Source organism: Mesoplodon bidens (genome assembly GCF_964165515.1).
Source record: "Mesoplodon bidens genome assembly, chromosome: 7".
In the NCBI taxonomy this organism is placed as follows: Eukaryota; Metazoa; Chordata; class Mammalia; order Artiodactyla; family Ziphiidae; genus Mesoplodon; species Mesoplodon bidens.
This window is the reverse complement of record NC_138164.1, coordinates 115,284,401-115,354,645: the sequence shown is the minus strand read 5'-3', so window position 1 is coordinate 115,354,645 and position 70,245 is coordinate 115,284,401. Positions and strand designations below refer to the sequence as shown.

At 54.0% G+C, this 70,245-nt stretch overlaps 2 protein-coding genes across 3 annotated transcripts; both read right to left on the bottom strand.

Moving 5' to 3' along the window:
* Positions 1-20,699: 20,699 nt before the first annotated feature.
* IFITM10 (interferon induced transmembrane protein 10) lies at positions 20,700-33,940 on the bottom strand. 2 transcript variants are annotated; one of them, XM_081238877.1, is made up of 2 exons: positions 33,574-33,940; positions 20,700-21,299 (listed from the first exon to the last, which is right to left on the bottom strand). In XM_081238877.1, the coding sequence occupies exons 1-2, from the start codon at positions 33,814-33,816 to the stop codon at positions 21,150-21,152; spliced, it is 393 nt and encodes a 130-aa protein (XP_081095003.1). In that variant the 5' UTR covers positions 33,817-33,940; the 3' UTR covers positions 20,700-21,149. The 2 variants fall into 2 exon arrangements, with proteins under 2 accessions (XP_081095003.1, XP_081095004.1); XM_081238878.1 differs by having other exon boundaries at positions 33,664-33,940.
* Positions 33,941-38,837: 4,897 nt separating this feature from the next.
* Positions 38,838-49,057, bottom strand: CTSD (cathepsin D). The gene is made up of 9 exons (XM_081241532.1): positions 48,891-49,057; positions 46,614-46,773; positions 44,506-44,629; positions 43,900-44,018; positions 42,277-42,503; positions 40,488-40,610; positions 39,995-40,139; positions 39,800-39,898; positions 38,838-39,719 (listed from the first exon to the last, which is right to left on the bottom strand). Exons 1-9 carry the CDS (start codon positions 48,962-48,964, stop codon positions 39,552-39,554), a joined length of 1,239 nt encoding a protein of 412 aa, XP_081097658.1. The 5' UTR covers positions 48,965-49,057; the 3' UTR covers positions 38,838-39,551.
* Between the last annotated feature and the right edge of the window lie 21,188 nt (positions 49,058-70,245).

Here is a 70,245-nt window from a genome sequence, read left to right as displayed (position 1 = left end):
ATGATAGGACATGGATGGAAACTAAGCAAGGATGTAGAAGACTTAGGGTCCAAGGGCACCCACAGCACCTCCACCCTTGACAGATACACATTCGTTTCAAGTACACGTGGACCGTTGACTAACCAAGACCACTTTCTGGGCCAGAACACAAGTCTCAACCAATTTTTAACGTTTCAAGTCATACAAAGTATGTTATCTGACCATATGGAATTAAATTAGATGTTAAGAGTAGAAAGAAATCTTTACGATACCCATGTATTTGGAAACAAAATACCAAACTGCTAAACAATCCACAGATCAAAAGGGAAGTTGGAAGGTAAATTAGAAATTATTTCCAAAGAAAGAAAGTGAAGCATGTCACTTTTTGAATTTGTGTGTTCACAATTTCGAACAGTAATGTCCATATTAGAAAAGAAGTTCTCAGTGAAGGACCTCAGTGTCCACCTTAAGTAATTAGAGAAAGAAGGAGTTAAAAACAGAAGAAAAATGTAAAAGAGCAGAGTGGAAATCAATGAAAGAGAAAATAGAAAAGCAATAGGGAAAATCAATGAAAACAAAAGATGGTTCTTTGAGAAGAAGAATAGAATTGACGAACACTTAGCCAGACTGACAAGAAAAAGAGAGAAGACAGAAATTACCAGGATCACACATGACAAAACCATAATCACTACATATTCCACAGATCTTATAAGAACTGGAAGGGAAAAATATGAACAGCTTTATGTCAATACATTTGATAATTTAGATTAAATGGACAAAATCTATGAAGTACACAACCTCCCACAGCTCATTCAAGAAGAAATAGAGAATTAAATAATTTTGTATTTATTAAAGAAGTTAAATTTTGGCTTAAAAACAAAACAAAACGCATCAAAACAAAAAACTTCCCACAAAGAAAACTCCAGGCCCAGATGGCTTCATGGGTGAATTCTACCAAACACACAAAAAATAAATAATACGAATTCTACACAAATACTTCCAGAAAATTGAAGAGGAAGGAAATACTAAAATAGACACAGAAATGAAAAAGGCCTGGATTAAACAAAATGACTTACGAAAAGAAGAGGACTTATACCACCTGACTTCAAGGCTTGTTATAAAGCTACAGAAATCACGGTAAACCTGTGGTTCTCTGCTGGGCATGATGTGTCCAGGAAGGACATTTGCATCTGGCTGAACTGTGTCCCAAATCCCTGCGTTAGAGTCCTGACCCCCAGCACCCCAGAATGTGGCTGCCTTTGGAGGTGGGGCCTTTAAAGAGGAGATGAAGGTAAAATGAGGCCACTAGGGTGGGTCCTAATCCCACAGGACTGGAGTCCTTGTAAGAAGAGGAGGTCAGGACACAGACACACACAGAGGGTTGGTCCACACGCCGAGGAGAGAGGCCTCAGGAGGGACCAGCCCTGCCCACACCTGGATCTTGGATTCCAGCCTCCAGGACTGGGGACAGTGATTGTCTGCTGTTTAAGCCCCCTGGTCTGTGGGCCTTTGTTATGCCGGCCCTAGAAAATGAAGACAGCAATATCTCAAGATGGTTTTGGTTGTCACACGGGGGTGTGGGTGGGGATGCGGGTCTCTGGCACCCAGTGGTCTGAAGCAGGGATGCTGCTAACACTTTACAGTGCACGGGGAGCCCCCATGACAAAGAATTGTCTGGCCCCAAATTATAATGGTGTCAAGGCTGAGAAACTGTGAGATTGATAAATAAATCAGGGAAACGAAGTAGAGAGTCTAGAAATAGACCCACATACAAGTGGACGACTAATCTTATCTTCTCAACAGATGGAACGACTGGATATCCTCACCGAAACAGGGGACTTGATTCATACTTCACACAGCAATTACTGTGATTCACCATACACAGCAATTACTTCCAAATGGATCTTAGATCTAAATGTAAGATATAAGCGAAAATCTTTGTGACTTTGGGTTGGGCAAAAATGTCTTAGATATGACATCAATAAAAGAAAAAAATTGATAAGTTGGATTTCCTCAAAATTAAGAGATTCTGTATTCAGAAAGTCATTGTTAAGAGAATAAATGAGAAGATAATCCAAGGATGGGAAGAAAATATTTGAACGCACATGTCTGATCAATGACTAGTATCCAGAATGTATCAAGAATTCTCAAAGCCGGGCTTCCCTGGTGGCACCGTGGTTGAGAGTCCGCCTGCCAATGCAGGGGACACGGGTTCGTGCCCCGGTCCGGGAGGATCCCACATGCCGCGGAGCGGCTGGGCCCATGAGCCATGGCCGCTGAGCCTGCGTGTCCGGAGCCTGTGCTCCGCAATGGGAGAGGCCACAACAGTGAGAGGCCCACGTACCGCAAAAAAAATAAAAATAAAAATAAAATAAAAAGAATTCTCAAAGCTAAGAAAAGAGCTAAATATCAAAAATGGACAAAAGATTGAAACAGACACTTCACCAAAGGATATATACAGACAGCAAGTAAGCACATGAAAAGATGCTCCACATCACACGTCATCAGGGAAATGCAAATTAAAACCTCAGTGAGATAACACTACATACTTTTCAGAGTGGCTAGAATAAAAAAAATAACGGGCCATCTCAGGTGCTGACAAAGATGGTAGCATCGGAAGCTTATACACTACTGGTTGCAATGTACAATGGGGCAGGCCCTTGGGGAGTGAGTTTGCTGATTTCTTTTTTTTTTAAATTTATTTAATTTATTTATTTTTGGCTGTGTTGGGTCTTTGTTGCTGCGCACAGGCTTTCTCTAGTTGCAGCAAGTGGGGGCTACTCTTCCTTGAGGTGCGCGGGCTTCTCATTGTGGTGTCTTCTCTTGTTGTGGAGCACGGGCTCTAGGTGTGCAGGCTTCAGTAGTTGTGGCACGTGGGCTCAGTAGTTGTGGCTTGCGGGCTCTAGAGCGCAGGCTCAGTAGTTGTGGCGCACGGGCTTAGTTGCTCCGCAGCATGTGGAATCTTCCTGGACCAGGGCTTGAACCCTTGTCCCTGCATTGGCAGGTGGATTCTTAACCACTGCGCCACCAGGGAAGTCCCTGGTGATTTCTTATAAATTAAGCATGAACTTACCATACAACTCAGCAATTCTACTCAAAGTCATCTACTCAAGTGAAATAAAAAATCTGTGTTCACACAGAAACCTGTAGGTAAATGTTTTTGTTTTTTGGTTTACCTGACCACGCGGCTTGTGGGATCTTAGTTCCACAACCAGGGACTGAACCTGGGCCCCAGCAATGAAAGTGCCGAGTGCTAACCACTGGACCGCCAGGGAATTCCCTAAATGATTTTTTGTAATCATGAAAAGCCAGAAACAGCCTAACCTGACCCTCATCTTGGGAATGGGCAAATGGGCATATCTACATATTGGAGCACTGCTTAACAATACAAAGAAGCAAACTCCCATACATGGAACAGTGTGAATGAATCTCAGACGCACCATTACCACCGAAAGAAGGCAGACTTGAAAGCATACATGTTATGCGATTCCATTTATGTGGCATTCTGGAGATAGCAATATCATGGGAACAGAAAAAAGATCAGTGGTTGCCAGGGCTCAGGGGGTGAAGAGAGAGTTTCATTGCAAAATCGCATGGGGGAATTTTATTGTGATGGTGGAACTGTTCTATATCTTGATCTTGGTGGAGGTTATATGACTGTACATTTGTCAAAATTCAAAAAACTGTGAATTCTACTGCATCTTACTTATACCTCAATTTTTTGTTAATGGGGAAAAAAAAGTCCAATCCCAAGGGCACTACCCTGGCTCCTGCCAGGACCTGCCAGCTGGTTCTTGCAGTTCTGTAGGTGTGCAGTGTCTTTCCTGCCTTGGGCCCCATGTGTCCCAATTGGATTAGATTGGGCAAGGCCTTGGGGGAACCCTTCTGCTGCCTTCTTCATGGGAGGAGGGCCAGGCCTCCCAGGACCTAGCCTGCCTGGGAATCCCAGTCATGGCTGAAGGCAGCCTGCAGCTTCAGGGCAAATGGGGTGTTGGATTTCAGAGCACAGCTGCTGGGGCCTTTGATCAATTACAGTCCCCCAAATGAAGCCAACAAGTACACACAAGATTTGACATCACAATGAAGAAATTTTACCTACAAGTCATATAAAGAGCCCGACACCAACACTGTAAAATAAATATTTTTTCAAGGACATATGATACATTAACAAAAGATTGACCATAAAGTAAGCATGTAAACACTTCCAAAGATTGAAGTCATATACAGAATATTCTCTGCCCACAGTTCAATTATGCTAGAACTCCATGAAAAAAATTTAATTAGAATATTCACTGATAGGATATTGAGAAACGTATTATAAATATACTATGGTGGATAAAAATACAATGTTATAGGGGAAGTATTTTTATCTGAAGCTAATAATGTTACTAACCCATTCGTAGGCTGAAAGTAGGAAATTACTAATATTTAGCTGTTTTTACCATGAAAGCAGCAATTTCAAATGGTTCAATGAAAACAAGACAAGGAGACTGATCAGTAAAGCACTGAAAGAAAAAAAAAGCATGATTTAAATGCAAGAGTACCTGACCCAAGGAATTTTTTCCTGAAAATTCTGCCACTTGTGAAAAATCAGTAGACAAGATATTTCCATTAACTTTAATGTGAAAAACTATGATGTGTTTGGGTGTGGTATCATCACCCAAGATACCAAAACTACTTTAGGAAACTTGGTTTAATTGAACAATGTAAACAATTGGAAATGAATTCAGTTTGTGCATGAAATGTGATGAAGGTTCATGTTTTCCTGTATTTTTTCTGCACCGTTTTCTTCAGCAATTTTTCAACCAATTTGTCACAGTTATCCTGCACTCAAACTGCTATTAAAAATAAAATGATAGCCCAGGAAGAGAGCTGAAGGGCAAAATAGGAGCTAAACATGAGAGCATCTTTGAACATGTATATAATAGATGCGAGAGGAATAGAGCCTGCACCCAACCCTGTGCCTCCCTCCTGCCTGGTGATCTGTGCACAAAACAAAACAAAACATCGTGGGTTCATCCAAATGTGGTACATACTTCAAATTGTATGGTGATATTGTCTGATTAACACTGTGTGTGAGAGTTTTAAAAAAGTGTCTTCATCTGAAACCATAATGACGAAATATCACTTCTTATATTTGTTTATTTAACATATTTGGGGAAGAAGAAGTCACTACACTGAATGAAAAGAAAAGGTTGTTCTAGAGGTCGTACAAACTCTCCATAGCCTTTATGGCAAAGCGTCACAAACTGAACAGTGGTTACATCTGTACTTGAAAACGAGAAAAGATAAAATAATAATAATAATAAAAAAAGAAAACGAGAAAAGATAAAAATTAACAAGTTAACACAGACACAGAAACAAACTTATGGTTACCAAAGGGGAAAGGGGGAGAGGGATTAATTAGGGGTTTGAGATGAACAGATACACATTACTGTATGTAAAATAGATAAAGAGGACCTACTGGGGCTTCCCTGGTGGCGCAGTGGTTGAGAGTCTGCCTGCTAATGCAGGGGGCACAGGTTCGAGCCCTGGTCTGGGAGGATCCCACATGGCGCGGAACAACTAGGCCCGTGTGCCACAACTACTGAGCCTGCGCGTCTGGAGCCTGTGCTCTGCAACAAGAGAGGCCACGATAGTGAGAGGCCGGCGCACCGCAATGAAGAGTGGCCCCCGCTTGCCACAACTAGAGAAAGCCCTCGCACAGAAACGAAGACCCAACACAGCAAAAATAAATAAATAAATAAATTCCTACCCCCAACATCTTCTTTAAAAAAAAAAAAAAAAAAAAAAAGAGGACCTACTGTACAGCACAGGGAACTATATTCCGTACTTATAATAGCCTATAATGGAAAAGAGTTTGAAAAAGAATATATGTACATATGTAACCGAATCACTTTGCTGTGCATCTGAAACTAGCACAACATTGCAAATCAACTATACTTCAATAAAAAAATTTTAAACTAAAATTAACAAGTTAAGCATTTAGTGTGAGATATTGGAGATAGGAACAAATAAATAAGACAACAAATAAAATAGTAACTATTAAAGGAATTGAAAGGAAGCCTTCCTACTTAAAAAACTCTAGGGCCACGTGGCTTCAACAGCTGCCGGGCCACAAAGACGACACAAATAAAAAAAAAAACCTTGAAATAATTCAAGACTAACAGAGCTTTGCCACCCAAACCTGACAAGGATGGTGTGAGAAGGAGAACTTGCAAGTCTGTCACCCTCCTGAACATAAAGGCAAAGAAAAAAATCACGACAAGCAAAGCAGCATTTTAAAGTAATAACACAGAATGGACATCTTAGATTTATTCCAGGCAGGCAAGGCTGCTTTGCTATTGGGGGGAACATCAAATAAAGTAATTTGCAACATTAAGGTATTAAAGGAGGAAAATCACATAATCAAATCAAAGGAGAGGGCTTCCCTGGTGACGCAGTGGTTAAGAATCCACCTGCCAATGCAGGGGACACGGGTTCAAGCCCTGGTCCGGGAAGATCCCACATGCCGCGGAGCAACTAAGCCCGTGTGCCACAACTACTGAGCCCACGTGCCGCAATTATTGAAGCCTGCACTCCTAGAGCCTGTGCTCCGCAACAAGAGAAGCCACCGCAATGAGAAACCCATGCACCGCAACAAAGAGTAGCCCCAGCTCGCCGCAACTAGAGAAAGCCTGCGCACAGCAACGAAAACCCAATGCAGCCAAAAAAAATCAAAGGAGAAACATTATTCAATAACATTCAATATCAATGTAATAAATTTGAGCCATTTCTGTTACAACGTGGGTTCATAAAATGCAAATTAGCTCAAAAGCAATTAGTAAATAAAGAAATGTCAGTGTGGCACAAGAATAATGCTTATTTAGACCCATTTTCCCCAGCATAGTAATGATTTTAAATGATTGAGGTGGGCATTTTTTGTTACTGACCAAGGTTCTTGGCCTCCTTAATCAACAGAAATTGATCAGAAGCCAGACAAGAAATTCAGGCAAGGATTTATTGGGGCCCCTGCTGCAGCAGTGGGAAGAGAAAACAAGTAACAGCTTCCCTTGCTGGCTCACTCCCCTAGGTGGGGCGAGCTGGCTCCTCATATGGGAGGCGGGTAGGGGTGTGTCCTGGGGTCGGGCTGGAGGGGTGACTTAGGGGGTTCGCCCAGCCTTTTGGTGGTGTTCTGTGCAGGGGGCATGCACAGTACCCTGCTTTTGTTCAGGGCTCTTCAGAAGTGGCAGTTGGGGCCTTTGGTCTTTTTGTATCTTGTTGTCCAGAATATGCCCCAGCTGTGCATGCACACAGTTATTTTTAGTCTCTTAGAGTTTCTTTGTATTTTGTTGCTCAAGGAGACATTTGTTCAGGTGCCAGCACTGCAGCAAATGGTCCCAGGTCCCAGCTCATCTCATTTTCACAATCATAGAGGAAGTCTTGGGAAATATGAAGGCCTGAAGGAAAAGCTGACAGCCCTGGAGGAGATTCTCCTAACACAGGAGCTGGCTGCCGAGAGCCAGTAAAGCGTCCACGGTGTTAAACTGTCCAGAGAAGCCAAAGCACAAATGAAAAATCTGGGAAGACGCTTTTCCCTGTGTTGAAAAAAGGCTGAAAATGTCTGTGCTTTGGGCCAGGTGTTAGAATTTGCTGGAGATCTGGAGTGAATGCCTTTAAGGACCCAGTTGTTGAACTAAGTATACTGGGCCAAAGCTGACGGCTTCCAGGGGATAAGCAGCTGAGGTGCTGGGTGACAATGACGGTGGGCACTGGGCTTCATGTTGTTCAGTCTTTGCTCGGGTCACAAGGCCCCACAGGTTTTGAGTTGTCTGCCCCCAGAATCCACTTTCCTGTTGGCTCAGTTATTCTAAAAAATATGCTTTTGCAGAGGGCAAAGTTGTTCATATTTATGGCATTATGGCAAAAATGTCAATATTAGCATATTTTGAATCACAGGGAAGTTCCTTCAACTAATAAAAGATTTCTACAAATACTGAGAGCAAATATCATCCAAAATTATACAGCCGGAAAGATTTATCTTTGAGATAAGGATTACAGAAGGAAATCCTGCCCTCAGAACCTCTATTTCACATTGTAATTGAAGTCCCAGAAAAATGTAGTAAGTCAATAAAAACAAATAAAATGTATGTGGATTAGAAAGGAAGAATTAAAACTGTAATTATTCAAATGATCACATGCTATGATTGTATATGTGGAAAACCCAGAACTTACAAAAATATCATGAAAATAAAAACACTTATGGTAAGGATGCCCATCAGTCTTTAAAAGTTAATTGCAAAAACAAAAACACAAAAACAAAAGTCAACTGCATTTCTTTACATCAGCAATAAACACTTAGAAAAGAAACTATTTCAAACTGTAACATATACAACAAAAATCAATTATCTGGAAATAAATCTAACAAATTCTGTGTAAGACCTCTACACAGAAAACTATGGAATTGGAGGCTTCCCTGGTAGCGCAGTGGTTAAGAGTCTGCCTGCCAATGCAGGGGACACAGGTTCGAGCCTTGGTCCGGGAAGATCCCACATGCCTCAAAGCAACTAAGCCCGTGTGCCACAGCTACTGAGCCTGTGCTCTAGAGCCCACAAGCCACAACTACTGAGTCCGCATGCCACAACTACTGAAGCTCGCGTGCCTAGAGCCTGTGCTCCACAGCAAGAGAAGCCACCGCAATGAGAAGCCCGCATACCACAACGAAGAATAGCCCCTGCTCGCTGCAACTGGAGAAAGAAAGCCCATGTGCAGCAACGAAGACCCAACGCAGCCAAATATAAATAAATAAATATATATTTTAAAAAAACCAACAAAGAGCAAATGTGCCCCAAAATCAAGCGATGACGGGCCAGGCACCGAAGCCAGGGCACTGGGAATGAACTAGGTGCGATCGCAGACACATGTTAAAACAACTGCTGTAAACACGTGAGAGAGAACAGAGGAGGAGATGACGAAATGGACGAGAAGACAAAGAATCTCCCCAGAAAACTGGAATCTACAAAAAATCCAATAAACCTTCTTGAACTGAAAATACTATAACTGAAACAGAAAAAATACATTATATGTGCTGAATCGCAGCCTGGACACAACAGAAGACAGAATTCGTGAATTCCAAAAAGGTGAATAGAATATAGAAAAACAAGGCACCGAGAGAAAAATGTAAAAGTCAGAAAAGGGCAGACTGTAGAATTGGGAAGAAATCCGATGTTTAACATGCACGAGATTGAAATCCCAGAACAGAGGGGAGTGAGATTGGGGCAGAGGCGAGATGGAGAGGAGGTGGTGGGTCTTTTCCAAAATGGATGAAAGACCTCAAACCACAGTGTCGAGACCCAAGAGGGAACCCGGCACCACGAATTTAAAGCCATAGCGGCAGCACCTCTGACAGCCAGAGCCTCAGGGTCAAACTGCTGAAAACTAGAATCTTAAATGTAGCCAGAAAAAAGGACATTCTTTCTGTATGGGAAGAAACGCTCCCTTTGCCCCCGATGCAAGGGGGTCAGGGGAGGACCTCCAGGGAGTCCCGTGACCCCAGCCTCACACTGTCCACAGAGCTTAATTCAAGATGGATCCTAGACCCACAAGCAAAAGAAGAACAAGAAGCTATTACAGCAAAACAAAGAGAACAACTTCAGGACTTTGGAGTGAAGAAAAAGTTAAAAATCAGCAGGACATTCATCACAGTAACAAAAACATTAATCCTACAAGAAAAAAGTTATAAATGGGACTTGAAAAATAATAACTTAGGTTTATCAGACATAAAGTTCAGAGGTTGACAAGGCAAGCTGCAAAGTGCGAATATTCATATCTGTTCCTTCCTTCTCCTGGCTCCTGAGTTTGGAACCGTTCCTCAGTCTTCTGTTACTCCCATGACCTTGATACTTCTGAAGGTCACAGGACAGCTACATTTTTAATGTCCCTCAATCTGGGTCTGCCTGGTGCTTGGTTATGTGTTTCTGGCGGTGTCTCAGTCAGCTCCGGCTGGCCCAGAGCTTCTGAAACCCTTGTGATTTCCTAAGAGATACAAGCCCAGGAGCTTCTTTTGTTCTAATATTTGTTTTTGACCCCATTACCAAGCTTCTAAATCCCTTGGGATTTCCTGGGGCGATAGGAGTGTCCTTTCTTGTAACAGGTGACTCTGGTGGGCTTCTGGGTGGCGCTGGTCACCAAAAGACTAAGCAGTGATTAGAAGCTTGGAGTTTGAAGAGGGGAGCAGTCTGGAGGCTGAGTTAATGATTGATCATGCCACATGGTGAAGCCTCCCTAAAATCCCAGAAGTATGAGGTTTGGAGAGCTGCTGGGTTGGTGAACAGGTGGAGGTGCTCATTGGGTGGTGCACGCATAGAGGGCATGGGGGCTCCACGACTCTTCCCCACAGCTTGCCTTGCGCAGCCCTCCATGAGGAGGTTTGCCTGTACCCTTTATCACACCCTTTCATAATAAACTGGTAAGCAGAAAACTGGTTTCTTGGGTTACGACGTGAGCCGCTCTAGCAAACTAACCGAACCCAAGGAGGGGGGTCATGGGAACCTCTGATTTGTAGCCAGTCGGTCAGAGGCAGAGACGACAACTGGAGTTTGCCATGGGTGTCTGAAGTGGGACAGTCTTGTGGGACTGAGCCCTTCATCCGTGGGATCGGTGCTGTTTCTGTGTAGACAGTGTCAGAAGTGAGCTAAAGTGTCGGACCCCCAGCCAGTGCCGCGCAATTGCTTCATGTGGCAAAAACGCCCACACGTCCCATGTCAGGAGTGTTGTGAGTGTGGGAATTGTATGAAAGCAAAGGGAACTCACAGGACCAGTGCAGGTTTTCTGTCCAGGCTGCAGTAGAAGAACACTGCAGACCGGGCAGCTTAAACAGCGGACAATTATTCTCACGGTTCTGGAGGCTGGTGGTCTGGGATCAAGGTGCCGCCAGTTTGGTTGCTGGTGAGACCCTGTCCCACTGTGTCCTCACATGGAGGAGAGGGGTCCCTGCTCTCTTCCTTTTCTCATAAGGGCACTAGTCCCCCACGGGGTCCCACCCTCGGGACCTCATCTGACTCTCATCACGTTGGGGCATTTGAATTTGGGAGGCACAGGCACAGACAGTCCACGGCAGGAGGGATACACACGAGTGAGGCTGAGTTAGGCTGTTCCCAGTGCATGTTCACCGGGTCATTAGATCGAGTAGGACCTAGAGAGTCCTCCACCCATGACATTACCCAGTCTTCCCTCTGTAATTAGAATTATTCTTCAGGATGGTTCTTTGAAACCAAAGATCCCAGTGTCCATTAAACCTCCAGCTGATTTATTTACTAATCTCAGTATGGACTCATGGTTTCCTATTTTATTCCAAGGATTATAATTGTTACTAATATTGTCTACTTTGATCCTCAAATTGTCCTGGATTTGGGAGGGGGTCCTGCACATTTTGGACACCCCCCCCCCCGATCCTTTAGCCCTTCTTGCTTCCTGGTGCAAGCTGGTCCAGGTCAGCCCTGAGCGTTCCCTGGAATCAGCCGTTTCCCAGGGAGCCCTGGGTCTTGTAGGTCAGCGGTCCCCAACCTTTCTGGCACCAGGGACTGGTTTCGTGGTAGACAATTTTTCCACAGACTGGGGGTGGAGGTGTTTTCGGGATGATTCAAGCACATTACATTTATTGTGCACTTTATTTCTATTATTGTTACATTGTAATATACAATGAAATGATACAACTCACCGTAATGCAGCATCAGTGGGAGCCCTGAGCTTGTGTTCGCTTGCCACTCACTGATAGGGTTTTTTTGTTTGTTTGTTTGTTTTGCGGTACGCGGACCTCTCACTGTTGTGGCCTCTCCCGTTGCGGAGCACAGGCTCCGGACGCGCAGGCTCAGCGGCCATGGCTCACGGGCCCAGATGCTCCGCGGCATGTGGGGTCTTCCTGGACCGGGGCACGAACCCGCGTCCCCTGCATCGGCAGGCGGACTCTCAACCACTGCGCGACCAGGGAAGCCCCACTGATAGGGTTTTGATATGAGTCTGCAAACAGTTGATTTATGATGGTCTCTGTGCAGTCAAACCTCTCTGCTAGTGATCATCTGTATTTGCAGCCGCTCCCCAGCGCCAGCATCATCACCTCAGCTCCACCTCAGATCATCAGGCGTTAGATCCTCACAAGGAACACGCAACCTAGATCCCTCGCATGCAGAGTTCACAGTAGGGTTTGCGCTCCTATGAGAATCTAATGCCACCGCTGACCTGACAGGCGGTAATGTGAGTGATGGGGAGCGGCTGTAAATACAGATGGAGCTTCGCTCACTCGCCTGCTGTGCGGCCTGGTTCCTAACAGGCCACGGACTTGTACTGGTCTGTGGCCTGGGGGTTGGGGACCCCTGTTGTAGGTGGTGAAGTGTCACTGGGCACTGGATGAGCTTTTGCTGTTGGGATGTTGCAGACCCTCTCAGCGGAGAGAGCCAGAGGACACACATCCTCCTCCAATGCCACCGAGCGCCTCGGGTGCACCCCCATTTTATCCCTTTCCACATCTCCCACCCTCCTCACCAACACCTGACTCTGGTCAGCTGTGATATATTTGCTAATTTGACCAGTTCCCTTGTCTGTCACCAACCTCCCGTCATCACTACTGTCCCTCTGCATGAAGATGCCCTTCTCAACCCCCAACGTGGTCCCTTCCTCACCCGCCTTGAAGCTGGGCCCCCTCCTCTCCAACACCCCACACCTGGGTGCCCCTCCTACTTCTCTCTCTGTGCTTTCATTCACAGTAAAAATGCACAATATCCTGCTCATGTGTTTCCCTTCCCACTATCATTTTCCTTCCAGAGACACTCTATTCTATGCATTGTGGTTATTTATGAATAAATACAAGGATAAACTCCCCAGGGGAATTACTTGAGTCCAAAGCTGTGCACATTTATCCTTTTTATTTTCATATGTATATGAAAGTATATGTTAATAGACATTAATTTCCCACTGATGACATTTATGAATAATACTGCTATAAATATACATTTCTATAAACACATATATACGTATAAATATTTATACAGAAAAAAATTTATGTATACTTATAAATAAATATATATATCATACAGAAGACTTCATAAGGCATAGTTGTACAATCTTTTATAAAGCATATACTTGTGTACCCACCACCAGCATCAAGAACTAGAACCTTAGGGGCTTCCCTGGTGGCGCAGTGGTTGAGAGTCCGCCTGCCAATACAGGGGACACGGGTTCCTGCCCCGGTCCGGGAAGATCCCACATGCCGCGGAGAGGCTAGGCCCGTGAACCATGGCCGCTGAGCCTGCGCGTCCGGAGCCTGTGCTCCGCAACGGGAGAGACCACAACAGTGAGAGGCCCGTGTACCGCAAAAAAAAAAAAGAAAAAAAAAGAAACAGAACCTTATCAGCACGCAGATGTCACCCATGGGTGCCTTGACTTGTCAAATGTATCAAAGTGGTTTTTTTTCCAGTTTTATTGACACATAATTGCATACAGCACTCTATAATTTTAAGATGGACACTGTAATGATTTGACTTACATACATCATGAAATGATGACACAAAAGTTTAGTCAACATCCATCATCTCATGTAGATACAGCATTAAAGAAATAGAAAAAGAAATTTTTCCTTGTGATGAGAACTCTTAGGATTTACTTCTTAACTTTTGTATATAAAGTACAGCAGTGTTCCTTATCTTTACATGTACATTACATCCCTAGGACTTATCTGTTTTATCACTGGAAGTTTGTACCTTTCGATTGCCAGCATCCAATTCCCCTCCCCCTCTCCCTGCCTCTGGTAGCCAATATCTGATCTCTTTTTCTATGAGTTTTTTTGTTTTTGAAGTATAATTGATTTACAACACTCTATTAGTTCTTTTTTTTTTTTTTACATCTTTATTGGAGTATAATTGCTTTACAATGGTGTGTTAGTTTCTGCTTTATAACAAAGTGAATCAGTTATACATATACATATGTCCCCATATCTCTTCCGTCTTGCATCTCCCTCCCTCCCACCCTCCCTATCCCACCCCTCTAGGTGGTCACAAAGCACCGAGCTGATCTCCCTGTGCTATGCAGCTGCTTCCCACTAGCTATCTATTTTATGTTTGGTAGTGTATATATGTCCATGCCACTCTCTCACTTTGTCCCAGCTTACCCTTCCCCCTCCCTGTATCCTCAAGTCCATTCTCTAGTAGGTCTGTGTCTTTATTCCTGTCTTGCCCCTAGGTTCTTCAGAACTTTTTTTTAACATTCCATATATGTGTGTTAGCATACGGTATTTGTTTTTCTCTTTCTGACTTACCTCACTCTGTATGACAGACTCTAGGTCCATCCACCTCACTACAAATAACTCAGTTTCATTTCTTTTTATGGCTGAGTAATATTCCATTGTATATATATGACACATCTTTATCCATTCATCTGTTGATGGACACTTAGGTTGCTTCCATGTCCTGGCTATTGTAAATAGAGCTGCAGTGAACATTTTGGTACATGACTCTTTTTGAATTATGGTTTTCTCTGGGTATATGCCCAGTAGTGGGATTGCTGGGTCATATGGTAGTTCTATTTTTAGTTTTTTAAGGAAATTCCATACTGTTCTCCATAGTGGCTGTATCAATTTACATTCTCACCAACAATACAAGAGGGTTCCCTTTTCTCCACTATATTAGTTCTTGATACACAACACAGTGATTTGATGTTACTGTACACTTCACAATGATCACATGATAAGATACAAAGATATTACATAATTATTGACTATATTCCCCACACTGTACTTTTCGTACCCATGACATTTATTTTGTAGCTAAAAGTTTGTACCTCTTAAGCTCCATCACCTATTTGTCTCCTCTCCCACCCCCTCCCCTCTGGCTACCACCTGTTCTCTGTATCTGACTCTGTTTCTGTTTTGTTATGCTTGTTCATTTTTTTTTTTTAGGTTCCACATGTAAGTGAAGTCATATGGTATTTGTCTTTCTCTGACTTATTACACTTAGCATAATGCCCTCTAGGTCCATCCATGCTGTCACAAATGGCAAGATTTCATTCTTTTTTATGGCTGAGTAAAATTCCATTATATATAACGCCATACAAAAGAGTGTTCTGCCTATGTTTTCTTCTAGGTGTTTTATGGTTTCTGGTCTTACATTTAGGTACTTAATCCATTTTGAATGTATTTTTGTATATGGTGTGAGAAAATGTTCTAATTTCATTCTTTTACATGAAGCTGTCCAGTTTTCCCAACACCACTTATTGAAGAGACTATCTTTTCTCCATTGTATATTCTTGCCTCCTTTGTCATAGATTAATTGACTATGCAAGTGTAGGTTTATTTTGGTGCTCTTTATTCTGTTCCATTGATTTTTGTGTCATTACCACATTGTTTTGATGACTATAGCTTTGTACTATAGTCTGAAGTCAGGGAGTGTGATTCCTCCAGCTCTGTTCTTTCTCAAGATTGTTTTGGCTATTCAGAGTCTTTTGTGTTTCCATACAAATTTTAAAATTATTTGTTCTAGTTCTGTGAAAAATGCCACTGTATTGAATCTGTAGATTGCCTTGGGTAGTATGGTCATTTTTTTTTTTTTTTTTTTTTTTTTTTGTGCTGTATGCGGGCCTCTCACTGCTGTGGCCTCTCCCGTTGCGGAGCACAGGCTCCGGACACACAGGCTCCGCGGCCATGGCTCGCGGGCCCAGCCACTCCGCGGCATGTGGGATCTTCCGGGATCGGGGCACAAACCCGTGTCCCCTGCATCGGCAGGCGGACTCTCAACCACTGCGCCACCAGGGAAGCCCTGGTCATTTTAACTGTATTAATTCTTACAATTTATGAGCATGGCATATCTTTCCATCTATTTGTGTAATATTCAATTTCTGCCTTCAGTGTCTTATAGTTTTCTGAGTACAGGTCTTTTACCTCCTTAGGTAGGTTTATTCCTAGGTATTTTATTCTTTTTGACGTGATGATAGTAAATTACAAGGCAGAACATTCTTTGACATAAATCATAGCAATATTTTTTTGGATCTATCTCCTCAGGCAAGGGAAACAAAAGCAAATTATTCCCTTAATTTCTCTTTCTGATCTTTCATTGTTAGTGTATAGAAATGCCACAGATTTCTGTATATTAATTTTGTACCTGCAACTTTACTGAATTCACTGATGAGCTCTAGCGGTTTTCTGGCAGCATCTTTAGGATTTTCTCTGTATAGCATCATGTCATCTGCAGACAATGACAGTTTTACTTCTTCCTTTCCAACTTGGACTCCTTTATTTTTCTTGTCTGATTGCTGTGTCTAAGTCTTCCAATACTATGTTGAATAAAAGTGGTGAGAGTGGGCATCTTTGTCTTGTTCCTGATCTTAGAGGGAAGGCTTTCAGCTTTTCACTATTGAATAAGATGTTAGCTATGGTCTTGTCATATATGACCTTTATCATGTTGAGGTATGGTCCCTCTATACCTACTCTGTGGAGAGTTTTTTTTTTTTTTTTTTTTTTTTTTTTTTTGCGGTATGCGGGCCTCTCACTGTTGTGGCCTCTCCCGCTGCGGAGCACAGGCTCCGGACGCGCAGGCCCAGCGGCCATGGCCCACGGGCCCAGCCGCTCCACGGCATATGGGATCCTCCCGGACCGGGGCACGAACCCGTATCCCCTGCATCGGCAGGCGGACTCTCAACCACTGCGCCACCAGGGAGGCCCTGTGGAGAGTTTTTATTATAAATGAATGTTGAATTTTGTCAAAAGCCTTTCCTGCATCTACTGAGGTGATCATGTGATTTTTATCCTTCACTCTGTTAATGTGGTGTATCACATTGATTGATTTGAGGATATTGAAAAATCCTTGCATCCGTGGGATAAATCCCACCTGATTATGGTGTATGATCCTTTTACTTATTGTTGAATTCAGTTTGCTAATATTTTGTTGAGGATTTTTTTGTATCTATGTTAATCAGTGATATTGGCCTGTAATTTTCTCTTTTTTTGTGTGATCTCTTTGTCTGGTTTTGGTATCAGGGTGATGGTTGCCTCATAGAATGAGTTTGGGAATGTTACTTCCTTTGCAATTTTTTTGGAGTAGTTTCAGAAGGATAGGTGTTAACTCTTCTCTAAATGTTTGATAGAATTTGCCTGTGAAGCTATCAGGTGCTAGACTTTTGTTTGTTGGGAGTTTTTAAATCACGGATTCCATTCAGTACTTGTGATTGGTCTGTTCATATTTTCTGTTTATTCCTGGTTCAGTCTTGGGAGATTGTACCTAAGAATTTGTCCATTTCTTTCAGGTTGTCCATTTTACTGGCATATAGTTCCTCTTAGCTGTCTCTTATGATGTTTTGTATTTCTGTGGTGTCGGTTATAACTTTTCCTTTTTCATGTCTTATTTTATTGATTTGCTACCCCTACTGTGATGTGTGGAGACTTGTCAGTATTTGGGCTTCAGTGGTCTTGAATTTGTGGCCTAATTGATTCCATCTTCTTTTCTCCACGCCCCTCTGGCAGCCCTCTCAGGAGCACGTCTTTCTGTCCTGGAAATCAGCCTTGAGACTCCCCTTAGGGGTCCCAGCCTCATCAGGTGGCATTAGGTGGCAGGGGGGGGAGGGGATGCTGTGCCTCTTCTGACTCAGAAAACCCCCCCATACCTGTCCCCGCTGTCCTCCCAACCACAGGTCATGTGCAGAGGACCAAGCCTCGTGGGCTTGGGGTTTGTGGCAGTCAGGGACTTGCTCCTCCCCTCGTGCTCCCATCGGAGCCGGTGGTCACTACTCTGTGGGAGGGGGAGCACTCGGGCGACACCCTGAGCTCTGCACCCCTGCGGGGGAGATGAGAGCCCACGATTGAGGAAGAATATTCTGTGGGTTTTTCCAAAGTCTGCAGAGTCAGGCTGGAGCAGCAGTGGCTTTGCAAGTGGATGGGCCCTGGGGAATTCTGGGCTGCTGTGGTCAAGGCAAGGGGCTGGGCTAGCTGCACAGCGGCACCCCACCCCAACACACACATGCCTGCAGGCAGAGGCACACTCACACATGCAAACGTGCCCACATGTGCACACTCGCACACACGGCCAGTCTCACCCTTTAGACCCGCTCCCCATTCAGCAACTTGGTCCCGATCCTTTTAGATTGGACTCTGGGCTGGGGGGTCACAAGGACAGTGGCCAGGCCAGCCAGGGCAGCACGAGGGAGAGGGGAGGGCAGGGAACGTCACCGGATGCCCCCAAAGATGCAGAAAACTAGGGGGCACGTCCAGGAGGGACGGGAAGAGAGTGAGAGAGGACGATTCATCCGTACGTATTTATTATTTACTGAAAACTGAAAACCAAATAAAAATGGGGAGGGGAGAGTGCAGGGGGCACAGGCCCGGAAGGAAGGTCAGGGAAGAGACCAGAGAGGCAAAGACACAGGCCTGGAAGCCAGAGACCAAGGCACAGCCCGTGCCGCCTGCTGCCTGTGAGGGCGAGGGGTCCACCTGACCCACCACGGTCGTGGTGCCGGGGATGCCCGCCCTTCTCCGGAGCCTGACGGTGCGAGGCCGGCACTTCTGGGGTGGCCGCGTGCTCCACGCTGCCCAGGACCGGATACGAGCAGCCGTGAGCCTTTGCTGGCTGCAGTGCGACTGTGCAGTTTCTCCAACAGGAGCCCGACGCCTCCGCTGCACGGGCACCGCCGGGGAGAAGCTGGCGGAGGCGGACTTAATGTGGATGCCCTTCCTCCTGGGACACGTCTCCGGCAGCCAGGCAGCCGCGGGCATCGAAGGTGGAAGGAGGATGAGCAAAGGAAACATTTCCCCTCCACTTTTAGCAACCCCGCCAGGCACCATAGAGCGCTAGGACGCCAGGGTGGCCCAGGGTGGCCCAGGCTGACCTCACGAACAGCGGTTCCCGTGTCCCGCAGGTGCCTGGGGAGCCCGTTGGGGGGCGGGGCAGGGACTCTCTCCCACGGCTGGCCGCAGCCCCTCCCATCACTCCTCGACCTATTGCCGGCTCCTTCAGGGACCCATGGGCTGTGGTGGGCGCCTACCTGGGCCTGACCGCGGAAGTGTTGAGAGCGCCCATGACTGAGATGCAGTGGTCTGTCATCGTGTCCGGTTGCTCAGCCCCACCGCCAACTGCCCTCCCGGCTCCAGCCCTCCATGGAGGCCACCTGGAAGGCTGGCTGCTCCCCTCCAAGGGGTGGCCGCAATTCAACTCCGTACGACCTTGCAGGGCCCCTGACTGCCCGTTCTACCCCCATCCACCACTGCCCAGGGCCAGGGGTCAGCAACACTGTGTCCCTGGCTTCTCCCCCCGTCCTGGGGCCCCAGCACTCCTGCCTCTCCTTTGCAGGTGTCGGCTGAGGCCTGAGCTGGAGTCCCGCTCACTCACCCCATCTCTGCCCCCATCCACCCAGGCTGCACCCGCTTTGCTTGAAGCTCCCAGACCCAGCTCGAGTCTCCACTCCGACCCCTGGGCCGTATCCACGGGGGTGCAGCCAACTCCCAGGTTCTTGACATTCTCACCTGGGAAATGCTTCTCCAGGCCCAGAGGTCGTAACACTCAGAACCGCTGCTCCTGTGCCCCGCCCTCCGCTTTGAGTCCCCATCCCTCCCGGCAGTGGACCCACCAGGATTCTAGTCCCTGAGCCCCTCAGCCTCCTCCTGTCCTCCCCAACAAAACACCAGCCTGTGTCCTGTTCCAACACCCACCTCCTGGGCACCCCTCACAGCCCCCTACATGGGGGCTCCCTCTCTCTAGTCTGTGCGGCTGGGCACTGCGTGAGAAGGCCACTGAGCCCACGACTTGTGCCATTAGATGGGCAGCCACTCAACCCAGCTGGCCCACACCTCTCCAGAGACCCACGGCCCATCCCGAAGATTTGCCTTCCCAAAGGACTCCACGGGGAGGGCCTCTCTCTCCCAGGAGGTCCGAGGGGAGCCCCCAACTCCTGACCCCACATCCATATGACCACAACCATTGCCCCAGCGATGGAAGAGGTCTGTCTGCACACAACCTCCTCTGCTTCCTAGACCAGCTGCATCCCTCACGGTGAGGCCTCGGCTGGCTCTGGGGTTCCTCCACCTGCGGCCCTCTCTGCAGCTCCTGGGCTGAATCGGGCCTCCTCCATCACGTCCCACGGGGCCTGCGCATCTCCTGTCCTAGGACTCTTCAGACTTGCTCTCAGAGGCTGACGTACCCTGCTGGGCTGTGAGCAGAGCCCACGTCTGTAGGAGCATCGCTGCCTTAGTTCCCGGCACATGCCGCCTGCACTGATCTAGATCCTGAAACAGCAACCTCCAGCTGATGCCTCATGTTCCCCTCTGGTGATCTTCATGGCACCCCTGAGAAATGGGAAAACCACATCCCCTACTTCGTGGATGAGGAAACGGAGGAAGCTGCCCAGGTCCCAGGTCCCCAAGATGGACTGGGATTGGCCAGGGCACTGCCATAGCTGCCTGGGGCTCCCTCCTGGTGCCCGCGCCCCTTCCCTCCTCTCCAAGGAGGCTGCCTGACCCTCGTGGGGACTCGTATTAGGAGCACACTCCACCAAAAGCCCCCTCAGTCCTGTATTGCACAGTGAACAGAAGACCACCTGGATTATGGAGCAAACTTCCCCTGGAAAAGTCAGCTGGATGCAGCACTCGGGGCCCAGGACCCCCAGGCAGTGACTGAATGGGGTTCCCAAAGCCTCCAAATCCTGCCCCCCGCACGCCCTCCACCCTGAGCCCTGCCCAAGCGGGGGACAGGAGGCTGTGCCAGAGCTGGGCAGGTATTTTATTGGAAGTTCACAGATACAAGATCTCTGAGCAGGGTCACAGCTTGGAGGAGGTGGCGTCAGGGAGGAGAGAGTCAGTCCCCAGATGCTGGCAGCCACCTGATCCTGGGAAGCTCCCACAAAAGCCCTTCTTGCTGGGTGTCAGGTCTGAGGGGTCCCAGGAGCCTGGGCGGGGGCACAGGCAGGTAGGGAGGGCAGCCACTGGAAGCCAAGGTGCAGCAGCACAGGAAGAAACCCACGGGCCCCCCAGAAACAGGCGGAGGGCCAGGAGGCAGAGAGGGTGGGCTGGCACGAAGCTCACTGTCCCCTTGCCTCACTGCCGGGTTCCCAGCTTCAGGGGGCCTCCAGCTCCGCCCCCACCGCAGGGCATCCAGCTTTCGTCAGCCACAAAAATGAACCCATCTCAGAGCTTCATCTCCAGGCTGGTGGTGCCTGTTGGGGCCTCAGTAGTCGGTGAGCGGGTACCGCAGGAAGATGAAGACGAGGATGATGCAGGAGGCCGCCAGGGCAGAGCTGGTGATGTTGAACAGCCGAGCGGTCTTGGCGTCCTCCACTGCTCCGTTCAGGTCGTTGAGAAGTTTCTTGTCCCGAACCTGAAGCCAGAAGGAGGAGGTGAGACCAGCAGCCGGCGCCGAGGGGTGGACACAGGCAGGGGCCAGGCGGGAGGGCATGAGGACAGAGGGCCCGTGATAGTGTAGCCCCAAGGCAGTGTCAGTTGCCAATTCCTGATTCCTAACAACCGTGTGGGGCTGCTGCACAACGATGTCCTTGCTGGGTGGAAACGTGCCCTGGATTATGGAGCATCCGGTCAGAAACTTACTTTCAAACAATTTACAAAATAAATATGTATTTATAGAGAGAAAGAAGAAAAGGTGAATATGGTAAACTGTTAACATTGGGATGTCTGGGTGAAGGGTATATAGAAATTCTTTGTAGCTCTTTTTTTTTTTGCAACTTTTCTATAAATCTAAAACTATATAAAATAAAATGGATTGTTAACACTGTACTATATACTTGAAAGTTGCTAAGAGTGGATCTTCAGTGTTCTTACCACCAAAAAAAAAAAAAAAGATAATTATGTAAGATGATAGTAACTAATCCCATTGTGGAAATCATTTCATGGTACACCTTAAGCATATACAATGTTGTAGGTTGATTATATCTCAATAAAGCTGGGAAAATAAATAAATAAAATAAAAGAGGAAGCCGGTCTCAGAGAGAGTTACGTGATTGGACGATGGGGCAATACATGTGTGTCCTAATCTGATTGGTCCCACCTCATTTAAAATTAACTGGGATTCCCTGAGAATACACACTATGCTTGGACAGGAGGCAGCCCTGGGGTCCCTGCAATGGGATATTAAAGTGAAGGGAGCGGTTGGAGCCCAGTAAGTCCTGGGGAGATGCTGGACAGTGGTGGACCAATTTCCAAGATCCTCTGGCTGTGAAGAGGTGTCCCTGGGGAGCATGTCCCCTCATCCAGGCTAGGTCTGAGGAGTCCTCTCTCCTCCGTCCCCTCTCCTTCCACAGAGTCCAGAGAAGTGCAGGTCTGAGCATGCTGCAAGCAGAAAGCAAAGCCTAGGAGGAGGAGGAGGAGGAGGAAGCGGAGAGATGAGAGAGGCAGGGAGAGAAAGTCTCTGCATCAGCAGATTGGTGGATAAATGCATGTATAGATGGATGATGTATGGACAAAAGGCAGGGGGCTGGGTTGGGCAGATAGAGAACACTGATGTCTGGCTGCCCTGAGGGTGGGTTACGCAGATGGACGGGAGAATAGATGGGTAGTTAACGCGGTGGGGACACAGATGCGGTGGGAGTGTGGCTGGGTGGATGGATGGAGGAGGCGAGTGGTGGAAGGAACAGAGGGAGAGGGGAGAAGAAAGAAGACAGAGGTGACTGTCTGGCAGTGGATGGAGGGGGTGAGGAAGGGAAGGAGGAGATGGAGTGGAGTGGAGCTGGGGGACAAGTTGGAGAGACTGGGGAAGGCGCGGAAGCTTGGGTGACTTAAGGCAGATTGTATAGAATGTAGACGTAGAGGGAGGAAAAGAAGCTGGCCTTGAGGAAGTAGGGAAGGGAAGGAGAAAAGAAGAAAGTCTATGCCCTCGTGGAACTTGTATTCTAGTGGTTTTGGAGACAGCCCACATCTTCACTGACTTTTATCTTCCACTGTGAGAACATGATGTATCACCCACTTATTTAGGTCTTATTTGGTGTCCTCATTAAAATAAAATTTTATAATTCTCTCCAGAAGAAAGAGCTATTATATCTTTTGTTAGACTTAGTCTGTTTATTTTGGTTGTCATTATATTGTAAGTGATGTCTAAGATTACACTGCTAACTGATTTTTGCTGGTGTATAAAAGTTCAACTTCTAGAGATTGATTTTGTATCCAGCTAAACTATCATATTAATTATGATAACAGGCCAAGTTTTCTATGTAATGAATCATATCTACTGTAAATAACAGTTCTATTTCTTCCTTCAAGTCTTCATTCTTAGACTCTGTAGCACAGTGGTTAAGAGTACAGATGCCTGGATTTGAATCCCAGTTTTGCCAATCACTGCATAATCTTAGCAAATATTCTCATCTGTAACAGGAAGATAACAATAGTACCCACAGCATAGGGTTGTTGAAAGGAATTAATGAGTTGGTGGACACAAAGTAGTAGCATAGTGTCTGGTCCAAAGCAAGCTCTTATATAATGGAAGCAAAGGCTTTAGAACGATGCTGACTAGCAATGATGTAACAGGCAGCCTACTCTCAGTCTTAATTGTAAAGCTCATGACTTAAGAATGATGTTCATTGTATTATTAGAGGTAGATTGCTGTATTTTTAAAAATCCCCATGAGATAAACATATTTTTTCTCTAATTCATTAACTAGTAAATTATATTCATTGAGCTTTTTCCCCTCATGTTGAAACAAGGCTGATTTATTTAAAAATAAAAATTGGTCATGACTTCCTTGTTGGATATTGGAATGAGGAAAGGAATGATAGAGATGGATGTTGAAAGTGGATGGCTGAGTAACCCATCCATTCATTTGTAAAGGAGATCAGGGAAGAGGAGAACTGGACAGGTGATTTGATGATGGGAAGGCAGGTGGATGATGAGGAGGGAGATATGAACATCCCATGCTGGATGCATGGGACACACAGAGAAACGGACATAGGAATGGATGCTGGATGTAAGGGATGGTTGGATGGATACACGGATGTTTGCCAGAAGCGAAGGACTGGTACACAGATGGATACATGAAACGTGCTCAACAGGTAGGACAGGCAAGTAGATCAATGTCTGAGAATGGGTGCTGAATGGATGGAACAGGCTAGATGGACACATAAAGCTATGCCAGGTGGGCAGGACAGGTAGACAGATGGATATACGAAATTACATTGCATGATGGGAACAGGTACCTAGGTGGTTATAGGAAGGTATACTGGATGGGCGGGACAGGCTGGTAGATGAATTTATGAATATACGCTGGATAATCTGGACAGGTGGATAGATGGATACATGAGTATATGTTGGACGGGTAGGACAGGCGGCTAGATGGGTTTAGAAATAAATGCTGAATTGTTGGGATAGGCAGATAAGATGGATGTGTGAATGTGCACTGAAGTGGTGGGAAAGGTGCATATAGGGATGTATAAAATTGTGTCAAATGGATGGAATGGAGGATAGATGGATATATGAATGTGTGTTGGGTGAATGGGATGGGTAGATAAATGGACAGGAGGGAGGGCTGTTGGGTAGATTATAGTATAGACCAATGCAGGGTAGGTGAATAAGTTCATTAACTCAATCAAGCAATATTCAGTGCCTGCTCTGTGTAGTTGCTCTTCTAGGTCCCAAGTGTATAGCAGGGAAAAAAACAAAGTCCCCTGTCCTCATGGAGCTTACATTTAAGGACACATTTAAGGGAGAGGACATGGAAAGTAAGCACAATAAATAAGTAAAATAAATAGTGTGTTAAATGTGCTAAAAAGAAAACTGAGGGGCTTCCCTGGTGGTGCAGTGATTGAGAGTCCACCTGCTGATGCAGGGGACGCGGGTTCGTGCCCTGGTCCGGGAGGATCCCACATGCCACGGGGCAGCTGGGCCCGTGAGCCATGGCCGCTGAGCCTGCGCGTCCAGAGCCTGTGCTCCGCAACGGGAGAGGCCACAACAGTGAGAGGCCCGTGTACCGAAAAAAAAAAAAAAAGAAAACTGAGGAGGCCAGGGAGCGGAGAGCATTGTGGGAGGTATGATTCTAGCTGGGTGCTCAGGAAGGAGCACATGGAGTATGGACATGTGAGTAAAGCCCGGAAGAGTGTGACAGACTCGGTCATATGTTTATCTGCAGGGAAAGCACGTCTCAGAGCACGAAGCTCTGAGGTGGGGATGAACCTGTGCTCTGAGGAATAACCAGAGGCCAGTGTGGGGAGAGCAGAACCCAGAGGGGAAGGGGAGTGAGACTTATGGTCAGAGAGGAAATTGTCAAGAAGCAGGTTGCGTGGGACTTTGTAGGTGCTTTTTAGCAGAAGAAACAACGGCAGGCTCTGGCGTGTTTTCACCTGGTAATTCTGGATGCTGTGTAGAGAACAGGTTGCAGGGGCAGAGGCTGGACAAAGCAGAGAAGAGGCTGACAGTCCAGGTGAGTGGTCAGGGTGGGTTGCGTCAGGGCAGTGGTTGTGAAGGTGGTAAGAACTGACCTTTTTCTGGATCTATTTTGAAGACACAGCTGACAGTATTTACTGGGATCGGATGTGGAGTGTGATAAAAAAAGAAAGGAATTTGAGATGATTTCCAGGCTCTTTGATTTGATCTACTGAAATAAGGGAGCTGTAGGCGACTCCAGGAGGAGTAAGTTTGTGCGTGGTTCAGTAGTTTGATTTCTGACATGTTTCGCTAGAAATGTCTTCTAAACATAGAGCTGGACATTTTGAGCAGGTAGGTTTTATATGAGTCTAGAGTTCATGGATGAGGTCTAGGGCAGAGACACAAATTGGAGGAGCATGAGCATAAAGATGCTCCTTAGAGCCATGAGGCTGGGTGAGAGCACCAAGGGCGAGAGTGTAGACAAGAGATGAAGAGGACCAGGGACTGAGCCCCAGAGCATCCCAACGTTAAAAGATCTGGGAAGCAAGAGCATCCAGGAAAGGAGGCCGAGAAGAGCAGTCTAAAAAGCAAAAGGAAGGCAAAGGGAAGGAAAGGATGGTGGGTGGGTGAAATGACGTGAAAGGAGGAGGAATAAACATGGAGGAATGGAATGGATAAAGGGATGCAGAGAAGGTGGGTGAAGAGGTGGATGGGTGATGTTGGGCGGAAAAAAAGGAAAAGGAGGAAGGCAGGTGAGTGAACAGACTGATGGTTGGATAGTTGGGTGAGTCAGTCAAAGAAAGGAAAGGAAGAAAAATGGGAGGATGTGCAGATGGATACATGGATGGACAGTTCTTTTATGAATGTGTATCTTCATGGGATGATAGATTGACAGCGTGTGAAGGAAAGGGAGGGAGGATGGTCGATGGGTGTATAGATGAATTGATACCAGCTCAGCACCTGATTACACGAATGGATATAATAAATAATTGGAAGAACGGGGTAGAGGAAAGAAAGGCAGGGATAATATATAAATGGATGAATGGACAACTTAATTTAGAGGTGAATGGAGGGGAAGCAGGAATAAATGAAAGGAAAAGATGGAGAGATGGAAATGTATTGATGGTTGACGGATGATTGGCTGGATGGTGGGTGGGTAGATACATGGTTGTGAGAAGGAGAAAGGAAAGAGAGAAGAAGGGCTGATGAATAGAAGTTTTAATGAATCATTGATTAACTATATCGATAGAAGGAGTTGGTAGATAGAAGAGTGGAGAATAGTACAAAGGAAGGCTGTATGGTTGGGTGGACGAATGAATAAACCAAGAGATGGATAGAAAGTGCAGGAAGATGGACAGAGAGAGGAAGAGATGAAAGGATGAATAGACAGAAGGGTGATGACTACAGGAAGAAGAGTGTAGTGATTCAAAAACGGTGTGAGAAAGGAACTTGATGGTGGCCTCAAGGCAGTTACTTTGTATCACTGTGCCTCCGTTTCCTCATCTGTAAAACAAGGATATTAATTGCACTTATTCATAGGGTTTTGTTATCATTAAATAAAATGCTACATCTAATTAAATAATTAGAAGTTCTTAGAAAGGTGCCTAGAATATACTCAATAATTAATTAATTAAGAGCTCAATAATTAATTGTTGTTGTTTTTTGGTTATTGTTATCTGCTGGCTTGTTGTTACTATCGCTATTACTATGAATGAGTAAGGGGGGGAAACAGATGAATCCAGGGAAGAAAAAGAGACTAGATGGAGGGCTGGGTGGATGGATAAATGAGCAGACTAATGGATGCGGTTGGTGGATAAACAGTGGAAGGAAAGGAAGAAAAAAAAGACAGATGATGAAACGAGTAGAAACATGAATTTAGTAAATAAGTGAAAGAGTGAATATAGGGATGGCTGACAGTATGGAAGTGAAATTCCGGAAGGAAAGAAGATGAACAGATGAATTTTTGGAGACAAAGTGGATGGGTAGGTAGCTGAAAGGGTGGAACCATGAGTGCATGCATTGGTGGGTGGACAAGGTGAGGGAGGGTCTTTTCCTCACAAACCCGCCCCTCCTACAGCCTCCTTCCTCATCTATAAATGGCACCTCCCTTCTTTCAACTGCTCAGATGAGTATCCTTGGAGTAATCTTTGGATCTTCTCTATTTTCCCTCACCTTATGTCCAATCCATCAGGATACTCTGTTGACTTTTCTTTCAAAATATAGGACCAGTTTTAATTCTCCACTCCCACCCTCTGAACCAAGACTTGACTCAGTGAACCGCTTTCAGTTTGGTCTCCCAGCTCCCCAACCCCTTGCATCTTTATAGTCTATTCTTCACTGGTAGCAAGAGCGATCTTTTAAAATGTAAGTCACATAGGGACTTCCCTGGAGGTCCAATGGTTAGGACTCCACGCTTCCACTGCAGGGGGCGTGTGTTCAACCCCTGGTTGGGGAACTAAGATCCCGCAGGCCGCATGGCATGGCCAAGAAAAAGAAGAAAAAAAGTAAGTCACATAATATTGACTCTTCATTTAACATTCATCAGAGATTTCACTTAAAGCAAAACAAAACTCTAACTGTGGCAGACAAGATGTACGTGATCTGGCCCCTCCACCACCTCTCTGGACCCATCTCCTATGCTCACCCCCATTCTAGCCACATTGGTTCCTCAACCTGACTTTGCCTCAGGGCTTTTGCAATATCTGATCCCTTTTCCTGGAATACGCTTTCTCAGAAAGATGCATTTATGGCTATTGCATGAATTAATTCAGCTTTACACTCAAATAGCATCTCAACAAAGAGGCCTTCCTTGCCTCTATATAAAAGAGCACCCCACATCTCCCTCACCATGCTTTATGTACTCTTCAGAGCTGACATCACCCTCTGACATGCATAAGTGTTACTTTTATGATTGTCTGACACCCCACCAAAATGTAAGCACCTCATGGGCAGGGGCCGTGTGTTGCTTGTCACTTACTAGGCATTAGACAATTATTTATTGCGTGTGAGACAAATGCGTGAAGAGTGGAAGGATGTTGGGAAGTTTGAATGAACTGAAGACTAGGTCACTGACTAGAGAGTTTAATGAGTAGATATGATGGTTATATACAAGGGAGGGATGGAGGGAGAGGAAGAGGCGACAGGCATGATAACCAAAGTGAGGGTAGACAATGAATATACAGATGGAGGGGAAACTGATGGATGGATGTGGGTGAGGAAAGACAGGAGGGAAGAAAAGAGGAGATTAAACAAATCCACAGGAGTGTGTGGGTAAACTAGATAGAAAGAGATGGATGGATGGATTCAGTGGATAGGTGTGTGGGAGGGGATAGCTGAAGGCACTGGGTTACAGAGTGTGGATAGAGGAATAGGACGCTAGAAGAATGTGTGGGGTGAGCAAATGGGTAGAAGAAAAGAAAAAAGGGAAAAGGAAAGGTGAGGATGTGTACGTATGGATGGATGGATGGATGCTTGGATGAACTAATTAGTAATGTACATTGACGGGTAAAAGTGATGGAAGGAGGAATAATGAGTGGATACAAGGAGGAAACAGGGTATATGGGGTACATGGAGTAGGAGTTAGACAGTGGGGTAAATGAGAAAAAGAATGAGAAAGTTGAGAAGAAGAGAGGGGAGATGAATTATTTTCATGAATCACTAGATTAATAAACTGATGGATGGGTAATTAAAGTGAGTAAGGGAAGAAAGAAGGAGGGAACGGGAAATAGAAGGTGGGAAGATGGTTAGAGAGATGTACAACGGGAAAAGGATGGATGTTTAAATAAAGTTGGTGGATATGTGTATTGATGGACAGATGACTGGGTAAAATCATACACAGGGCAGGGGAATGGGGAGAAGTAACGGGAGGTAAGAATGGACATGGAGGATGGATGTAGGAAAGAACCGTAAAAATAATAAAAGAAGGGACTATGGGTACGGCGCTATGCTAACGGCTTTACATGGCATTAACTCAGCTAATCCCCTCAACAACACTCTGAGGTAGTCACAACCCCATTTTTACGAGGAGGAAAATAAGGCACGGATAGATGTAATACCAACTTAAGGTCCCAGGACTCAAACCTATGCTGTAAACCAGAGCCACCATGAACACTGGGTGTATGGCTATGCGGTATACACAGAAGGTGGAAGAGGTGGGTAGGAGGGAGAGAAGATAGAAGAATGGATAAACAGAGTAGGTGGGTAGTTAGATGGATGAACCATTGGAGAGGAAATAATTGGAAGAAGAGGGGAGAAGGGAAGAAGGGAGGAAGAAGATATATATAAAAAGACCCGTGGGAGGGTGGAAAGACGAATGGGTAGGTGGATGTGTTGGGTATGGATGAATGACTTGGTGTATTGATGGACACTATTCTGGGATGAACTGAGAAAGTAAGGGGGATCAGGAGTGAGGGTGGGAGAAAAGTTAAGTGAATAAATGAATGGAAAATAGGTGAAAGTATGAATAGATTCATGGTGAGGAAATGGGTGTGTTAGCACGTAGGTGGATGGATGAATGAAATCAATGGATAGAGTGAGCACAGATGGATAGATGAAAGGATGGGTGGATCGATGGATGGATGTGAGGATGAGTGGATGGGTGGGTGGGTGGGTGGGTGGGTGGATGGATGGATGGATAGGAGGATGAGTGGATGAGTGGATGGGTGGGTGGGTGGGTGGATGGATGGATGGATAGGAGGATGAGTGGATGAGTGGATGGGTGGGTGGATGGATGGATGGATGGATGGATGGATGGGTGGGTGGGTGGGTGGATGGATGATGGATGTATGGATAGATGTAGGCACATATGTATGAATGGAGGGATGGATGATATTCAGAAAGGAGGGAGTGGGCAAGTATGCATATACAGAAGCAGACACTGCATCCTTCCCCCTCATCTATTCTTTCTGCCCCGTCACCGAGAAGTCTCACAGCCTGTGTCCTCACTGCAATCTGCTGCTCCTCTCTGCCACCATCCCTGCCCTGGTTCAAGCCACGTGCCCTCTCGCCTGGACCACCACACCGGACCCTCACTCCTCCCTGCCTCTGGGCTTGTCTCGTCCCCTCCCTCCACCCTGCCTGCAGAGTTCACAGCCCCGACCACCTTTCCCTTCCATGTCCCCCATACCCTTCCCATGGAATTCCAAGTCTTTCACTGCACGGCCTCAGTCTGCCTTTCCTGGACCATCTGCTGCTCCCCACAGAGGATGGAGCCCTGCTGTTCCCGACTGCCCGACCCTTGTGTCTTAGTTTATGAACTCCTGTCCCCTCACCCACCCTTCAAGGCCCAGGGAAAATGCTACCTCCCCCAGCGGTGTCCGGGGCTGACCCCAACCTCACGCCCAAGCTGGGAGTGAAGCGTTCTTGTCCTGAACCGTTTGGTGCGTATTCATCTTCCCATGCGCCCTCTGTCCACCCTCCCATTCCTCCAGCAGCCTTTGCCCCCCAACTTGGTCAGCCCTGCCTTGGGTCAGGGGTGGGCAGCTGTGATCAGGGCGGGGGCTCTCTGATGGGGAGAAAGGTTCGGCCAGAGGGAGGCAGCAGAGCCTTTGGGGGTGGGGGCACCCCGGGCCTCACAAAGGCCTCAGGCTGGGGGCAGCCCGGCGCACCCAGGGAGCTCCCGGAACGGAAGGGGCCAGGGCATTTGGTGAGCTTAGGGAAGGGGTTAAAAGTGGGTCATGCAGGGCCTTGAATGCCAAGATGAGGAGGCTGGACTTCTCCAGACCGGGAAAGGGGAGCCGGGGGGCATGGTGAGCAGCTCCGGCAGACTGCACAGATGGAGAACTGGCCTTCTGTGTCTGTGCCATCCGCAGACACCAGGCCAAGCCCACGAGGCCCCGATCTGCACTGAACGTGCCCCTGGGGGCGGGGCGTGCGGGGACAGACGGGGACAGCTAGGGACACAGCCCTTCTTTCTCACCCACCGAAGGCCAGCCTCCGCCCTGCTCCTGTGCTTATTTGAATGTTGTTTTGTTTTGCTGTGTTTTGTGAACGGATGAGGAAATGGGCTCAGTGAAGCGAGATCACTGCTTTTAAGAGGCCACGCGGGGAATTAGCCAAGGCCTCCTGACCCCAAGGCCATCAGGTGCCCTTGGAAGTGCCCAGGATGGGCTGCAAACGATGTAGGGTGCAGCAGCCCAGGAGACGTACAGCTGGAAGGACAGATGGACGAATTCCCAGGCGTGGGAGCCTGTGCCAGCCATGTCTGTCCTCCCCTCTGCCCGGGACAGAGGCAGCTCACCTTGCTCGCCCCTCCCAGGGAAGCCCCAAGCCTTTCTGCCCTCGCTGATGCCCAGGACGTACGTGAGGGAGCAGCTGGGCTGCAGGCACAGTGAACCCCCTTCTGTCTCTAGAAGCACCAACTCCCACCCCGCACTGCAGAGCGGATCCTGAACCATTCAGAAATCTGTGACCTACCTACAACCCGCAGCAGATGGGCCTGCCCTGTGCCAGCCAGCTGCCCACGGCAGCACACGCAGCCGGACCCAGGTCCACAGGCTACTCGTGGGGCCAGGCAAGAGGGCCCAGGGAGGCAGAGGTGAGGCTGGCCTGGGGGCTTCACCCCCAGTTCCCAGGGAGCCCTGCACGCACACACAATACACACAATTACACACATGTACACTCACATCCACATACTCATGCACACACATCCACAATGCATTCTCGCACCTATATGCAGGCATATGCTCGTGCACACACGTGCAACACACATATGCACACCTATGCATTCACACTCCCACACAATTACACACACATGCATGCTGACACCTATATGCATGCACACACAATACACACAATTATACACATGCACACCCACACCCCTATATGCATGCTCGCACACACACGTGCACTCACACCCACACACACTCATAGCTACAAATGCACTCTCAGGCCTACACAACTCACGCACACACACACACTTACACATGCATGCTCACACTTATATGCAGGCACACACGCACACAATGCAACACACTCATGCACACGTGCACACTCACACACGTGCCCACACTCACGCACACTCAATGGACACAGTGTCCATGTGGTGGAGCCCAGGGCTGGGTACACAGGCCTGGGTTTGAAGGCGGTGGGTGATCGTGACGCCAGTGATGAGTCAGGAGGACAAGAAGACCAGGTGGCCAGAGCCTGTGACGCCAGGGCAGGGGGCTCCGTGCTCAGAGATGCACAGAGGCAGAGCTGTCCCAGCACCTTCCCCCAGGCTAGCCTCTCGGGCCCAGCCCCTCCTCGGCCTCCAGCACCTCCCCCTCCCCCCTACCCCCACCCCCCGCCCCGTGTTCGGCCCCCGCCCCGCTGGGCAGCTGCAATCAGTGAAATGAGCCTGGCCTTGGACACTCAGATCAGGGCTCAGGAAAAGTGATGATCTGGCGAGACGTGAGCCAGGCCCTTCCGGGGTGGTGGGAAGGGAGCGAGTCCACCCCCCCTTCCTGCTGGTTGGGCTCCAGCAGCCCCAGGCTCCTGGGTCCTTACACATCTGCATGGATCTCCCGACCCCAAGTGCGAGTCAATCACAGCTCCCCTGCTGCCATCTCAGTCCATTTCTCTCCACTTTGCCCCCACCCCGGGGGGATGGGGTCCTGTCTGCCTGGGACACTGCTCTGGTCCCAGCCAGCTCCTCTCGCAGCAGCGAGGGGCTTCTGGAAGCTGTATACACTCAGGGCGTGGGGTCTGGCTCCCACACAGCCTCCCCCGGGGACGGACCATCTAGAAACCGTGTGTGAGGGGACGCAGAGCAGTGGCTGGGGGTCAGCGCCCCCGTCTGTCTGTCACGGCCTCCCTCTGAGTGCCTGCCTGGCATCAGGTTCCCTGCAAGGGGCTTGGACAAGAAGGTCTCCAGCAGTGACGTCACCCCTCCTCCTGTCAACAGGGGAAGGATTCCAAGGCCTCTTCATCTCCCTGCTGGCTCCATCCCTATGCCTAGGGGCAGCTTCACCCAGGCCTAATTCCCACGTCCCCGAGTGTCAGGTCCCCACCCCACAGACCAAACTCGCTGTGCAGAGACTCTGGCCCTGAGGACCCCGAGCCCTGACAAGACACCCTGGAAGGTTCCCCAGCTCAGGACAGGATGGGCTGGCTCTCCCTGCCAGCCCCGAGCTGGCTGACATCCGTGTCTCGCTGGGTCCCCAACCATCCTTCTATCCCTCAGCCGCTCCGCTGCACCTGCTGCACCCATGGGCTTCTCTGCGAGGGGGAGGGGCAGAGTGCTGCAGCCAGCACCCGCTTCTCCTGCCCCCCCTGCCCCGCTCCTCCATCCCCACCCCACCCCCGCTCACTTTGAGGGAGTAGGCCAGGGCGATGAAGCCCAGGCAGCAGAAATTGAGGTAGACGAAGTTGAAGATGGACCACAGGTAGTAGTCGTTCACCTCCGTGGTGTCCGGGTAGACCTCGATGACTGTCGTGGGGTTCGTCATGGTCTTCTTCTCTGCTAGGTGCTTGCAGGGCTGGGGGGCGCTGGTGGCCCGCACGCTGTCTGTCTTGCTGCTCTTGGACTCCATGGGGAACAGGGTGGGTGCCATGGGGGGTGAGGCTGAGGGCTCAGGCCCGGGGGCCACTGGAGCCTGCAGGGCGGGGGGCTTGGACACGCAGGCGAAGCAGCCCTTGGGCGAACCTGCGGGGGGCCTCGGGATCCAGAAGGCCCCGTCCAGGGGAACTCGGGCTTCCTGGGTGCCGTCCGTGGTGCTGGCCGGGGCTCCCAGCGTGGCTGGGTACTGGCTGGAGCCCTGGGCCTGCAGGGAGGGGGAGACGAAGGATGAGCCGGGTCCGGATCACCCTATCGGGCCCACCCTGGCACCCTGCGGCGTCTCCCCTGCGGCCCCATAAAGAGCCCCCCAGGACAATCCCCACCCGCCGCAGATGCCAAAGCCCTCACAGCAGCCTTGGCAGGGACGTCGGGGGCTTTTCCTCACTTCGCCATCTGCGCACAGTCACCCACTGACACACAACGGCAGCGCTCCCCCCAGCATCCCGACTGGCACACTCTTGCAGTAAACAGAGCAACCAGCACCCCCAGACAGCCCGGCACACACAGGGCACGCAGACCCACAATGACACAGCCTCAGTCACTCTTTGGCAGAAGAAGCAGAGCTCCCCGGAGCACCTGCGCGCTGCCTCCCGCTGACACATCGGACACAAACGCCAGCACCGCCACCCGGCTCCCCAGACCCCGGCACACGCCGAGCGCTCGGAGACGCCGCCAGGTAAACAACCCCGCACTGTGACACTCACACACACCGCGACACAGGCCCCGACACGATCCCCCGAGGATGAACACGGCGGCCGCTGGGGCTCCGAACCCGCGCGCATCGCCCCCGCACACCCCGGCCCCGAGCGGCGCCCGGACCCCAAGAGCGCGCACTCGCCGCGGGCCACTCGCCCCGTGCCGGGAACGGACGCACAATGACACTCTGCGAAACGAACACTCTCCGACGAGGCTCCCGCGCCCCGCGCCGCCCCGGGGGTCCGCAGCCGAGGCCCCGCGGCCCCGCAGGCCCCCAGCCTGACCCGGGTCTGCCGCAGCCGCCCGGACGGCGCGCCCTCACCTACTGGCGACTCCTCGGCGGCCTGGCCCGACCCAGCGCCGCGCTCCGCGCGTCCTTCCGCCGTCCCGCGGGTGTCTGGCTGTCCCGCCGCTCCGCGTCCCAGCGGCCCGACCTCGGCGCGGGAAGCGCGCGGGGTGGCGGCGGGGAGGGGCGCGGGGTGGCGGCGCTGCCTCCGCAGCGCCAGGCCGGCCGCCGGCTGCAGCCCAAGCCTGACTCACGTTGGCGGCGGCGGCGGGCGCAGCCACCTCCCCGCCCCCTCCCGCCCGCGGGGTGGGGGCAGCGGGCGCCGGCCGGAAGCGGCGACCCTCGGGGTGGCAGAGCCGACCAGGCACGGGTTCCGCTGCAGCGCCAGACCCCGGTGCCCGCGCCACCCGCGTCTCCCGGACACCGCCCCCTGCGCCCTCCCTCTTGCTGGGCCCCCAGCCCCTCGCTGAGTCCTCGCATCTGTCTCCCCAGGGGAGCGCCCCTTCCTCCTTCTGTGCTCCCTCTCCGCTCCCCCCGCAGCTCCCAGGACCGTATCAGAGCCCCTTCCCCTTGGGCGCGGCCCCTTCGCCGCCTGTTGAGTTTCCTGCTCCCCCCGCCTCTGTCCGCACCTCAGTCCTGGCCCTCCACCCAACCCGCAGTCCCAGGCCCGGTGGGTGTCTGAGCCTCCCCAAGCCCCTCCACCCACAGAGCCCAGGTGCCTCCAGCCTGTCCTCACCAAGCGGGTCCTCGTGCCTAGCCCGGCCCCTGTCTGCTCTCCTGTCCCCGCACGACCCTAGACCCGATCCAAGCCCCCTCCAGGGCCTCGGTCTTCCTTGAGTCTCTGGCCCCTCCCAGCCCCCGGGCCCCCAGCTGCAGTCTCTCCCTGAGCAGGGTGCACCTCCCCAGGCCCCCACCGGAGTGCCCAGCTCTGAGCAATCCCATCCCTGACTGAGGCCCCGCCCCCAGGCCGCCCTCACAGCCCTGTCCTTCCTGAGCCCACCCCCGTTGGAGTTCCTGCCCCCATATTTTCCCCAAATCGGACTCACGGGCGCCCAGCTCAGAGCCCCTGGGCTCCACGCTCGATAACGTGGCTGCCCCCCAAAGTCCACTCTTGAAGACTGTGACCCCTCATCTGTTGGAACCCTTTGCCCCTGGGACCAGGTGTCCCTCTCCAAGCCCCTCTGACACCAGTCTCCTTGGAGTCCAGGCCACTCACCTGCCCATGCCTCTCTGCAAGCCCGCCCGTCCCACCCTGTGGATGCTCTGTCCCCCAAGTCCCTCCCCCACCCCCGGCCTCAGCCTGCCAGCCCCCGTCTAGCCCACCTTGCTTTCGTTATCTCTTTGACACTTGCCCCCAAGTGGCTTCCCCTTCCTGCAAAAGTCCCAAGGATACCCTCTGCCATGGAGAAACCCCAGCCCCCCTGCTGCGCCCTGAGTCCCCACTTCACTGTGCAGTGGCCCTCTCTGAGCTGGGTCCTCTTCACCCACCTGCCGGCCCCCATGGAGCCCAGACCCTCCAACCCCGCCACCCCCTGAAGCTGCCCTGCTGTGTGGCAGCCTGTTCCCTCCCTCGCCTCCCTCGAACCCCTGTTCTCCCCCGAGGCTGTGCTCTGAGCCCTTTCTCCCGGGAAGCCCGGCTCTGCTCTGACCCTCTCAACCGGCCTCCCTTCCCTCCACGACCCTCTCTCCTCCCAGCCTGGGTCCTTCTCAGGGACCCCTTCTCCTCGGAGTGCTCGCCTGCCTGTGCCGGGCCCTCTCTGAACACCTCTCCCCAGTCTCTGTTCGCTCTGAGCCTGAGTCCTTCTCTGCACCCCGGTCCCTGGACACGTCCCACCCCCGCTCCAGGCCCCTCCCCTGCCCCGCCCCCACCCCCTGGCTGACCCTGGGACAGCCTCTTTGGGGGCTGGTCAGGAACCCCGCAGCGCAAGAGCTGGCTTTAAGGATGTTGATAAAACCGTCTTCAAGTGGGCGGGGTTCTCAAGCAAAGCTGGCCCCGCCCTGACCACGGCCTCAGCAGGGCCCAGGCCCGGGGCCCACAGGTCTCTGAGGGCAGATGGGGACTGCGGGGAACCAGGGCTCAGTCTCCCTCATCCAAACCCCACTGCCCGTTTCCTTAGGGCCTGGCCTGTGGGCACCAGACCCCAGTCAGGCTGAGTCTGACCTAAGGGACCCTCCCAGGCTTGTGAGTGGCCTGTGAACTAGGCCACCTGGTCTCCCTGGTGTCTGAGCTGGTGTCCCCTGGGCCAGGCGCTGCCCAGGGCTGTACAGGCTGCTGTAAGGGGCCCACGGGCTGGTCTGCCCCTGCGTCCAGCTGGCCCTCAGGCAGCAGGAGAGGGCGCCCGGCCCACAGCAGCCTGCTGCAGGTCGCTGGGAAGGGGCTGGACTCAGGTGGGCTCCTGAGAGCTCAGCCCGAGGCTGGGTGTCCTCCAGGCGGGAAACGCCCACCGGAGCCCACTGGGCTGGTGCTGAGCGGGGCTGAGTCAGCCAGGACGAGAGCCAGTGTTTGGAGCGTCCGAACGCCAGGCCCTGTGCTGGGCTCCTCATCGTGTCCATCAGGCCCAGCGCGAAGAGTTCCCTGTTGTCACCCACCTTCCCTAGACAGAGACTCCAGGCTCAGGATCGGGTCACAGAAGCTGGATCTGAGCCCAGAGTCAGACTGCAGGGTCTGGAGAATCCCGGCCAGCTGAATAGGGCCCTCCGGGGGGCAGCGCAGGGCGGCTGCACTGGCCCAACTCTGGGCAGGACATCAATGCCCTGATGGTCTGGGGGCTAGGCCTGCACTAACCCACACAGTGTCCAGGGGTCTGGGGCATCCCACCACGCTCGTCCCCGTGTTCCAGAAGGGAGGACGCTCCAGCCGAGGGTCGCGGTGAGCAGGGCGAGCAGAGCAGGGGCCCACGAGTCGGTGAGCCCCTGCTGGCCTCGGGTGGTGGGAGGCTGAGGGGGACAGAGTGGAGAGCAGGCCCGGGATGGTCAACGGACAGGGGGTGAGGGGAGGGGTGCGTCCTCCCTGGCAGCCCTGTCCTGCGGGCCTCCCAGGCACCAGCGTTGCTGGGGCTCTCCAGAAACCCTGCAGCCCTGCAGAGCTCTGCCTGCTCCCAGCTCGAATTTCAGGTGCAGAGAACACCGGGCACGTGTTCCTGATCCTCGTAATTCTGGAAGGTGCTTGCTAGGGCTCAGCTCTAGGGTGCAGCCCCCGGGCCCTCTGGGGCCAGGTCAGTGACAGCCACAGCCCTGCTGGCTGAGAAGTCACCAGAATAGCGACAAACGTCACATCAGCCAGACCCCTATACCTGCAGGGGGTGGGTCCCAAGAAGTCGTCCAGAGTTACCCATTCCTGGAGAATCTGCCCCGCCACCAAGTGTTCACAAACTCCTATTCATCCCTCAAAACCCCCTGGCTGTGCAGCTGCTCCTGACCACCCCCGCCTACCCCCACCAAACAGGCCAGACCAGCCAGGAAGTCACTGTGGCCTGAGGGGATTCCTAACTTGGATCCCTGCAACCCCAGGACCCCAGGCTGGCCTGCTCCAGCCTCAGCGTGGCTCACACACAGAGATACACACACAGAGATAGGGCTTCCAGAGGCTGGCGAGGAGGCCCAGATGAGACACAGGCTGCCCAGGTGCCACCAGCCCCACCAGGCCTCTTTCCTAGGCCTGAATCATGTGTGCAGGGGGATCAGGGAACACTGCGGGGCCCCACTGCTGGCGGAACATTCTCCAAGGAAACATGGGGGACACTCACCTGGGCCTGAAAATCATGCCTCCATGCAGGCACTCACGTAAGCAGCCCTGTGCTGGGCCCCACCCTGCCGATCACTGCTCCAGGCCCCCATACAAGCCAGCCCCCCACCAGCGGCGTCTCGGCCAGGAGGCTGGGCCCGGGACAACCCCAGAGGTGCACCTCGGGGTCGGTGGGTCAGCCCCCCTCTGAAGTGACAGGGGGACCAGCCACACCAGCTCCTTCCCCACAACCCCCCCCCCCCGCCCCCCGCCAAGCACAAAACACGGTGACACACAGTAAGAGGCCTCAACGAGAGTTTATTTTCATGCCAACTTTGCTCCCGGCAACTCAAGAAGGGGGCAGCTGCAGGGAAGGCCGGCACCAGCCCCCTCCCCTCCTACCCCACCCCCAGGCCAGCGAACGCCCGGAATGCCCTCCACGACGGAGTCAAGCCCCAGGATGACCCCACCAAGGCCTCACAGCACTAGCTTTTGTCCCCTGCCACCCCCGTCAGCTTCTTCCAGCTCATCCTCAGGCCTCAGCTGGTCCCTTCCTCGCTGGGTCTAGGGCAGACGGGTGGGGGCCGCAGTGCAGGGCGCCGGGCCCCAAGCTGCACGGAGGGGGGACTAAGAGGGCAGCCTGGCGCTGGGCAGTGCTGGGCGGCCAGGCCCCCGAGGCACAGGCTGGGGAAGGAACTACCCCGGGGCTGGGGGTCCTAGGATGCACAGCTGCCCAGCGGGCTGGGTCTTCCAAGTTAGAGAAAGGAGGCTGTGCACCACAGCCACCCACTGCCTCTGCCCCCAGCTGCCCCTCCAGCAGACAGACAGACAGACAAGCAGGCAGCTTTTCCAAAACCAGGGAGGGGAAAACCACAGAACGGAACCTGGGCGGGCTCCAGAGAGCTGTGCTGTGAGTGCAAGTGTGAGTGTGTGTGTGTGTGGCAGGGTGGCCGGGAGGGCAGGGGTGCGGCCTCCTCCTCCTCCTCGACCCTCCTCCGGACTCTACCAGCGGGAGGGGAGACAGCTATGGCCTGGCAGCCTCGGCCAAGCCCACCCGGTTCTGGTCACGGTCGAACACAGCATAGTAGCGGCCAATGAACACGTCGCCCAGGATCCAGAGCGGCCCGCCGGGCGGGGGGATGTCCATGCCCATGAAGCCACTCAGGCACATGGTCTTCCCAGCCTGCGACACCTGGGACAGCCAGCGAAGGTCACCACCCAAGCCGCACCCTTGGGTGTGCTCCGCCCCACACCCCCCAGTCCCCAGCTCACCTTGAGCGTGTACTCCTCTGGGGACAGCTTGTAGTCTTTACCCCCCAGCTTCATGGTGACCTGGGGCAGGCCGGACACCTTCTCGCAGGGGATCATGTACTAAGGGGGGACGAGGAGACGCTGCATGTACGGGGGGGAGGGGCACGGCGGCCTGGGGTGCCCGTCCTCCCCGCCCGGCCCTGCCGGCCCGCTCACCTCGCCCTGGATCAGCGGCACGGCCCCGATGGCTTTCTGCAGCTCCCGCACCTCCTCCACGGGGCCCACGATGAGGGAGGTGCCCGTGTCCACGATGGCCTCACAGCCCCCCTTACACAAGGTCAGGCTGCTGCCCACGTCTACCCTGCAGCAGAGGTGGTGTGAGTCCCCTCCCAGGGCCACCTGGAGACCCCGCCCCCACTGCAGGACTCAGCCCGAGCAAGAGAGTTGGGTGGGAGGGGAGGCGGCTGGAGAAGCCAAGAGCAGGGTAACAGTCCCCTAGGCAACGTGTGGACGAGGGGACACTGGAGAGCTCGGCTGGGCACCAGAAGGTGGCCAGAGCACCTAGGGCTGGCGGGACACAGGGTCCAGGCCCACCCTGCCCGGCCCCCCTCCATCCCCACAAGGCCCTGCTGAGTGCGAGGCCGGGGGCAGGGTCCCCACAAGCCATGCCCCGTGGGAAGCTAAGGGAGCAGCCCCACCTAGTACTCACTGGTCCATGTGGACCTGCCAGTAGGCCATGCGTGTGACGTTGTGGTAGATCAGCGAGCCTTTGTAGTACTTGGGGTCAGTGCCGCCCAGCATCAGCTCACCCCCGGGCTGCGCATTTGGGTCCCTGGCGGGGGAAGGAAGGACGGAGTCTGCTGCCCTGCCCACCCCTGCACCAGGCGTCCAGCCTGAGGACTGGGTGGATAGGCACAGGCTGGGACCAGGTCAGAAATCAGGGATGGGAGGATCGATCTCAGAAGGTGCCCCAGAGCAGGACTCTTCCTGGGCGGGCAGGGGTGGAAGTATCCAGAAGGGGGGAGGGGCTCTGATCCTACACCCAGGGTGGACCGCAGGCCAAGCCCCATCCTGAGCAGAAGAGATCCTGCTTGGGCCTCTGGACTCCTGGTCTGCCAGCTGAGGACGGCCAGGGTCAGGCCAGCAGGCAGATGGGGACACGAATGCTAACAGCTCCAGGAGCAGGGACCTTACCTGCCTGGAAGAAAAACCAAGGGCTTCCAGGAGGAGGTGCCGGCAACCCTGAGAGAAGCTGAGCCAGCTGTTCCTGCCCCAGGCCCTTTGCACCTGCTGCTCCCGAGGATGCCCTCCATCCAGATCCTTCCATGACTTGCTCCCCCTTCGGATCTCAGCTTTTGACTCTCCCCACCTCTTATTTACACTTATATTAATACTCTGAGCTCAGCATCGTCTGCCTGGCTGTCCCCAGCACTCAGAAACGCCTTGCTGAACTTGTCCTTCCGCCACCACTGTGGCCTCCACCTCCTGTCACCTCCAAAACCCACTGTGTGGAAAGCAGATCACACCTCCAGTGCCCCTCCTCACCCTCAGCCCTGCCCCTGCAAGCCATCCACCCCCCACTTCCTGCCTCAGCCCATCACCCGGGGAGTCACAGCGCTGGGCCACCCATCCCCAGTCCCAGGCCTGGCTGATCTCCCGGGTCCGGTGTACCTCGTCTGCCTCCTCTGGACCCAAGAACTCAGGGGGAAAGGCCCCACCTGTTCACCTGCACCCCAGCATCTAGCAGGTGGCTCGGCCCCAAGTAGCTACTGAGTATTTGCCACTGACCTAGCACGGGACAGAAGGCAGTTTCCACACAGAGGCCAGGCCGAGGGCTCTGGGCTGGAATTCCGCCAGAAATGCCCGGGGTCAGACTCCGGGGTGGGCGGGCACGTAGGGCTCAGTGACAAGGAGCAGCTCAGGGCAGCGGCCGCCCGGCTCACGCCCTGCCCACAGCCTCACCCTCAGCACAGCTGCAGCTCCCCTCCTGTCTGGGGCTCCCTCTCAAGGCCTGCAACACTGTCGTCCTGGGAGGAGGCCAGGAGCTGGAAGAGTGAGACCCCTTCCCAAGGACCACCCCCCGCCGGCAGCACCCCTGTGGAGGCCTCCCGCGTGACATCGCCCCAAGCCCTCCCCGAGGTCACCCCCGCAGGAAAACCCTGGCCCTCTTGCCTCCAGAACTCCTGTCACAGATTGAGGCTCGTGGCCTGGTCCCCTGTGGGCCGAAAATGACCCGGGGGCTAAGACCACATCTGCCCATCACCAGGCCCGGGAACGGTAGGCAGACTGGCGTGGGAGGGAACCCTGCCAAGACCCCGGCCCAGCTCTGGCTCTCCAAGATCCCAGACCCCGGGGAGACACAGCCTTCTGGAGGGGCTGCCTGTCCGTCTGTGAGAGGGCGCCAACCCATCCTGCAGTCAGAGGTCAGGAGCTGTGACCCAGTGCCCGGCAGGTGGGCACGGGAAGGGCCGGCATGACAGGGACTCGCCCCGCCCCACCTGTTCAGGTAGAAGGAGAAGATGTTCTTGTCCACCAGCTTCTGCTGCATCAGGTTGTCAAAGACAGGGACCACGTTGTTCACGGAGATGCGGGGGTAGGCCATGCCCAGGATGCCGTCAAACTTGGCTGCGATGAAGGTGATGCCCGGCTGCTTGGTGGCCTCCCCGAAGGTCTGCCTCTCCACCTTGATGCTGCCCAGGCTCAACAACCCTGATTTACAGGGCACCTGAGGGCCACGGCGGGGGGGAGGAGTCAGTGGGTCACGTGGACCGCCAAGCTCAACGCTGGGCCCTGGGTGGCCCATCACCTCCCGTCCCTGCGAGGGCGTCCCTGCGAGGGCAGCCACGGCTACAAAACCCAGCTCAGTCGGTGCCTGTCATGTAGCACACAGGAGACTCAAGAAGGGCAGAGGACCCAGGAGAAAGGGCTGGCGACCCCAGGCCGGACACAGGTGGGGACAACGGGGGTGTGGGGCCCACACTCTGCCAGGAATATTTCAAGGATAGATGCAACGGAGGGAGTAGGGAGGGTGGGGTTGTGAGCTCAGGCTTTCCCACCCACAGCTCTCCCTTCCGGCCTGTTCCTGCCCTTGGGGAACCCGTGACCCGACCCAGGACTCAAGGCCGCGCCCCCCACCCCCGCCCACCAGGAGCTGCAGATAAAGACAGCACAGGATGTGGGAAGAAACGGCTGTTTGGGCTGAACCTAGGAGGGGAACGTGCTGGGTGACATCCCATCTCAGGCCCAGAGAGAACCTGGCGGAGGGGCCCCTGCACATAAACCTGGGCAGGCAGATAAGGAGGCGGAGGGGTGGCCCGCAGGGAACCACAGTGCCCCTGACCCTCCCCCCACGCCTCTGCCATTCCCCCATCCAAGTATTGCAGTTCGCTCTGCGGCCTTCCTGGGGCTGGGGGCTGGGAGGGGACCATCTTCTGCTTTGTTCCTCTTCCTCTACAACTCCCAGCCCGGGCCCCTCCTGCGGTCTGGCCCCAGCAGCTCCACCCCAGAGCTCGTGAGAGGCGCAGGGGCACGGGCAGAGCCCACAAGGGCCCCTCAGCCCTCCCCGGGGGAGGCGGGCACGTCCTGCGGGCGCCCCCTGCCCCCCAGCACCCCCGGCTGCTGCCTGCTCCCCGCCCAGCATCCTCTGCAGGTTCCCCCCTGCCAGCAGCTCCAGCTGCAGGAACCCCGGCCATGCCTGACCCCATCACCGAACGGCATCTCAAAGCCAACACGGCAGCACGGGACCCCATCTTCCCACCGGCTCTTCCACCCGGCTCCGTAGCCAGGGGCCTCACCACTAATCACCCGCGGGGGTCCTGGTCCCAGAGCCGCGCCCGGCGCTCTTACACCTGTGCCTCAGTGGTTCTCTGCCCGCTTTCCCTTCCAATCTCCCAGCTGTCGCCCAGCCCGTCCCCGTCCCACTACCACTTCCTCACCACCAAGCACACTGAGCTGCCCCACCTCTGGGCCTTTACTCAAGCTGAAGCCCCAGGCCCCTCGCTCAGCTGACCACTGCTCGCCTCCCGAACTAAAGAGCCCCTCTGGGGAGCTGGCACAGACCCCTGCCCTGGGGTTAGGAGGGCGAACCCCCTCCAAGGGTAGCAGCCCAGAGACGGACTCACCGACACGGTGTCCTGGCTCAGGTACCCGGAGAGGCTGCCTGAGCCGTAGTGGATGTCGAAGGAAGTGCCGTTCTTCACGTACGTGCTAGACTTGCCACTGTTGTACTTGTGGTGGGTCCCTGCACCAGCCAGAAGCCCGTCAGGCTGCCCGCTGGGCCACGACCAGACCCGCTGGGCACCCCCACCGCCTGCTGCAGCCCGTCCACCAAGCCACCCTCCAGGGGCGGGTGGTCTGGCCCACAACTCGCTCCATCCTTGGCTCTCACGGTCCCAGCCCAGATGCGAGCAAGGGTGGAGACCCCAGGGAGGGAAGCCTGTCTGGTGTGGCCGAGAGGTGGGAGCTGCGAGTTGCCCAAGAGGTGCCAGGACAGGGCCACCAGAGGTCTGCGCCTGTCCACCGGTACGCCCCAGAACTGGAGGAGGTGGGCTGAGGCTGGACAGCTGACCCCTAGTGCCCGCGGGGAGAGCACATGCGGGAGAGGGACGGAGGGCTGCATGCCCCTCCACAGGGCCCCTACCCTCCCGTGTCCATGGCAGGCAGTGGCTGGGCCCAGCCCTCAGTCTCCCTCTGGCCACCAGGGAGAGGCGTGGGACAGGCTGACTTACAGCAGGCGATGTCCAGCAGTTTGCAGTGGATAGATGGGACCCACAGATTGGAAGAGCCGGTGTCGAAGACCACCGTGAAGCACTGCGGGGGCGTCCCGATGCCGATCTCCCCATAGTACTGGGCCTGGGTGGGAGGTAGGGTCTGTCAGGGCTAGTGCAAGGGGCACCCTCACCTCCCCACGGGGCCCAGAGAAGGCCTGGGCCAGGGGAGGGGCCCAGGGTCAGACCCGCTGCCTCGGCTGCCCACCCCCACCTGCCCCTCCCGAGCCCTTGGTCCTGGTACCCATGGGCACTTCGGGTTCCAGGGACCCTGGGGACCACCCCGCCCCTGCCTGACCATGTGAGCTGGGGGACGACCACCCCATGTGAAAGACCCAAAACCAGCAGTGGAGTCAGTGTCACGAGAGGGTTGAAATGCCTGCCTGAAGACCCTCTGTGATTCACGGGTCCAGGGCCCCAGGAGGGAAGACCTCCTACCAGCATAAGGGTCAAGTCAGGGCCTGACTCTGGGGCCTCAGGTTCCATGGGCCCTTGCCCCACGGGGCCAAGCCTGGAGGGCCCCCAGGCAGAGGGATTTAGGTGGCCGAGGGGAGAAGATCCACAGCAGAGGCCAAGGGCGCAGGCTGAGTCCCTCACTGCCAGCCATGCTGCCTTCACTGCTCTGGGCCTCAGTGTTCCCATCTGTATACACGGCAGCAGAGGCTGCCCCGGGGGAGGCCCAGGTGCTGACCAAGGGCTCAGGTGAGCATGAAGGGGGCACGTGACCCTTGGAGCCTCCAAGGGAAACCCTGACTTTGGCCCTCTCGCAAGTCAGAGAACGTGGGCGTTTTTGTCTGGAGTCATCTGGACCTTGCCTCCTGGGCACTCCCTTCCCCAGGGAGGGAGGCTGGGCCACCAGTTGCTGCAGGATTCTGGCTCCGACCCCTCCAGTCATCTCTTGCCGGCCACTTTGGCAGCCGCTGACTCATGACCCGACAGAAGTGTCCAGACTTGAGGGGGGGCAGGGGGGGGCAGTGAATGACTCAGCAAATCTCCATTGTGTGTGTGTGTGTGTGTGTGTGTGTGTGTATGTATGTATGTATGTGTGTGTGTGTGTGCTGGGGGGACAGGAACTAGGAACTGGTCCGTCAGGCCCCAGGCAGATGGCCCTCTGACCAGACTGATCACATGCCTGTGAGGCCACAGCTTCCTAGCACGGCTGGGGCTCCAGCCAGGCAGGACAGAGAGCAAGCCCACCCGTCCCAACCCTAAGTGGACCAGAGGATGGATGGCAGCAAGGAGCTGGCCTCCCAAGACCCCGGGGGTAGGGGGTGCGAAGAGGATGTCACCTGGGCAGCCCCAGAGGTACCAGGCTGGGGCCCAGGACCTGACCCCAGCTTGCTGTGTAGCTTCCAGAATGTTCCACCTCTGAGCCTGTCTCCCCCTCAACGAGCAGTGGGCATAAGGACTGGCCGCTGACTGAAGAGGAAGGTAGGGCCCAGGGACTAGGCCACAGGTTGCCCCAGGCCTTCCAGCAGAATGGGCAAGGGCACAGGAGCTCCAGGGCAGTTAGTGCCGCCTGGGCACACAGGCGATCCAAGCTCAGGGACCCCCAGGCCCCCGCCCACAGACTCTCGGGCAGGCCTGGGCCCGATTCTGGGCTACTCCGTGCCGTGCCCTGCGCCTTCATCCGTAGAGGCTGTTGCAGCTCCCCCCAGGCTGACCACCAGGGTGAAGACGCCGGCCCAGCTCTGAGCTGATGGCTGGCGGCACGTGGGGAAGACGTCAGGGAGATGCCAGGGCCACTCCAGTCAACCCTCTCAGCCCCCACGGAACGAGGACCAGGATGGGCAGGGGAGCTGGGGAGGACGCGGGAGGTCAGAGCCCTCAGTCTGGAGGGGGTTGTGGGCAGCGCCCATGGCGAAGGGCGTGGCTGAGCAGAAGCCCCTCCCCCATACCACGCAGCTGAAGCCCCCAAAACCACTGGGGGCTGAGAACACGAGTATTTCACCAAAATCCGCGCTGGCTCACAGAACTTGTCTTAAGAGCCAGCCCCTGCCTACAACTGTGTTCGTAGTCAACCCGCTGCCCCAGCCCCAGGCCGACCCCCCGCTCCCACCAAAACTCACATCCATGTAGTTCTTGAGAATCTCAGGAATGGGCCCCTGGGTCACAGTGGGCACCCCCTGGGAGTATTTTGAAATGGGGCCCTTGGCGATCAGGTCTTCCATGGGGCCCCCCATTTCCGACATGGTCCGGCGGATGGATGTGAACTTGTGCAGTGGAATCCTGTCAAGACAGGGGTCCGGGCTCGTCAGGGCCGGCTGGCTGCCACCCCACCTGAACGCTCCCACACCCACATCCAAGCTGGAGGCCCAACACGCCTGTTCCAACCGCCCCCCCAAACACCTGCACCCCACAATCCCTACTCTGGGCCCGCTCTGGTCTCTTCTGACCAGTGCGGGCTATGAGGGTGTCAGTGGTCACCTGTCAAGTCTGCCCAAAGCCCTCCGTGGAGTCCCATTTGCCTAGCCCTCTGGCCAAACCTGCCACTCTCCACGCAGACCCCACGTTGAGATGGTCCCAGTTTACCCACCTGACTTATGGGGTGGCCACCTCCTGCCCGTCAGATGGGACTTCCAGGCCACCCCCTCCGAGAAGCCCTCCTTGCCCACCCCCCAGTCCCCCTCACATGACCCCATTTCCTTGCAGTCCTCACCACAGGCCGCACTGAGCCCAGCGGCTCTCTCCCCACACAGGCCGAAGGAGGGCAAGGATGGCGCCTGGACCCTGGAGGCGGGGGCTTCCAGGCCTGCCTTCCTCCACGCAAGCCCCAGTGCCCCCGCCTGGAGCACCCTTCCCAGCACACACGCCAGCCTGGGTGGCCCACCCAGCAGGAGGGAGTAGGGGGTTCTGTCAGCAGGGAACAGAGTGAGGGGCCCTTCTCCATCCCCAGCTCCCCGGCTCCCCAGGGGTCTGAACCCGCCCCAGGAGGTGGAAGAAGAGAGCCACCGGACCAAACAGAGCTACTGGATGAACTGTCTTCCCAGCCCTGGGGATCTTCGAGTTCAAGGTCACAACTGGCTCTTCCTAGCAGGCCAAGGGTGTGCTCCAGGAAGATGGGTCTTTGCCTCTTGCCTAAAAGCGGATAGGCTGGAAGAGCCTGAGGTTCTTGCCTGGGGGCAGGGAGGGACACGCCCTCCAGCAACTAAGGAAACAGGTGCCAGCGGTCCCATAGGATTGGGAGATGTGAAGGGCTGGGGTTCAGCTGCCCTGCCCCAAGAGGCCCCAGGCTTCCTTCCCCACTACCGTCCACCCCCGGGGGAGGGCCTGGGGGTGAGGCCAGGGCAGGCTCAGGCCTGCAGGAGCTCCGCCACAACTGCTCCAGCTGGGACTACTCGCCCCCAGGCCACAGCGCACAGAGGCGCCCACTCAGGAGCCCACACAAGCCAGCCCTTCGGCAAGGCTCGGTCCGCTCTGGCCCCAGCCAGCTCCTGCAGTCCTGAGACCTCACCCACCTGCCCACAGGCAAAGGCCCACAACAGAGGTGGAAGCACGCCTGCCCAGGCCGAGCACAAAGGCCCCGGGGGGCCAAGGGTAGGGGCAGGAAAGGGGGGGCCCACCGCACCCCTCCCCTGCTGGGCGAGCAGGCTGCCTTGCAAGGCCGGGAGGGTGGGGGGACCCTCCGTCTAGCTGACACAGCATGGCACAGCCCTGGACCAGGCCTGATAGTCCGTGGAGTCACTGGGCCCAGTGGAGCCCCCCAGGCCTGAGTAGGGCATGGTCCTTACTGGGGGCAGCTGGTGTTGCTGCGATAGAGCCCCAGCCCCAGGGTGGGGGGAGCCGCCCACAGCCTGGTGCCAGCTGGGCCGTTCTCCCAGACCCACTCCTTAGGCCGACTCCCTCTGGACTCCGGGACGTGTGGGTCTCCTGGTGCCCAGAGGGTCTCCCAGCCGGCCCAGGACCTGTGGTAAGATCTCATGGGACAAACCAGGTGGGACCACAACCAGTTCACATCTAGTAAAGGGGACCCCAGGCAGGGAAATGACTTGTCCAGGTTCAGCGGGCTCCTGGGCCTACCCCTCGGTTTCCTGACTTCCACCCGAGAGCGGGCCCTAAGTACAGGCTCCCACCCTACCTGTCCTGGGGACGCTGGATCGGCTCCCAGTCGCAGCCGCCCTCCCTCCTGCTTCCTCCGGTCCTCCCAAGGCCGACCCCACGGTGGTAGAGAGGAAGGGTCGCGGGGCTGGCGGGGGTTCTGGGCGAGCCCCGCACCTGCAGAGGTCTCCCCGCCCCGCCCGAGGGTGGACCCTGCAGGAGTCCACGGGGGCGGCAGAGCCGCATCCCGCGCGGGGCGCTCAGGGGGTGCCCGAGAGTCACCGGGGCGCGCGAGCTGCGGGGCTCACCTGACGAGCGCTGCGGCGGGCGCGGCCAGGAGGCCGAGGGCGAGCAGCAGCAGCAGCAGGGAGGGGGTCTGCATGGCGGCGGCGATCCGGTCAGAGCGGACAGCCCGGGAGGTCGCGTGCTTATAGCCGGGATGACGGCGCAGTCGGGCCGGGTCAGCTGACCGGCTTGTTTGCACCCGGCTGATCACGTGGGCCGCCGGCAGCGGCGCGGGGGCGGGACCGGGGCGGGGCGACCCTGGGCCCGTAACAGACTCTCCGGCTCGGGCCTACGCACGGCGGGCGGGGATACGCTCGCCGTCCGTCCCACTCGGGCCCCGCCCTGACCCCCCCCCGAGAATTACAGAGACCCGGCCGGGGCAGAAGGGGACGGGGCCTGGGACCCCCCGCCACCCCTGGACACCTTAGCCGGGCGAGGTCCCCGGAGCCGCGGCTCCTTCCCCGCCCCAGGCGCGCGGTTGTGCAGGGTTCCCTGCTCCATCCTCCCCCTCCCCCTCCTCCCTCTCGGGGCGCCCCTGTCCCTCCCACTCTTCCTTCACCCTGGGAGTCTCCCAGGTACCCCCTCTGGAGGCTCCAGCCACCCTCATCCTCCCTCTCCACGTGTCCACAACCCTCCCACCCCCCAGTACCCCTCCCCAGAGCAGCACCTGGCCTGGCCCTGCCCGGGTCACCCTGGGCCCTCCTTCCTGTGTAACCCGGCACCGGCACCGTCCCCACCAGGCCCCAAATCTCAAAGGATGCTGGCGGAGGGCGGGGGGGTGGGGAGGAGGTGGCGGGAAGGGAAGGAGGTCTCAGCTGCAGGCACTCCTGATCAGTTTTTACGAGCCTCAGGGGTAGGAGAGTGAGTCCCTTGCTCTGGCCAGTGCTCAGCCCTGACTGAAGCCACAGTGAGCCGGTCAGCATCCATTCCTTCCTGCCCAGCCTGCTACCCAAGGAGAGGGCCAGATCCTCAGTCCCAGCCAGAGGAGGGGTGGGCGTTATAGACGAAAGGAATTTGGACAGGTCATTTCAGAGAAGGTCATGTTAAGAAGGAAATTAAGCAGGAGAATGTGCTAGGAAGTGACTGCTGTGAGGGGCAGGCCTCTCTGAGGAGGTGACATTTGTGCAGGATGTGAACAATGAGGAACCTTCACAAGGGGACTCGCCCAGGGCACTTTTTCATGAGTGGTCCTCCCAGCGCCCCCACTTAAAGGGGAGCAAACTGAGGGTCTGTGGCTCACAGAGGCAGGGTTAGAATTCCCGTCTTTTCTGTAACCACTAAATAAACCAGAACCCTGACCTCGGCCACCATCACCGCCTCCACGCCCGTCAGCCTGATGGCTCCAGGTGAGTGACCCCCGCCTCGCCCTACCTCCGTACCCAGCCATCACATAAGTACTGGGTTCCCTGCTCTGGTTCTAGATATGAGGACTAGCCGGGAGCAAAGCAGGCACACATCCTTGCCCTCGGAATCTAGCCCCGGGCCCTCGGGGCTGTCCTCCGTACAGGCCCAGAAGTGGGGCCCTTGCACCAGGCGTTATCCCCTCCTTCCCGGCAGGCCAGTATCTTGGAGAGGTCAGCCAGGCCCTGGGTGGGCTGGAGTCTGGCATACAGTGGAAGGGGTCCCAGCTGGTGTCCCCTGGGTCACCATGCGGGTCCTGATGTCCAGTGGGGACGTAATAGTGTGTACCTGTGGTGCTTAGAGGCAGACGTCTGAGAAAACACACGTTCAGAGTGTCTTCTTCTTCAGAGGCATTTCTGAGGCCCCTGCGGGGGTCTGGGCAGGAGGCAGTGTGGATGGTCGGGGGGGCCAGAAGCTTGACACGGCAGCCAGTTGTGTCTGACCCGAGCTGGTGGGAGCCAAGCTGACACCCTTGGTTTTTCCCTGAAGGCAGCAGGGGGCTGCTGAGAAGGGACCCTCTGCTGGCCCAAAGGGTGGAGAGGCCCTCACCCCCTGCAGAGGCCATCTGTCCATTTATTACAGAGCAGAGATGCTCTCTGTGCTGGTCCCCAGCCCAACCCTTCATGCTCCAGGAGGGAGAGCCCAGGTCCAGATGTGTGTGTGGGCAGGGTGTCCTGCCCAGGTGGGTGGAGAAGAGTAACCCCTTCTGGGGGCTCCTCCCTTTGACCTCCACTTTGAGGTGGAGCAGCCCCTCCCTTTGACCTCCACTCGGCATCTCGTGGGTCAGCCCCTCTGGGACACTGTGCATCCACTTTCCCCTCCCAACATGTGATTATGGAGCACCAACCGCATGCCAGGCAAGCTCTGGGTGCTGTGGAAATCATGGGAACAAAACAGGATTCCTGCCTTTGTGGAGTTTATACTCCAGGCAGGGGAGACAGACGGAAGATAAAAAGGCTGCTTCCACAGGTCACTGTAAGGAGATGATGAAGGGAAAGTCAGGGCAGGGGAGGGACAGCAAGTGACAGGAAGGGGGTGTTGCAATCGAAGAAGCCTCGTGCAAGCACGTTAAGTCAGCTGAGCACAGGCAGAGCGGGCCGAAGAGATGAGATCAGGGGTCAGAGTGGAGCTTCCCTGCCAGGTCACTTGGACGTCCCGTCACCGAGAGGACCCCGGGTGGGATGAGCTGGAGGGTTCTGAGCAGCACCACTCTGGCTGCCCTGCAGAGCAAGGGGAGGGAGGAAGGGCGACAGTAGACTAGCTGGGAGGCTGGGGCCACCATCCACGTGGGGGGCTCAGGTGGCCTGTACCGGGGCGGTGGCCAAGGAGGCTGTGAGAAGCAGCCAGATTCGGGATGCACTTTTGAGCCAGAGCCTGTAGGATATCCTGATGGATCGGAAAAATGGTGTGCAGTGGAGAGATTAACACTGACTCAGGTGTGTCCAAAACAGCCAGAAGGATGGCATGTTATCAGCCAAGATGGGAACGGGTGCGGGAGGAGGGACCGGGGAGGAAGACGGGGAGCTCCGTTTCAGATGTTTGTGACATTGGCATGATGCCCGGGGGACACGCAGTGGCACTGCTGAGTGGCTGCAGCTACTGGGGTTGGGAGTTGAGGAGAGAGATCCAAGCTGAGACAGAAACTTGAGCGTCATCAACACTCGGCACTTTCTAAACAGTGAGATCAGATGCTAGGAGAGTTGCCTGAAGGCTCCCAGCTTTATGTGGTGAGAGAATTGAGGGGGAACCAGCAAAGGAGACAGCAGGAGCAGCTGGGGACAGGAGGAGTGCCTGGATGCCAAGTAAAAAGTACAAGGAGGGTTGTGGCCCACCTATGGGCCGGGTGCAGGATGGGACTCTGCACCGACCACGGGACTTAGTGGCTCGGCCTGGAGGAGAGCAGTTTCACCAAAGTGGCAGCAGTGAGGTTTCGGACGGAGCAGCTCTTGGGGAGACCCGGTGACCAAGGCAGTGTGGTGCTGATGCAAAGCCAGGCAAACCGATGGGGGAGCCGAGGGGGGGGCCCTGCACTGAAGTGCGGGGCGGGGAAGGCTCTCTTCTCAATGGACGCGCAGCGGGATGGGAGGGCCTCCATCCCTCCCTCACACCACACGCAGCTGTCAAAACTCCAGGTGGGTTAGGAAGTTGGTAACTTCCTTAGGTCAGTTAGATTAGTGGTAAATGCATCAGGGGGAAAACGACAAAGGAGGCCGCCTTCATGATCTTGAAACCAACAAAGATTTGTTTTTTAAATAGGAAATGCACAAAACCCACCAAATCTGTAAAAAAAGACAGACAGGATTAGGAGAATGAGAAGAGAAGGGCTGGCATCCAAAAGACGTGAAAACTCTTGAAACCCAACAGTCAGCAAGTGCGCAAGATCAGACGCCCCACCAAAGGAGAAATCCAGAGGACAGAGAAGCCCGTGGAGAGACATTCACGTCAGCAGGGAAATGCACGTTAAAATGGCAACCAGAGGGACTTCCCTGGTGGTCCGGTGGTTAAGAATCTGCCTTCAAATGCAGGGGACAGGTTCAGTCTCTGGTCCGGGAACTAAGATCTCACATGCTGCGACTAAGCCCACGTGCTCTAGAGCCCACGCGCCACAACTAGAGAGAAACCCACGCGCTGCTACTAAGACCCGATGCAGCCAAATTAATTAATTAATTAAAAAAAAAAACGCACACAACCATCAACCAGATAGCTCTACACACCACCAGAGTGGCCAAAACCTGGACACTGACAACACCAAGTACTGATGAGGATGTGGAACAACAGGAACTCGCATCCATCAGTGGTGGGCATGCAAATGGTGCAGCCATTTTAGAGGAAGACAGTTTGGCGGTTTCTTAAAAAACTAAACCTGCTCTTACTATATGATCCAGCCATTGCGCTCCTTGGTATTTACACAGAGGAGCTAAAAACTTCTGTCCACACAAAAACCCGCACACAGAGGTTTATAGCAGCTTTTTGCATAATTGCCAAATCGGGAAACAACCAAGATGCCCTTCACTAGGGGGATGGATCAATACACTGTGGTCCATCCAGACTGGAATATTCTTCAGCGCTAAAGAGAAATGAGCTATCAAGCCATGAAAAGACGCAGAGGAAACATAGATGCCTATTTGTAAGTGAAAGGAGGTAATCTGAAAAGGCCACACACTCTGTGATTCCAACTGTATGACATTCTGGAAAAGGCAAAATCATGGAGACAGTAAAAGAATCAGTGATAAAAGAACCAGGGGTTGGAGGAGGGGAGGAGGAGCAATGGGTAGACACTTAGTACAGCCACTATTACAGCAGTTAAGGGACTCTGTGTATGAGGCTTCAAGTGTAGATACAGGACATTATGGGTTTCTCAAAACCCATAGAATGTACAACACAAGGAGTGAACCTTAATGTCAACTGTGGACTTTGGTTAATGATAATGTATCAATATTGGCTCATTGAGTTTAGCAAATGTATCACTAATGCAAGATATTAATAATAGCGGACACGTGTGTGTGTGTGTGTGTGCGTGTGTTTGGGGGAGGTGAGTTTATGGGAACTCTGTACTATCTGCCAATTTTTCTGTGTATGTAAAACTGTTCTAAAAAATAAAGTATTAATAGAAAAAAGGGCATCGATCTCTCTCAGGGGAAAAATGATAAATTAGTCTATATCAAGATTGATAACTTCTGTTTCTCAAAATACACCGTGTTAAGAGAGTGAAGAGGCAAGCCACAGAGAGGGAAACACTGTTTTCATTGCACAAATCTGATGAGCAACTAGTATCTGAAATATAAAAAGAGCAGCAAATCCATAAAAAGGCAACCTAACAGAGAAAAGAAAACCAGGAGAATGATTTGCTAGACCCTTCGCACACAGGCAAAGGGAACCAGGTGCCCAATAGACAGGCAAAGTGCTTATCTTCCTTTGTCATCAGGAAGGTGCCAGTCAGATCCCAGGTGGGGACCTTACACACCCTCCAGAGTGGCTCCAGTGGAAACACCGGATTAGCCAAGCGTGGCTGGGACGTGGGGCAGACGGACGTGCCAGGGAGCGGGGACCGGCCCTTGGAGGGCCATGTAGTCCCGTCCACTGGAGCTGGTCCCCAGCTGTCCTGTTCAGCGGTGCACATCCTGGCTATCGAGGCAGGTGGAGAACGTGACACCATAGCCCCACGAGGAAAGCCCCGCGGCCCGTGGAAGCTTCGTCCCTGAGACTGGAGGGGTGGGCGCTCCGCGGCACACCTACACGCCCGGAGGCCACACAGCCTGCAGGGCGAATGGTAACCACAGGCCACTGTGGTGGACCCTGCAGATGCGGGGTGGGGCTGCGGCGGAGCCCCTGGTCCTGCTGTCCTCACCTCCCTCCCATCAGTTTGCAAGGTGAAGGGTGGGGGGCGCAGACGGGCAGTGGGCTCTCTGCCCTGGTCTCTCTGCCCCGGTCTCCCTGCCCCAGGCTCGGGTCTGGCCTGAGGCTCGGAGCCCCCAGCCCCGTGCGAAGCTCTGAGCCTGCGGCTCCCTGGCGCCTGGAGGGAAGGAGGGATGAGGCCCCCGCGAGCCTGGCGGCTGAGAGGGACGGTGAAGGGCAGAGAGGGCAAGGTGCTCACGGATGCGGCCAGAAGTGGTCTGTCCCCAGGTCCTCCCTGAGGTGGGCGGAGGTGCAGCTGGGCAGCTGGGTCACGCCTCTCCCTGGCCTCACTGCCCCGCCCACCTCTAGGGCCTGAGTCACCCTGCCCTCAGGCCCCCAGAGCCGGGCCACCCTGGCCCCAGGAGGAAGGGGAGGGTGCAGCCCCTGGGGCCCCAGCCTTAGGCTCCGGCTAGTAGTGCTGCAGGGAGCCGCGGGAGGGAATTAGCTTCAGGTCAGCGGATCTTGGACAGGGACCCACTGGTGGGGTAAGGGTGGGAGCTGGGAGTGGCTGGCAGGGCAGAGGAGGGGGTACCCGGGCACAGGTGGAGGATGGGGGGGGTACATGCCCGGGCACAGGTGGAGGATGGGGGGGTACATGCTTGGGCATAGGTGCTCACATTTACCCCTGGTCCAGGGCCTAGGGATCCTGGCTGCCCTGCAGGGCAGGGGCCTGGCACGGCTGAAGTGCCCTCGTCCACCCTGACCCCCGGACAGGATCATTCAGTGCCTCCTGCCCTGGCCTCTGCCCCCTGCACCTTAGTCCAGTTCTCTGCACGATGGGGAGAAACAGCTTCCAGGGCCCACAGTGGCTAAACGTCACCCTGTGAGTCCCCTCCCAGTGGGCTCCTGCTACGGCCCGCACCCCAGCCATGAGCATCCCCCAGTTCTGAGCCCAGCACGGGGCCTGGTTCTAGACCAGCAAGGAGCTGTGGGCGGGGCCTGGCTGCATGGGCAGGTGTCTTTGGGGCGTCCAGATGGGCCCGTGCTACCGAGGATCGTGCATGCATGAACACTAGTTGGTTGACTGTGCTGAGCTTTGCGAAACCCCAGATTCTGAGATGGAGGCAATACCCAGTGGTCTCTCAGGGCCTCAGTCCAGGCACTGGTGAAAAGGAGACCAGGGTCCCAGTGGCTCACAAGACCTCTGGAGCAGGCATCCCAGCCCCAAGGGTTGAGCCCTGAGCCATGGCCTTCCTCCATCATGGTTTCTCTGGGGAGGTGGGATGGGGCGGGGGCTGGTAGCCACCTGGGGCCCTTGGGACCCCAGGAGCCAACATGTCAGGGACCTGCCTGGGCAGAGTGCAGAGCCTGCGGTGGCCGGTGCCTGGGGTGACAGCATGCTGCCTCACCCCCCCCCCGTGCCCCCCGCCCCGACCCCGTGTGGTCCGGGACCCCTCCCCTCTTTCTCCAACAGAACCCCCTCACTCCCAGATGCCAGCCTCTGAGCTGCACGCTGGGGATAAACAAGACAGAAGCAGACCTGCTTTCCTGGGGCAGCTAGACCCAAGCCAAGTCCTCAAGCAATGCATGACCTGGTCACAGGCTGTGGCTTGTATGGAGGGGATGTGGCTGGGGTAAGGCGAGAACCACCATATACCCTCCTGAACGGTGAACAGGAGCTGGACTGGAACAGTGTGGGCCGGGGGTGGGGGCAGGTAAGAGGGTCTCTGGAGCTTGGGGAGCAGCGTGCGCAAAGAGCCTGGGTCGGGGGCTTCCCTGGTGGCGCAGTGGTTAAGAATCCGCCTGCCGATGCAGGGGACACGGGCTCGAGCCCTGGTCCGGGAGGATCCCACATGCCACGGAGCAACTAAGCCCGTGCGCCACAACTACTGAGCCTGCGAGCCACAGCTACTGAGCCCATGAGCCACAACTACTGAAGCCCGCACACCTAGAGCCTGTGCTCCACAACAAGAGAAGCCCGCGCACCGCAACTAAAGAGTAGCCCCTGCTCGCCACAACTAGAGAAAAGCCCGCACGCAGCAGCAAAGGCCCAACATAGCAAAAAAAAAAAAAAAAAAAAAAAAAAAATTGCCCGGGTGGGATGGAGAGCAGTGAGCTCCAGGGATGCAGAGAAGCCCCCGAGGTGGGGAGAGTGGGGGTGTGGGCAGAGGGATGATGGGCTGCCTGGTCCGGCGGTGTTTCCAGTGGGGGCTCGGCCAGACCGTGGGAGGCCCCGGAGCAAGAGCCTTGCCTTCATTCACGGGGTGATGAGCACCCACGGAACGGTGGGAATCTGCCGTGCGGACCCCATGAGGCCGGCTCCCGGGACAGGCCTGAAGCCATGAGAGCACTGGGGACGTGCAAAGAGCGGAGGGCCCAGGAGTGACCTGACCACCACCTCCTGCATGTGACGGTGGCCTGCGGGTTCTCCAGGCGGAGGGGATGGACCTGACTAGGATGGTGGCTAGCAATGGGACAAAGGGACTGACAACGGACACCAGGAGTGGTGGACACAGGAGGGTGAGGAATAGGGGGCAGGCTGCTCTGACTGTTGCCCTGTCGGCTCCTCCTGAAAATAAGGGCGCCCCCGGTTCTGGCGAGAGGCCCTGGGGAAGTGCTCCCTGTCAGCGTCCGGTGGCTGCTGTGGCAGCCGTATAGACGGTAGAGTCATTCCCTACCGCTCCCAAGACCTGAAGTCTGAACTCGGCCACGTCGGGCGAAAGTCCGGCTGTCGCAGGGCTGGTTCCGTCTGGAGAATCCAGGGGAGAACGTGTTCCTGCCTCTTCCAGCTTCTGGAGACGCCGCCTCCTGGGCTCGTGGTCCTTCCTCCATCCTCAGAGCCACTGGTGCAGCCTCTCCCGTCTCTCTCTTATAAAGACCCCCGTGATGACATTGGCCCACCTGGGGACCCCAGGACCATGTCCCGTCTCAAGATCTTCCACTTGCTCGCAACCTGCAGAGTCCCCTGTGCCGTGGAAGGTCGCGCATTCCCAGGTTTGGGGGTTGGGACGTGGACGTCTTCGGGAGGGGGCGTTATTCTACCGCCAACACTGTCGTTTGTTGAAAAGGGGAACATTGGACTTCCCCGGTGGTCCAGTGGTTAAGGCTCCGCACTCCCAATGCAGGGGGTGCGGGTTTGATCCCTGGTCTGGGAACTAAGATCCCACAGGCCACGTGGTGGCTGAAAAAAAAAAAAAAGAAAGGAAGGAAGAGAGGAAGGAAGGAAGGAAGAAAACGGGAACGTTAAAGTGACGACGAGGAGTTCAGTTTGGGGCCCAGAGGGTGTTTGGTGCTGGTGGGCCAGTCCTGCTAGGACAGGCGTCCCCAAGGCACGTGGACATGTGGGGCAAGTTCAGAGCAAGGCCGGGAGAGGCGTGGAGCTGTGGCAGTCAGCTGGCAGGGGGGCTGCTGGAGCAGGACAGTGAGAGTAAGTGGGCAGGTGAGGGGGGTGTGGGACGGATGCCCCGGAGAGGCTAAGTGGGATGGGCGGGTGGCTGGACCTGGGAGGCTTGCAGGGCTGTGGGGCGGGTTGGTGCAGCTGGGATGGTGGTCGCACTGCTCTGCCCGAGTCTGCTGGGCCGAGCTGGGCCGGCCGGGTTGCTTGTTTGTCGGTGCCGGCTTTGTGAGTGTCGGGAAGAATTCAGCAACGTCTGCGGCTTCCCCGGAGTGCTCTCGAGGCCCTCCACGTGGCCCGCAGAACAAAGGTGTGACTTGTGCCTCGGCAGCTGGAGGCCGATGGAGCAAAGGCGCACCACCCAAAACTCTGCATTCACGTCCACCCCCAGAGGTGGCCAGGGACCCACCGCCAGGCAGCTGGCCTCCACCTACAGCCACATGCTGGGCCAGCTGCTCCCAGGAAAGGCGCACTTCCCGACAAGAAGGGGGCCCAGGCCGTCTTGCCTCAATGCACCCCAATCCACCCCGAGATGTCCTTAGAGCAGAGCAAGGGGGTGCCCACATGGCTGTCCCCCTGAGGGCAGGGCCACAGTGACCCCATCATGACCTCCCAGGTGTGGGTGCACAGGTGGGTGGGAGCCCATCGCAGTGGAGCCCAGGCATCGGCTCACCCTCCAGTCCCAGGGCCGGTCCTTCTTCCGGAACAGACCTTATCGCTCTTCCTGCAGCTCCCACCCACCCTCCGCCCACAGCCGGCAGTGCAGGGCCGGTTCCCACGGGTGGGCAGGTGGCCGGTGGTCAATGCCCGCATGCTCTCGGGACACCAGCTTCTCTGCAGCGCCCAGCCCCTCCCAGGCAGCCTGACAGACAGGTCTGGGGCTACAACACCCACTGTCTTTGGAGCAGTGACTCAGCAGAGCAGGGAAAGTGGCGTGGGGGGAGGCCTGTGTCCCGTGAACAATGCCCTGATTCTTTTGAGACCCGGCTTGGATTCTGTCGCAGCCAGTGCATGAGCTGAGGGGTGGGAAGGATGGGCCTCGGCCCACCTGGAGGCAAGTACTGAGGCCTCGACTTTCAATCCTGGAGGGACCGGGAGCCACAGACTCAGACACCCCCCGCCCCGCCCCCGACTCTGTGAGTGACCCAGGGTTGTCCCCTGCACTTCCCCCTTTCACTGCCAGCAGGGAGCACAGCCCTGGAGCAGACTTCTCCCCAGCGGCGAGCCCTCAGCCCTCTGGGGTGGGTTCTTCAGCTGTCCCATGCCTCAGTCTCTTGTCTGTAAGATGGGGTCATGCTGTGGAATCTCTCCTGCAGGGAGAGAGCACAGGGGCAGGTGTGTGGGGCCGGGCAGCCAGTGCTCAGTGCAGCCCTCCCCCTCTCCGTCCCCTCTGGGCTGCTCAGCTGCCACGGCAGAAGCCCAGGGGCTTTGCCTTCTCTGGTCACAGACTCACAGGCTGAAGGAAGGACCGCAGAGGTGGGAGAGGCGTGGGGCCTGCGCTGGAGTGCTCAGGGCCTCCGAGGCAGGGCTCCAGTGTTGTGGGGACTTCGCAGGGCTGAGAAGCAGAGGCGACTGGGTGCAGCCCAGTGGGGTCAGGGGGGAGAGAAGGGAAGACGCTGGCATGGGGCTGGGAGGCAGCGGATGGGCTGGCCGAGGGGAGAGAGAGAAGGGGCCAAGGACACCTCCAAGGAGACGTGGCCACAAGAGGAGCACGTCCGAGGGGCAGGCTGAGACGCTGCTAGGGCCCCAGCGGGGGCTGGAGGGCAGCAGGATACAGGGTCTGGAAGCCAAGAGCAGGAGGCGGCCAACATGGAGCCGGCCGTTGGCCCGAGGGACGCTCTGATGCCTCCAGAGGGTGAGGCTGGGAGCCTCCACCAGAGGCAGCCCTTGTGGCCCTGGGGACTTGCCATGGGCAGCTCGAGTGGTCCGGTGGGGAGAGGAGATGCTGAGGGTGTGGTCCATCCCGGGGAGAGTGGCTACAAGGGAGGGGAGGGGGCAATGGCAAAGAAGTGTCCTCTGGGAGAGCCCTTCAGGGACGATGGCCTCAGGAGGGGTGGATGCAGAGCAGAGGCAGAGGAGACCCGGGTGCCTGCCTGGAGGGACTGCTCGGCGCTGCCGGCTTGGCCACAGGCAGCTGGAGGCCACTCCTCCCCCAGAGCCTGCACCGAGCGCCCTCGGGGCCCCAGGCCTGCTGACCCTGGGCACATGATGGTGGCGGGGGAGGCTTTTTGCACGAGGGTCGGCCCCGCCGGCAGCTTCCTTCCCTTTCTGGCTGGGTTCCTGCTGTCTGTGTTGGTAGCCACGGGAAGCTGCCTTGGCCTCAGGGTCCGTCCACTCCATCCCCAGGGGAGGCAGCCCCTCTTCTCAGTGCAGCTGCCCACCCAGCACACAGGCCTGGTCTCTCAGGTGGACAGAGGCTCTCGGAGGCCCTTCCAAAGCGGCCACTGCCCGTGGGTCCTGCAGCTCTTGCCAGGCCCCCTGCCCTGCACGTGGTGCCCCTCCTCCCCCCTGCTTAGACCACGTCAGGGGCAGCACCTCGGCCTGGGGCGTCCCCCTCCTGGGGTGCAGACAGCACGTGGGCGCCCAGACATGGGAGCTGTTATTACCCTGGGGGGAGCAGCAGGCCAGTGGTTTCCAGGGGGTGGGACTCCTGCGGGGGACTCAGGCTGACAACACGGGAGGCCTGGGGGCAGGAGGGAGGGCGGTCAGGAAACCAACCTGAGATTAGGGTCGCAGCACATGAGGGGGAGGTGCGGGGGTCCCAGAAGCATCTGCCTGCAGACTGGTCTCCAGCACCACCAGCCCGCACATCCCTGCACCTGGCTTCACCCACAAGCCCTTCCTCACCCCCTGTCCTGCCTTGTCCTCACCCATGTCATGGTGAGGACACCCGCAGAGGAAATTGCTCAAGGAACCCCCCCAACCCCGCTTCTGCAGAAGCCACTGTCCCCATCGGGGTGACAGTCTGGGTCACCCCCCAAGAAACTGTAGACCCTCGTTGCCGTGTCCACGGGAAAAGAGCCCCCTCCTCTGTGGCCTGGACAGCGTCCTTGACGGGCAGAGGGCTTGGGTGCCCACTCCGAGCTCCCCGACGGCAGGATACTCTTCCAGCCCCCCCCAACCCCGCAACCGGCCAATGGCTCACATCTGGGCCAGGGAAGACCCCTCCCTCAGCTTCCAGGTCCAAGGCTGCAGAAACCCAAGCACACCATGGAGCCCTCAGCTACACACTACTGACCCTCCCCCCTGCCCCCCTAGGAGAAGAAGCACTTAGCCCAAGCCCCGGACAGACCTGCCAGGTGGTGAGCGGAGCCCGGGCTTCGAGCTCCAGCGAGACTGCTGCTGTGCCCCGTCCCAGCTCTGGGGGCTCCGCCCCACCTCTCTCCCACCTTCCTCCGCCCCCTCCTGCCACTGAATCCCTTTATCCTCGTGCTAGGTTGAATAGTATTCCCCAGGGATATCCACGTCTGTGAGCGTTAATTTCATGTGTCAACTTGACTGGGCCATGGGGGTCCCAGATGTTCGGTCAAACACGAGTCTGGGTGTGTCTGGGAGGGTGTTTCTGGATGAGATGAACATCTGAATCAGTGGACTCGGTAAAGCAGATGGTCCTCCGCAGTGTGGGTGGGCCTCATCCAATCAGTTGAAGGCCTGAATAGCCCAGAAGCCTGAGCCTCCTGCAAGTTAGAGAGAACTCCGCCTGCCCAACTGCTTGAGCGGGGACATCAGTCTTCTCCTGCCTTCGGACTGGAACTGCACCACCTGCTCCCCAGGGTCTCCAGCCTGGAGACCACAGATGATGGGACTTAACCTCTGTAATCACGTGATCAACAACTCATAAGACAGGAAGGTGGGGTAAGATAGATAGACATCCTGTTGGTCCTCTTTCTCTGGAGAGCTCTGATTAGTACAGCATCCGAGCCCCCAGAACCTGTGGATATGTGACCTCACGTGGCAAAGGGACTTTGCAGATATAATTAAGAGAAGGATCTCAAGCTGGGGCGATTCCCCTGGATTATCGGGGTGGCCCCCAAATGTGATCACGAGGGTCCTGACAAGAGGGAGGCAGGAGGGTCAGAGTCCGAGAGAGTCTGGAAGACTCGACGCTGCCACCTCTGAAGATGGAGGAGAAGGGGGCCAAGGATGCGGCGCCTCTAGAAGCTGGAAAAGGCAGGAACAGACTATCCCCTGGGACCTCCAAGAGGAACCAGCCTTCAGCACCTTGATTTTAGCCCCATGAGACCTGTGTTGGACTCCCCTGACCCGAGCTGTAAGATGATGAATTTGTGTTTAGCCCGACATCGGTGGTAACTGGCTCGGTCGCTGTAGGAGGGTGACCCAGAACTCAGGGAGGGTGACCAAGCATCCTGGTCAGCGCAGGGCTTTTCCTGCTTTAAAAGGGAAAGTTCTTCCTGGAAACCCCTCAGCCCTGGGCCAGCTGGGGAGGCTGTCACCCTCCTTGCCCTCTCACCCATGAATCCTCGACTTGCTGTCACAAGCCGAGTGCTGACTACGTTCCTGTGTGTTTACCACGTCGGGACAGAATGTGCCCCGGGAAGCTTAGGAAGGGGCATCATCTCACCTCGCTCCAGGACGGAGCTGCGATTCCATTTCACAGGTGATGGAAATTTCACCCTGCAGGCCTGCAAGCCCTGTACTTGCACGGCCTCGAGACCCAAGAAAGAGCCCGGAGTCAGCGACAGAGACAGCGATGGTTTAATGGACGGGGGATCTTCCATGTCCGAAGTGGGGTCCTGGAGCGACACCCCACCGTGCGTGGCAGATGGCGGGCAGGACGTGGTGGGGAGGTTACTGGCTATGGGGGCAATTGACATCAGTTTGGCTCATGGATTACAGGGAAACCAACAGAGGGGGCATGCCCCTCACTGCTGTCATAGTGGAGATAGCGCTGATCTGAAGATTGTAACAGTCATCACTAGCTGGGGCCGGGGGGCAAGTATGTAGGCATAGATTAGGCTCTATGACTAAGAGGGAAGGTGAGTCAGGTGAGTGGGGCATAGGTGAGGTGGGGACTGGTCCAGCAGGGATGTACAGAGAGCAAGAGAGCAGCCATCTTGGGTGGCCTGACCGCACTCCAGGAGACAAGACAGCGGCTTGGACAGGTCGAGCGAGCAGCTATTAAGAAGTGGAGTCAGGCTTTTAACCCCAGGGTCTGGCTCCCAAGGCTGAGCTCCCACCCACCACCCGAGGGGTACAGGCAGGATGGCCCCAGCAGTCTGCCTGGCCTCCCCGCCCTCCCCTCCCGCTGCAGGCCAGGGACAAAGGGTGGGGCACCATCCCCCTCCTGCCACCGTCCCCGCATCAGAAGCAGCCTCCCAGGGTCAGCGGGTCCTTCCCATGCCTTACTTGGACAGACCCACGTTTTTGTTTTATCAGCTTTATACCCCTTGGTGATGGAGGCCAAGAACATTCAGAGGTTTGTTCAGAAAAGCAGTGTGTGGGTCAGCCGAGGTCACTGTGACAAAACCACAGCCCGGGCGGCTTAAACAGCAGACGTTTATGTCCCCAGTCCTGGAGGCTGGAATCCGAGATCCAGGTGTGGGCAGGGTTGGTCCTCCTGAGGCCTCTCTCCTTGGCGTGTAGACGGCCGTCTCCTCCCTGTGTCCTCACAGGGTCGTCCCTCTGTGTGTGTCTGTGTCCTGCCCTCCTCTTCTTATAAGGACCCCAGTCCTGTGGGGTTAGGGCCCCACCCTAGTGACCTCATTTTACCTTCATCAACTCGTTAAAGGCCCAGCTCCAAGTACAGCCACACTCTGAGGTGCTGGGGGTCAGGACTTCAAAGTGTGACTTTTGGGGACACAGTTCAGCCAGTCATAGGCAGCATCCCTCTGCCCTCCCTCGACACCCCATTCTGTCTTTCAGCAGACTCTTTCTACACTCACCTCCGTATTTCTAAATAACTGCCTTATTTCTAAATAGCAGCTCTTTCTAAATAGCATGCTGTTCCGTGCTATTTCTGTCTCTGATATCTGCTTACTTCCCAGTATGGAAGACAGAGATGGCACATTCTTCCTCACCCCAGCGTTCATCCCTTCCCAACCCCCATTCTCCCAAACCCCTTCTCCGAGGCCCACCCTGGGCCGCCAGTGCTCTCTCCTTTGCTCCCTGGAGCCCCCAGGCTCAGGGGCTCATCAAGGGTGCATCTAAACCCCTTTCCTCTCCTCCAGAAAATCCCCAATGACTCCCAGTACACTTGGAAACAGGACCAAGTTCTACTTGGTTCTCCCCAGGCCTTAAGGCCCCACGCGGCCCATCCCAGGGACCCTTCTCCAAGCAGCCCCTGTGCCTTCCCCTTGGGCCCTGTGGGTGCTGACACCCTGCCCCCGCCCCGTTCTCCCGTCCTCAGGTCCTACCTCCAGTGCTGCTCTCCGAGAAGCCTCCTAACCCTTGACGAGGTTGGTCTACCCTCAGCCCAAATCTACGGCCCGCATTTCTTTTGAACCGTCTGACACCACCTCCACTGCCCCTGCTCCGTGACCTTTCAACAGGCTGCACCATTTTTTCACCATTGTATTTGGTGCACACGTGACCTGCAATGAACCACACGTCTTTAAAGTGCACACCTGAATGTTTCCATCCATGGCTGCCCCGTGGACACATCTCGGGGTCACGGGCAAGCTTACCCACTGCAAAGGTTCCATCGCCCCGCGTCCCCCTCCTCCTCCACCCCTGCCAGTCCCAGGCATCCCCGGACCGGCTTCCTGGCCCTGCAGCCGAGCTCACGTCCCTAGAGGCTGGCAGGGCTGGAATTAGCACGTGCCTGTCTTCATCTGGTCTCTGTCACAGGGCATCATCACTTGGAGATTAAGTCACGCTCCTGCCTACATCAAGGCGTGAGTTTCCTGCTGCTGCTGTAAGAGTCCCACACGCTTAGTGGCTTGAAACAACCCAAATCTAGTATTTTATAATTCTGGAGCTCAGAGGCCTGAAACGGCTTTCACTGGGCCCGAATCCAGGTGTCAAAGGACCTCGCTCCCTCCGGGGACTCCCGGGGAAAAGCCGGGTCCTGACACTTGCGGCTGCCAGAGACCCCCATTCGTTGGCTCGTGGCCCACTTCCAGAGCCAAAGCCACCGACAGCGGTGGTCAGTCCCCCGCCCTTCGGGGCAGTCACACGTCCTCCAGATTCTCCTCTTCCCTCCCTCTCCCACTTTTAAACACCTCGTGATTACCTTGCTCACTCGGGTAAATCCAGATAATCCCCCCCATTCTAAGGTCAGCTGCCTCGTAAACTTAATTCCCCTTTGTAACAGAACCTAATCACAGGTTCTGGGGTTATAGCACGTGTACACCTTTAGGGAGCATTCTTCTGCCGCCCACAATGGATCTCTTTAATGTTTATTGAAACATAGTTGACTTACAATGTTATGTTAGTTTCAAGCGTACAGCAAAGTGATTCCGCTTTACAAATTCTTTTCCATTCTAGGTTATTACAAGATATTGAGAACAGTTCCTTGTGCTGTACAGTGGGTCTTTGTTGGTTATCTATTTTATATATAGTGGTGTGAATATTTTTTAAAATTAATTAATAAACATTTATTTTTGGCTGAGTTGGGTCTTTGTTGCTGCGCGCGGGCTTTCTCTAGTTGTGGCGAGCAGGGGCTACTCTTCATTGCGGTGCGCGGGCTTCTCATTGCCGTGGCTTCTCTTGTTGCGGAGCACAGGCTCTAGTCGTGCGGGCTTCAGTGGTTGTGGCACATGGGCTCAGGAGTGGTGGCTCACGGACTCTAGAGCGCAGGCTTCAGTAGTTGTGGCGCACGAGCTTAGTTGCTCCACGCCATGTGGGATCTTCCCGGACCAGGGCTCGAACCCGTGTTCCCTGCATTGGCAGGTGGTTCTTAACCACTGCACCACCAGGGAAGCCCCAGTAGTGTGTATATTTTATTTTTTAAAATAAATTTATTTATTTATTTTTGGCTGCTTTGGGTCTTCGTTGCTGTGTGCAGGCTTTCTCTAGTTGCAGTGAGCAGGGGCTACTCTTCCTTGTGGTGCGCGGGATTCTCATTGCGGTGACTTCTCTTGTTGCGGAGCACAGGCTCTAGGTGCGAGGGCTTCAGTAGTTGTGGTGCGTGGGCTGAATAGTTGTGGCTCAGGGGCTCTAGAGCGCAGGCTTCAGTAGTTATGGCGCACGGGCTTAGTTGCTCCACAGCATGTGGGATCTTCCCAGACCAGGGCAGGAACCCTGCCTTGGCAGGTGGATTCTTAACCACTGCGCCACCAGGGAAGCCCAGTGTCTATATTTTAATGTCAAACCCTAATTAATCTCTCCCCCACCCTTTCCCCTTTGGTAACCATAAGTTTGTTTTCTATGACTGTGAGACTGTTTCTATTTGGTAAATAAGTTCACTTGTTTCATTTTTATAGATTGCACATATAAGCAATATCATATATTTGTCTTTGTCTGACTTACTTCACTTAGTATAATAATCTCTAGGTCCATCCATGTTGCTGCAAATGGCATTATTTCATTCTTTTTTATGGCTGAGTAGTATTCCATTGTGTGTATGTACCACATCTTTATCCACTCATCTCTCGATGGACACTTAGTTTGCTTCCATGTCTTGACTATTGTAAATAGTGCTGCTGTTAACATTGGGGTGCATGTATCTTTTCAAATTAGAGTTTGTCCAGATATATGCCCAGGAGTGGGATTGCTGGGTCATGTGGTGACTGTATTTTTAGTTTTTAAAGGAACCTCCATACTGTTCTCCATAGTGGCTGCACAAAGTTACATTCCCACCAACCGTGTAGGAGGGTTCCTAGTTTTTATTGACGTGTACTGTCCCGTAATGCACGTGTGCCACTACTTGTCTATCCATTTACATGTTGATGGACATTTGGGTGGGTTCCTGCTTTGAGCCATTCCGCCTAAAGCTGGCTGGAACATTCGTGTGCAAGTCTTTGTGGGGATGCACACTTTTGATCCTCCTGTGTAAATATCTAGGAGTGGGATTGCTGGGTCATATGGTAGAGGGGTGGGTAAGTTTTAAAGATGTATCCAAACGGTGTTTGCAAAGTGCTTGTTTCATTTTCCACTCCCACTGGCAGTGCATGAGGAGTCCCATGGCTCCATGCCCTCACCAGCACTTACTATGGTTGGCAGTCTTCATTTTAGCCATTCAAATAGGTGTTTGTGTTTTCTCACGTGGTTCTAATTTGCATTTCCCTGATGACTTAGGAACTAGGGCATCTTTTCATGTGCTCATTGACCATTTCTTCTTTGTGAAGTATTCATTCAAATCTTTTCCCCGTTTCTCTATTAGGTTGTCTTGTTACTGAGTGGAAAGACTTCTTTATATATTCTAGATACAAGTCCTTTGTGTTTTTGCAAAAAACATATGCTTTGCAAATATTTTTTCCCTGCCTGTGGCTTGTCTTTTCATTTTTGAACAATGTCTTTCAAAGAGAAGTTTAAAAAACATTGATGGGGCTTCCCTGGTGGCGCAGTGGTTGAGAGTCTGCCTGCCGATGCAGGGGACGCGGGTTCGTGTCCCGGTTCGGGAAGATCCCACATGCCGCGGAGCGGCTGGGCCCGTGAGCCAAGGCCGCTGAGCCTGCGTGTCTGGAGCCTGTGCTCCACAACGGGAGAGGCCACAACAGTGAGAGGTCCATGTACCGCAAAAAAAAAAAAAAAAAAAAAATTGATGAAGTCAAATTTATTGATTTTCTGTTTTTTAAATGCTCTATTTAATAAATCTTTGCTAACCTCAAGGTCAGTAAGATTTTCACCTATGCTTTTTTCCTACAAGTTTTACCATCTTCTCTCTTATTTTAGGTCTGTGACCCGTTTGGGATTAATTTTTGTTTACGATGTGAGGTAAGGGTTGATGTCCATCTTTATGGCTACCCAGTTGTTCCAATACCTTTTGTTTACAAGAGAATCCATTCTCCATTAAATTGCCTTGTTGGCCATGTGTGTTTGGGTTCGGTTCTGGACATTATTCTGACCCATCTATCTATCTGTCTATTTTTACACCAATACCACACAAGCTTGGTCTTTACTGCAGCTTTATAATAAGTCAGGTGGAGTAGGCTGTTCATCAATATTCTTCTTTTTCAGAGTTATTTTAGTTATCTTTTGTCCTTTGCATTTTCATCTAAATTCTGGAATCAGCTTGTCATTTTCTACAAAAAAGTTCTCCTGGAGTTTTGACTCAGATTGTGTTGAATCTATAGGCCACTTGGGGAACAACATAGATATTTTTTTTTTCTATCCATGAACACTGTATATCTCTCCATTTGTTCATTTTGTACTTTCTCCTAGTAATATTTTACAGTTTCGGAGTTCAAGTCTTAGGCATCTTTTGTCAAATTATATCTAAATATTTCCTATTTTTATTCCCTTGTAAATAGTGTTTTAAAAACTTTGGTTTCCAAGTGTTCATTACTAGGGAATGGAAATACAGTTGATTTTTGTCTAGTGACTTTCTGTCCTATGACCCTGCTAAATTCTCACATTAGTTCCAGTAACTCTTCTGTAAGTTTTGTAAGATTTCCACAAAGATGGTCATGTCTCCCCCAAATAAAGCCAGTTTTATTTCCTTTCCAATCTGGTTGCATTTTTCTCCTCTCCCTAATTGCACTGGCTGAAACCAGTGGTGATCAGCAGTGGTGAAAGCAGGCATCCTCACCTTCCTCCTGACCTCAGGAGAAAAGCATTCAGTCTTACACGCTAAGGATTATGTTAACTGTAAGTTTTTGTTGTTGTTGTTTTGTTTGCATTTTTGGGCCACGCGGCTTGCGGGATCTTAGTTCCCTGACCAGGGATTGAACCCAGCCACCGCAGTGAAAGAGCCGAGTCCTAACCACTGGACCACTAGGGAATTCCCTGTAAGTTTTTCATAGATACCTTTTATGGAAATTCCATAATTCTGTGGTGGAAATTCCCTTTTATTCTGTTTTCTGGAAGCTTTTTATCAGGAATAGAAGTTGGATTTTGTGAAATGCTTTTTCTGCACTTTTGAAGATGGTTGTATGATTTTCCCTGTTAGGCTGTTAATATGGTGAGTTAAACCCATTGATTTTCAAATGTTTAAAGAACCTGGTATTCCTGGGATATACCCGACTTGGTCATAATATATTATCTTATTTATATATTTTGGGATTTGATTTGCTAAACTTCTGTTAAGAACTGTTGCTGTCATGTTCACGATCTGTAGTTTTCTTCTAAAATCTTTGCTGGGTTATGGTGTCAGGGCAACGCTGGCCTCAGAGGATGAGCCAGGAAGTGCTCTCTTCTCTTCAGTTCTCTTGTATAGTTGGTATGGAACTAGTATTATTTCTTCTTTTAAGGTTTGGTAGAATCCACCAGAGAAGACATCTGGTTCCAGAACTTTCTTTGAGGGAAGGTTTTAAACTACAATTTCAATTTCTTTGACAGATATGGGGCCATGAGGCATATCTGTGTCCTTCAGCGAGCTTTGGTGGTTGGTTCATTTCATCTTAGTGGCTGAACATATTGGCATAAAGTTGTTTATTGTATCCCCTTGTAAGCAGATAGGGTAGGGGGTCCCTAAAGGAAAAGAACCAGATAGAGCTTTCTGACATAAGAGAAGCCATTTTTTTGGCCTAAGCCTGGCCACAGTGCTTGCCCTGAACAGGTCTCAGTAATATATAATGGTCTTAAGGGAACAAAAGAACAAACTGTAATCAGAGAATAGAAGTAACAATAGCAAAGATAGTGTACCAGTTGTAAAGACTCCCCGTTCTGTTTCAGTGGTGACGATTAGCCTGCAGCCGCAACCACCAGACCAACCGGAATCTAAGGGGTGAAGATGAATGACCTTTTCTGACCCTCCTGACTTCAATCAAATAAACCCTGGACTCTGAGGGGAGACACTGCTTTGGAGAAGATCCCCAGTGTTGCCCTTACTTGCAGCAAGTAATAAATCCTTCCTTCTCTGGGTCTTTGGCTTGGCTGTGTCTTTTGGCTCAACACTCACCAACAGGCAAACACAGTTTTTCAGGTAACATCCTTATTATTCTTTTCATTTTTGGAGGATCTCATGTAATCACCGCTCATTCCTGATATTCCTGATAATTTGTATCTTCTCTCCTTTTCTGGATCAATATGCCTAGATAGAATTTTATCCTTTTTTTTTTAATCTTCTAAAAATATCAGCTTGGGTTTCTTTGATTTTCTGTTTCGTATTTCATAGATTTCTGCTCTTTTTTTTTGTTCTTCTTTTCTTCTGCTTACTTTAAATTTAACATGTTTTTCTTTTTCTA

Coding starts and splice junctions, on each gene's coding strand:
- CTSD (XM_081241532.1), bottom strand. CDS start 48,964: ATGCAGACCCCCTCCCTGCTGCTGCTGCTGCTCGCCCTCGGCCTCCTG. Junction 40,611..42,276: donor TTCTCCTTCTACCTGAACAG/GTGGGGCGGGGC, acceptor TTCCCCCGCCAG/GGACCCAAATGCGCAGCCCG. Junction 40,140..40,487: donor TGGCAGGTCCACATGGACCA/GTGAGTACTAGG, acceptor CCTCTGCTGCAG/GGTAGACGTGGGCAGCAGCC.
- IFITM10 (XM_081238877.1), bottom strand. CDS start 33,816: ATGGCACCCACCCTGTTCCCCATGGAGTCCAAGAGCAGCAAGACAGAC. Junction 21,300..33,573: donor CCCTGGCCTACTCCCTCAAA/GTGAGCGGGGGT, acceptor TTCTGGCTTCAG/GTTCGGGACAAGAAACTTCT.